The sequence below is a fragment of the Dipteris shenzhenensis genome, chromosome 31 (genome assembly GCF_047967505.1).
Source record: "Dipteris shenzhenensis isolate YYH24624 ecotype China chromosome 31, Dip_SZ_1.0, whole genome shotgun sequence".
NCBI classification, from domain to species: domain Eukaryota; kingdom Viridiplantae; phylum Streptophyta; class Polypodiopsida; order Gleicheniales; family Dipteridaceae; genus Dipteris; species Dipteris shenzhenensis.
In genome coordinates, this window is record NC_141626.1 from 18769085 (window position 1) to 18841173 (window position 72089).

Here is a 72089-nt window from a genome sequence, read left to right on the forward strand (position 1 = left end):
TTTCTTTTAAAATAAGAATATTAACCAATTTGTATACTTATGTAATTTTTGCTAGTACACAATGGAATAGTTCCCCCTAATTGAATTTTTTTTGGAGGGATAGGAGGTAAGAATCATAGGGTGGGCACAGAGAGGGATGAATAGAGGATGGGGAAGATTGACATGGAGAGGGGGAGGGGATGGATGGGGAAGATGTAGAGTGCTTAATACAAACATGGAGGGTCATGCGACAAAAGGATGGGGATGGGCGATAATATGGAGAAATTTGGAGATGGAGATGGGGGTAATGATGCATGAGATGGAGGGATGGGAGATGGGGATAGAGATTGGAGATTGATTGCAAACATGGGTAGAAGGGAGATGGATGCAGATGGGAAAGGTAATATTGATGATGATAAAGATTGGGAAGATGGGGATAGAGACTTGAGAGATTAAAGCTTTGGCATTTTGTGAAACAAAGTCACAGAATCATATGTTTTGTGTTGAACGAAAAAATTTGAGAAGTCCATTATGTGCAATACAGTTGATTACGGGTGAAGGAAAGGAGTTTATGAGGAGATCAGGTTGTGGGTTGCGGGGATAATTCTGAGATAGATGTTGTCTTTAGCTAGCCTTGATTTGTTGCTTTTTGCTTGTCCTGAACTTTTGTCCTAAATACATGAAAACTCGACATGATGTGCAAAATGGAGGGATAGGGATGCAAAGAAATGGAGGGATAGGAGATGGGGATAAAGAGGATCAAATATGGGATGGGGAAGGTGGACGGGATAGATGGAGAAGACGAACAGGGCTAAATATAGGGAAGATGGAGGGGATGGATGGGAGACTAGGGCTACTATAAACATGGATAGCATACAAAACATGTATTAAGAATCTACGAGTAGGAGGAGATGAAGGGATGGAAGGAGGGGAGAGATGCAGTATGTATGGAGATTTGAAAAATGTTAAAACCAAAAAAACTAAACCCACATTTGTCCTAAACCTTTAAGGAAAGAGAAAACAACTCGTGCAAATTTTTTGGGCTGATTTACTTGGATTTTAGGGTTCTTGATTGGTTATAGCCCTACAAAACAAAGGCATTAGAAAGATGAATATTTTAGGGAGGGTAAAGTAGCGCAAGAGGCATCAAATCATATGCGATGGAGATCAAAGTAACACAAAAGAGACTTAAGCAAACAAGTGGTACTTCATGAAAAATTTCGGTAGAATCTCTCAATGAAGAACTTTTTTTCCCCCTATTCATTTGTAGTATAAGAATGGAGACACAAAAACATTCAATGTAGGATCTCAAAACTTAGCTATGGAGAAGGAAGGTTGCAAAACATACCCTAGTACAAGAAAAGTCAAGGTACTTTCTTCCAATTGTTGAAATGTCCTTTTTCCGCCTCAACCCTAGCTCCCAATCTTAAAAATGTGGGGACTACGATTGAAAATGGAAGGGTCAGTGAAGGATGGAGGTAGTGGGAAGGCTAGCTAGGGAGGCAGGAGAGGAGAAAAGCAAAGTTAGTAACCAGCATCGTTTTGAGCTCGATTTGTAGTAATGTATGTAGCAAGAAAAAAGAAAAAGTCTCCTTCTTTATAGTAAGGGCGCCACCATGTCTAAGATGCATTAGTATTTGAGATAGCGTAGTCATAGGTGTAGGTTGAATCTTATGCCTCAACTGGTGTCTATGGCTGTACCCTTGTGCTCCAGAAAGTACTAATGGTTGTCAAAGATTGTAGCGATGAAGGTGCCTAGTGTCGTAGGAGTGTGAAAGTCTAGAGTAGGTCCTTCAAACTATCACCTCCTTAGAGTGCTAGAGCTAGGTAAATCAACTCATGATGTGTAAGTCGGTAAGTGCACATGTGCGTACATGTGTGCGCACAAGCACGTGCACATGTGAGTGAGTGTGTGTGTGTGTGTGTGTGCACGCGTGCGTGTGTGGATGTTCATTTACTGACAAAATCTATATCAATCTGTAAAGGACAAACATAGGCATGGAAGTACTTAACAATATTGATTCAGACAGTATAAGCTTTCACTGAAAAAAACTATAATAAATGATAGACCAGAAGATACCATACACTACTGAAGGAGCTCCACTCACCTGCATCCATCCACATAAAAGTCATGTTAGAACAAGGAACTTTTTAAGTGGGACTGCAGGCTTCTCAGCACAGCTCCACTTGTTATCGATGTCACAATACCATAGAGAACTCCTGGGTAGATAAAATTAACCTTAGCTTGTGGTGGATTGTGTTGTACATCGACAATAGGTTCAGTAGCATCCAATAGCTCCATGTCGATAGAGTATGGAAATGTTCTCTCAATAACACACACCTGAGTCACAGTTTGTAACCAGCTCGATATAATTCTATCGTTTGTAAAAAGGGCCTTTAACTTTGTAAGATTTATGCCATGTAGATGGCATATCATGTCCTTCATTTCATACACACATCTATTCTTCCACACATCATTCCATGATCTATTGTATATTGGGCCAAGCAATGTTAAGATCCAGATTGTAAATAAAAAACCTTAGTTAAAGAACTACGCTTTCCTTGGTGGAAGTATGTCGTATGTAAATGTCAAAGTAGCACAGTATGTAAGGCAATACCCAAGATCAAAGTCAAGCCAAGATATGATACGTAGGCAGAACTTACATATAGGATTTGATACGTATGATATGTATAAACCATGTAGGGAAGAACTCAAGGTAGCAGACCCAACGAGCCACAGGGCAAAGGGAATGTGCCAATATAGCACTAGAAAGAGAGTGAAGATCGCAAATATTTGAGCAGTATGCCTTTTGTCAGATCTTCAACAACCTACAGTGTAGCCATGGTAGTGTAGCCATGGTGGAGCATATGGGTTACGATCTAATTTTATTCCTGTATATCCCGTGTTGCAAAAGTAGGGGAATCAGGCCCCATATCAGTGTAAGAAAGGGTCCAACTAAGCACCCAAGATAGAGGAGAGCGTATCATAGTAGTCGGCAAAGAAGAATCACTCCAACTCACCTTGTGTTTAGATGAGTCCATATATGCGTCAAATATCCACCAACGAATTGTAAGGCTCACACATAAATCATGAAGCATGTTGCCATAGGGCGATGCTTTCTACATGAGAAGACCATCCTATTTATAAGGTTATGGCAATGAACCGACCAAGTCGAATGCCATCTGTGTTGCGAGGTAGCCAAGCATCCAAACATGCCGAGCAAAAGTAATGTATGTAGCAAGAAAAAAGAAAAAGTCTCCTTCTTTATGGTAAGGGCGCCACATGTCTAAGATGCATTAGTATTTGAGATAGCGTAGTCATAGGTGTAGGCAGAATCTTATGCCTCGAGTGGTGTCTATGGCTGTACCCTTATGCTCTAAAAAGTACTAATGGTTGTCAAAGATTGTAGCTATGAAGGTGCCTAGTGTCGTAGGAGTGTGAAAGTCTAGAGTAGGTCCTTGAAACTATCACATCCTTAGAGTGCTAGAGCTGGGTAAATCAACTCATGATGTGTAAGTCGGTAAGTGCACATGTGCATACATGTGTGCACACAGGCACGTGCGCGTGTGAGAGTGTGTGTGTGTGTGCGCGCGTGCGTGTGTGGATGTTCATTTATTGATAAAATCTATATCGATCTGTAAAGGACAAACATAGGCATGGAAGTACTTAACAATATTGATTTAGATAGTATAAGCTTTCACCGAAAAAAACTATAATAAATGATAGACCAGAAGATACCATACACTACTAAAGGAGCTCCACTCACCTGCATCCATCCACATAAAAGTCATGTTAGAACAAGGAACTTTTTAAGTGGGACTACAGGCTTCTCTGCACAGCTCCACTTGTTATCGATGTCACAATATCGTAGAGAACTTCTGGGTAGATAAAATTAACCTTAGCTTGTGGTGGATTGTGTTGTACACCGACAATAGGTTCAGCAGCATCCAATAGCTCCATGTCGATAGAGTATGGAAATGTTCTCTCAATAACATACACCTGAGTCACAGTTTGTAACCAGCTCGATATAATTCTATCATTTGTAAAAAGGACCTTTAACTTTGTAAGATTTATGCCATGTAGATGGCATATCATGTCCTTCATTTCATACACACATCTATTCTTCCACACATCATTCCATGATCTATTGTATATTGGGCCAAGCAATGTTAAGATCCAGATTGTAAATAAAAAACCTTATTTAAAGAACTACGCTTTCCTTGGTGGAAGTATGTCGTATGTAAATGTCAAAGTAGCACAGTATGTAAGGCAATACCCAAGATCAAAGTCAAGCCAAGATATGATACATAGGCAAAACTTACATATAGGATTTGATACGTATGATATGTATAAACCATGTAGGGAAGAACTCAAGGTAGCAGACCCAATGAGCCACAGGGCGAAGGGAGTGTGCCAGTATAGCACTAGAAAGAGAGTGAAGATCGCAGATATTTGAGCAGTATGCCTTTTGTCAGATCTTCAACAACCTACAGTGTAGCCATGGTGGAGCATATGGGTTACGATCTAATCTAATTCTTGTATATCCCGTGTTGCAAAAGTAGGAGAATTAGGCCCCATATCAGTGTAAGAAAGGGTCCAACTAAGCACCCACGATAGAGGAGAGCGTATCATAGTAGTCGGCAAAGAAGAATCACTCCAACTCACCTTGTGTTTAGATGAGTGTATAGTCCCAATCCAGGAGAGGCTTTACTCACACATGGACTTAGACTGTGGTATACAGAATGTTAGTAGCCTGGGGACTCAAGAGATGAAGAGAACGTGATGTCAACCTCCACCCTTGAGTACCACAAAAAGTTAATCGTCATCCCAGGCATATATGCGTCAAATATCCACCAACGAATTGTAAGGCTCACACGTAAATCATGAAGCATGTTGCCATAGGGCGATGCTTTCTACGTGAGAAGACCATCCTATATATAAGGTTATGGCAATGAACTGACCAAGTCAGATGCCATCTGTGTTGCGAGGTAGCGAAGCATCCAAACACGCCAAGCAATAGTGCTCTGATCCCAATCGTGGGTCTTCATAAAGCAAGGGCGATGCTTCTACGTGAGAAGACCATCCTATATATAAGGTTATGGCCATGAACCAACCAAGTCGGATGCCTTTACGTTATTTGTGCCATAATAGTCTGCCACCATGCTATTTTCTTCAAAAAAAGCTTGCAATAGGCCTTTATTTCCATGCTCATAACTATGCCCAAGTGTATGTCTAAGGTACTGCCCAATCCATAATTTTTTAGGCTAGTCATGTAAGAGCATACGTATACCCATGTAGGATGAATCTAAGAGCCCAGCCATCATGTTTATCAGTAGACAATTCGTGCCAAACTCTTCATCCGAGACGCACAAGATATTTCGCACCAAAAATAGATTTTGCAAGGCTTACTTCCAAAGGACCATCCATAGACAAAGTCTGTATGCTTATTAGTAGGAGGCCCATACCTTAGTCTTGATCATTCCGAGACAAGCAAATTGTGTGTGTGTGTGTGTGTGTATGAGAAGGGTTGAAGGTGGTAAGTCACAATACTTGCTATGGACATAAGGTTTAAGTAATTATGGCATATAGTTTTGAAGGTACATGGATTGCTAGTATTGTAAAGGGCCTCCAAATAATTTCAAAATAATGACAATATACTTAGCATACAACTCACTTGCAATAAGAGAGTAGGCTGGCGATTTGATGACTTGCATGGTTGGGCCACGAGCCTAGGCCACGAGCCCATGGAACTACACAATAGCTAATAGTTGTTGATAATACACGTGCTGAGTGAATATCTAGCACTTAGAAATATTTCAATATGGGATAAAGAGAAAATGCTCGCTTGAACATGATCATTGCTTTAAAGTCCACATGCTTGTTTCTTGATCATTTATAGCTAAGCAAGATGCTTAATAGTCTCTTTACCTAGAGGGGCCAATCATGAAAAACATGAAGAGGATATTTGAGGCTACTTCTCTAAGCCTAATATGTTTTTTTAAGTTTAGATGGTAGCCAATCCTTAGAGCATGTTCCTCAATAGGGGAAGCCATGGTATTGAAGGAATGGCACCTCTTAAGGTTCATAGAACTAAGGACTTCTATGTTGCTTTCATGATAATTATTTGAAAGAAATGTTTCCCCTATTGATGAAATGTGCTATAAGAATTGGCTACCATCTAAACTACAAAAAAGGTTCATATCATATTAATTATCACATCATGGGAGAGAGATGGGAGAGGGATGGGAATAGCTAGGGTTGAATATCAGAGATTGGGATGCAAAAAAATGGAGGGATAGGAGATGGGGATAAAGAGGATCAAATATAGGATGGGGAAGGTGGAGGGGATAAATGGAGAAGATGAATAGGGATAAATATAGGGAAGATGGAGGGGATGGATGGGAGACTAGGGTTGCTATAAACATGGATAGCATACAAAAAATGTATTCAGAAGCTACAAGTAGGAGGAGATGAAGGGGTGGAAGGAGGGGAGAGATGGAGTATGTATGGAGATTTAAAAAACATTAAAACCAAAAAAATGAAACCCACATTTATCCTAAACCTTTAAGGAAAGAGAAAACAATTCATGCAAATTTTTTGGGGTGATTTACTTGGATTTTAGGGTTCTTGTTTGGTTATAGCCCTACAAATCAATGGCATAAGAAAGATTAAAATTTTAGGGAGGGTAAAGTAGCACAAGAGGCATCAAATCATACATGATGGAGATCAAAGTAACACAAAAGAGACTTAAGCAAACAAGTGGTACTTCCTTCATGCAAAATTTCTGTAGAATCTCCCCATGAAGAACTTTTTTCCCCCCTATTTGTTTGTAGTATAAGAAGGGAGACACAAAAACTTTCAATGTACGATCTCAAAACTCAGGAATGGAGAAGGAAGCTTGCAAAACATACCCTAGTATAAGAAAAGCGATGGTACTTTCTTCCAACTGTTGAAATGTCCTTTTTCCACCTCGACCCTAGCTCCCAATCTTAAAAATGTGGGGCCTATGATTGAAAATGGAAGGGTTAGTGAAGGATGGAGGTACTGGGAAGGCTAGCTAGGGAGGCAGGAGAGGAGCAAAGCGAAGGAAGGGAAGGCAAAAAATGAAGGGCAACAGTGTTGGGCTGCGTATATTGTTTTGAAAGAGGAGGGCAGGTTGCATCACTTAACCTGTTATTCAATTGTTCTAAGTCATTGTGAGACTAAACTTAAACAACAATTCTAGAGACTCTCATCACGACTCTGTTTTTAATATTTTAATTATGCATCATTTAACAATGCTATTATATATATATTTTTTAAATTTGTCAGTAAGCAGCTTAGTTTTGAGCCCGATTTGTAGTAATGTATGTAGCAAGAAAAAAGAAAAAGTCTCCTTCTTTATGGTACGGGAGCCACCATGTCTAAGATGCATTAGTATTTGAGATAGCATAGTGAGAGCTGTAGGCAGAATCTTATGCCTCAAGTGGTGTCTAGTGGATGTACCCTTGTGCTCCAAAAAATACTAACAGTGGTCAAAGATTGTAGCTATGAAGGTGCCTAGTGTAGTAGGAGTGTGAAAGTCTAGAGTAGGTCCTTGAAACTATCACATCCTTGGAGTGCTAGAGCTAGTGGGTAAATCAACTCATGATGTGTAAGCTGATAAGTGCACGAGTGCATACATGTGTGTGTGTGCATGTGAGTGAGTGAGTGTGTGTGTGTGTGTAAGAGAAGGGTTGAAGGTGGCAAGTCACAATAGTTGCTATGGACATAAGGTTTAAGTCATTATGGCATGTAGTTTTGAAGGTACATGGATTGCGAGTATTGTAAAGGGCTTCCAAATAATTTTAAAATAATGACAATATGCTTAGCATACAACTCCCTTGCAAACAAGAGAGTAGGCTAGCAATTTAATGACTTACATGGTTGGGCCATGAGTACATGGAACCATACAATAGCTAATGGTTGTTGATAATACATGTGCCGAGTGAATATCTAGCACTAAGAAATATTTCAATATGGGCAAATGCTCGCTTGAACATGAACTTTGCTTTAAAGTCCACATACTTGTTTATTGATCATTTATAGCTAAGCAAAATGCTTAATAGTCTCTTTACCCTTTCTTTACCTAGAGGGGCCAATCATTGAAAACATAAAGAGGATATTTGAGGCTGCTTTCTAAGCCTATTATGTTTTTTTTCAGTTTAGATGGTAGCCAATCCTTATAGCATGTTCCTCAATAGGGAAAGCCATGGTATTCAAGGAATGGCACCTCTTAATGTTCATAGAACTAAGGACTTCTATGTTGCTTCCATGATAATTTTTTGAAAGAAGTGTTTCTCCTATTGAGGAAATGTGCTATAAGGATTGGCTACCATCTAAATTACAAAAAAGGTTCATAGATTTAGGGGCTTCTATGTTGCTTCCAAGAAGAAAGGTGGCAGTATTGATTAAAGCCCTTGCTAGGTAACCTCAAATTCTAGGATAAATAGGTCACCCCAATTGAAAAGAATTCGTATAAAAGGAATTAATGAGCACAAAAAGGAGGAGTGGATAGACAAGGGGAAGGGTAAAGAGGAGAGAACCCTATTAATTATCACATCATACTTGAAGAGCATTAAACAAGGCATTAATACCAAACCACTCATGAGCTATTTAAGAATTAAAAAAAAAAGAATTGATATAAACTATTAAAAAAATAACCATAGCTTACTTAAGCTTTGACATCTTGTGAAACGAAGTCACATAATCATACGTTTTGTAAGCGAGAAACTTGAGAACTTAGGAAGCACTAAAGATGGAAAGAAGATGAATGGCCATTATGTGCAATACATTTGATTATGGGTGAAGGAAAGGAGTTTACGAAGTGATTAGTTTGTGGGTTGCTGGGATAATTTTGAGATAGATGTTGTCTTTAGCTAGCCTTGATTTATTGCTTCTTGCTTGTCATGAAACTTTTGTCCTAAATACATGAAAACTTGACATGATGTGCAAAATCTTGGTTGGAGAAAGCAAGGAGAGTAAACACTTGTCTTATTTTAGAGTACAATTATGTATACATAAGTTGCTCACACATGAATAGGTGCTACGTATGAAGTGAGAAATAGGCACCCCAAATGTTATTTTTAAAATAGTATGAACCACTAGGAATGCTTAGGAGATCTCAATGGGGAGGACAAAAAAGGATGATGAATAGAGAGTATACAATGATTTAATACTTCACATAGTATTTTTAAAAAGCAAGTTTCCTCCTATTCATTGTCTAAAGAAGCCATCTTAGAGTATGGAGGGAAAAGTTGGTCATTTGGCACAACGATCAACAATCTTGTAACTACGTTTCACTAGTTTGCCAAAAATCAAGGTGTCTCATTGACTAGTCATTGTATACGAGAGAGAGAGACCTTGACTAGTCATTGTATACGAAGAGAGAGAGAGAGAGAGAGAGAGAGAGAGAGAGAGGGGGGGGGGGGGGGGGGAGCTTTCAATGTAAAAGGACAAGTAGATAGATAGGAAGAAGACTCACATAACTTAACTTTTTAAAGTCATTTAAACCACTAAAACAGGAAAACCACTATGGCCTGCTTTAAATGAACGCAAGAGTAAATGGATAGTAAGAAGACTACCCTAACTTTACTTTATAAAGTCATTTAAAACACCAATGACATCCTCAACAAAATTAAGCTTGACGAAATACAAACTAAAAACATGGAAGGCCACAACCATCTCCCATAGTCCCTTAGGAGAGCCAAAAACACACGAAAAATCATAGTGTGACTTTTTTTTTTGGGGTGAATGACAAAATTGTTTTGAGATACCAAAAAAAAGGGGAAAGATTGGCCTTTAGGCAATTACTCTGTAAAAAAAAGCCTTTAGGCAATTACAAAGATATCCTATAGGGGGCTTAGTCGGCCAATGGTGAGGTAAACCTGATGAAACCATAAATTTCTCCTCCTAATATATTTTAGAGTCAATTAGCATAATCGCTCGCCCAAGTACACGAAGGGGCATCCTCTTACGGTGTCCACGTGGCGCTCGCCAATTCGTCGCACAGAAAGGGGGGTTGTCCATCTTCATGGGCGACCACCACCCCTCGCCCAACACGGGCTCATTGTCTGATGATGACAGGGATACCGGATGAGCAATCCATCCTGCAACTTCTTGCAATAGATGTGGGACTTCTGTCCAATGTGCGGTTAACGGATGCCCCACAGAGGTCGCATGAGGCGGGGGCAGAGGGCGCAGAGAGTGTAACGGTCCATATCATGTGGCGTGATGGAGTGTGGTAGCTAGAATGCTTGGCCAGTTAGTTGCAAATAGATGGGCTATTGAAAGTAGCTAATAATAGATCACTTGATCTAACGGCTTTGAATGTGCCACGGGGCTTCGCCGGATTTTAGAGTTTCATAAAAAGCTGTAGAGGAGGCCAAGTAAAGAGGGATAAGTGACAAGCAAGGCATGCGGAGGAGAGAGGGAGTGAGACAAAAGAAATAAGATAAAAAAAAAAGGCGATAAAATGAGATTAAAATGGGATTAAGAAAAGAGGGGGGGTTAAGGGAGGGATTAGAAAGGGGTTGAATGGGAGCTAGAGTTTAATTTTATGTAATTGTGTTGATTGTTGAGCTATGGCGGAGCTCTGAAGCTTTCGATCGCCATAGCTATCTTCCTCAGCTCCATCTCCACTCTCATCATCGGCATCGCACCCCTTCCCTTCAGGTACTCCCTTCCCCCTCCCTGCTTTTCCTTCCTTCCTTTCCCCTCTTCCTTCCCTACATTCACCTCGCTCTTAGCCCTCTTCTTCCAGTTAGACAAGATCCAACAATGGAGGTGAAATTGCTCCAATCCATGGGGATCAGGGCTTCTTCCTTCTTCTTATTTCCTAATTTATCACCGCCGGTCTGGCTTTTTGTTTCTTATTTGATCTTCCGACGCGTTTGGCTCTTGGTAGGACTTGAATTCTCTTCTACGGCACTGCTGTTATCAAACCTCGACGTTTCACAAACTGCGATGAAGTTTTTGCTCCTACTGCGTCGAAGCCGAGCTTAGGATTGCTACAGCAAATTTTCCTGGGGAATGAGGCTTATTTGTTACAGAAGTTTGTTTGCTAAAGGTACTTCAGCACATTAGACAGAAAAGGACGGTATAATTTTCAAGGCAAATGTGGAGTGAAACTGCGTGGAGTTGGCTTCACTCCCAAGGAGGGGTTCTGTAGGTCCATGGCTGCTGGCTGCAGGGGTTTAAGTTTGGAAGTTCAAGATACTGACACATACCCGTTGCTTATGGATCGGGATTCTGTACGCTTGCATCATGAGCATGTTTTGACTATCGAGTCTAGGACCTCAGAAGGTCTGGATGAAAGACTTCGTCCGGACCAGCGTTCTGATACCGTGAGCTTGCCCTCGTCATCACAAAATGATACTGCCATTTCCTTAAGCCCACCTAGCAATTCGTCAACATCATCAACAAGTCAATCTCACGCACCTGCAGCTGGATTGTTGGGCAGGACAGGATCTTTGGGGAGGCGTACGGATGCTAACAACTATGGAGCTCGTCACAGGACAAGTCCTTTGAATTCTGGATTGTGGATATCAATTGAACTCACAATCACAGTTAGCCAGGTCATTGCTTCTATCATCGTCCTGTCCCTGTCAACGGATGAGAAACCAAGGACACCATTATCAGTATGGGTTGTGGGCTACGCAGCAGGTTGTATGGCAACACTTCCATTACTATATTGGCGATACACTCGTTATTATGCACGCCAACCTGCCCAGGATCCAGTTGTTTCATCTGTGGCTTCTTCTTCAAGTCCCCCGAGTATGCCACATCCTCAGCGTACCGAATCACAGGTTGAAGAGCCAGATGGTGTGGAGCCCACGATTCACGGGAATCAAGTGTCAGCTGGTGGAGAAAGGTAAAGTGATCATATTGCTCAAAGAGCATTTCTGTATTTCTTCTGGATGAGACTGTATTGATGACATTTGACCAGCTCTGCCCTATATTTCTAGCCCTCCTAATTCCAGAGTCTGCGGCTTGAAGAAATTGATAGAAATGTGGGACGACGTTCTAATTGGAGAAATTCCAGAGTCTACGGCTTGAAGAAATTGATAGAAATGTGGGACGTTGTTCTAATTGGAGAAATTATAGCAGGCATGATGAATGTGAAGTGGAACCACTTTTGGGTACCAATGACTGAAATAAGGATGCCTTAGCATGTAGTGCATACAAAGTTTATGTTTTTAGGCCATGTGAGCGGACTGTGGTAAAATGAAGAGCATATGCCTCTTCTTGAACTTTACGATACCATAACAGTTGCCCTTTGGATTATTAATTCATCATTTCTAAATTGTATGGTATCAGCTTCCTTTTGCCTTGTATCCTCACGTCTGTTTCCAAAAGTGCACAAAACTCGGAAACTGGTTGGGAATGGATGCATAATTGCCACAGATGTGCAGGTTTTTCGTTTATAGTACGTGACTGATTGTAAGTGCTTTCTAGTGTTCAATGCACCTGGCTATGGCGTTTCAGAGTGAAAAGAAGAACGTCTGTCCTTTCTGTCTGCAAATCAGACGCTACGAAGAGCGGAGATAAAAGGGGGAACTGGGGGATACAGTAGTGGAAGGAGAGAGAGAGAGAGAGAGAGAGAGAGAGTAGAGGATATGATATGATTGTATTAAAGTCTGGAGACCCTTTGGGATCTATGGGACCCGGTGACCATTATCAAAATGACATTGGTTTGTTTCATCCAAAAATATGAGAACTTGGCTGCAAGCATATATTTGCTAACTGCTGAAGGCCTTTGTTGCAGTGCCCTAGGATTTTCTTTATGTGGTTGCCTAGCTGCTGGGCCGGCATCCTCAGGAGGTTTTTCAGGCTAGTAGCATTTCCGCTGTATTTTTCCCTGTTGTGCATACACTCGGCAATGGCGGTGTCCGACAGATTTTACAGAGTCTTGCATTCCAGGGCCCATGTCCGACAGATTTTACAGAGTCTTGCATTCCAGGGCCCATGTCAGCATCTCCGCAAGTTTGATGGAGACATGTTGAGTGCTCTTTTCTGCGCTATTCTCTCTGGTATAGGTCCATAACAAATCAGGTCATTGTAGCTTCTAGAAGAATTTTCTAGGAATTTTCTTAAACTCTTTAAAGTGCTCAAGCTGTTGGTTTCTTAGGGAGTCTCTCTTCTTTTAACCGACTATTAACCTGTAATCTCATGCTTTGGCCTTTTCCCCCTCCGTGTCTGCTGTTCTCCCTGATTTATTTCTTGTTTTGCACTCTTGGTCATTATAGTGATTGCAGGGCATGCCTACGTTCTTCCCCTTGCCCTTTTGGAAGCATTTGTGGGCTGTTTTCTGAAAATAATTGTGTCAGACATTTTGTCCATCTCCTGGCAGGTGCAAGACATCTGGAATTGAGAGAATGCCTTCTGTAATTCCTCCTCGTAAACATGATCCTTTTTATAGGCCACCTTAGACGTGGGGTGTGCTGTGTTTCTCATTTTGGCAGTGGCTCTTGTCCCTTAGATCCTGAGGGAGAGGGCCCTGTGGTCAAACTCCTTAGCTGCCCCATTGACCTTGAAGTATCTCAGTATGTGTGGGTTGATGACCATGTAGTCTATTACACTTGAGCTCTGGGAGGTTGTGCATGTGTGGCCTCCCATGCTTCTGAAAAGGGGCGTGCCATTGCATATCTGTAGTTCGAAACACCCTCATAAAGTGAGTAGGTGTTTTCCCATGTGCATGATATCTCATGTGTCTTCCGATGACCTCTTCCAACCCCTTCTTTCGTCACGGCCTTATTCCATTTCTTCCATCCACATTGAGTCTTTTCTTTTCACTATTATTGTGCCGTGCCTTGCTCTTGCTCGTGCATTAAAGTCCTTTCTTCCATCCACACCGAGTCTTTTCTTTCCACTATTATTGTGGCCTGCCTTGCTCTTGCTTGTGCATTAAAGTCCCTTGCCATTATGATTGTATGCTAACATTTTTGGCAAACACGCTTCGATCAATGTGCCATTCATCTTTCTATGATATCCTCTCCCAAATGGTGAAGAGGTTATCTCGTGATATGTTGCTGTTGTGTTTGTATGTGGGGAGGGGGGGGGGGGGGGGGCGAGCAAAATAGCTTGCTACTGGGCGGATATTCCCCTCATTTGTTTCTATTTCCAACTTGTCGGTTTTTTTTAAAATTTTTTTGCAAAGAGAAGAACTTCTATTAATGAGAGGACGTGGCTGTCCAAAACCGTCTATGTGGGTTTTCCTTTATGACCTTGATTGTATTCTCCCAATCATTCCGAATATAACATGCCTACCCCCCCAAGCCCGTTCCTCCTATGGATATTTTTGGAAAAATTCTTGCATTTTTGGAATCTTGTGCCCTTCATGTTAGCACTCAAAATAAGACTGTGGTGGAGATAATGAACTCCTGTAGAAAATATCATGGTAAATCCTAAAAATATTGCTGTAATATGTCAGGGTATTGTTGTAAATCTTCATCAAATTGCCAAGTAGCGTCGGAGTCGTCCAGATATCGCCAAAGAACAAGGAATTCTGTGATAAGTCAATGTTGAGTCTCTCGCTGTCGATGGTCCAGAATACGCTTAGGATAGGAATAAGGAGAACATAATTGTCTTTGATTTCTGGGACATAGTTACTTGCAGGAGGAACTGCTTCATCACCTGGAATATATGTCTTTAACCAAGAAATATGAAATGTCAGATGGATTTTACCCCATGATGGTGGTAATTCCAATTTGTAACTTAAAGGTGAATTTTTCTTGATGATCCCGAAAGGTCTATAGTATCTTGGTCGCAGCTTAGGAAACATAGACTTGACCGTCTTGTAGCGATGTGGGGCTACAAATAACAACACCATGTCACCAGTTTCAAATTCAAGGTCACGTCTACGTTTGTTGGTGGACCGTTGATACCGCTCTTGCGCTTTTCGCATACGATCCCTAACTTGGAGTAGAATATCTTGCATTTCTTTAACCAATCGATCAGCTAGGGTCACTCGATGTTGAAGTACAAAATTCGTTGGTACAATTGGAGTGTGTCTGTAAGCTGCTTGGAATGGAGTCATGATGATGGCACTATGGAAAGAGTTCATGATGATGGCACTATGGAAAGAGTTATTATAAGCAAACTCAAGGAGTGGTAGATACTCTTACCAAGTTGCTAAGTGTGACTGAATATAATGTCGGAGCATTTCTTCCAGAACTTGGTTGACTCTTTCAGTCTGGCCATCTGATTCTGGGTGGTAGGCTGAATTGAATAGTAGAGTTGTACCCAAAGATTGGAACAAAGAAATCCAAAAGTGATTGGTAAACTTAGGATCTTTGTCGGAGACGATGTTCTTGGGCAATCCATGGTGTCGGAAGATATGTAGTATGAAGAGTTTGGCGATGTCCGGAGCTTGTGCACTGCTTTTGCAAGCAACAAAGTGTGCCATTTTGGACAATCGATCAATAATTACCATAATCTGAGTGTTACCTCTGGATGATCGTGGTAGTGTTTTAATAAAATCCATGGAAATACTTTTCCCCCTTTCAGTTGGAACTGTAAGTGGCTGAAGAAGTCCTGCTGGAAGTCGTTGGCTTGCTTTCATTTGTTGACAAGATAAGCAAGACGAAACCATTTTGATGACGTCGCTTTTCATTTGAGGCCAGTAGTATGTTGCACTGAGTAACCTGTAAGTCTTGTTGATGCCTGGATGTGCAGCATAAGGAACTACATGATGCTCTTTTAACAAAAGACGTCGAACATCCTTGTCATGTGGTACACAGACACGATCTTGATAATACAGAAGGTTGTCCGTATAAGAATAGGATGAGAAGATCTTTTGTTCGGAAGTAGAAGGTTGATCTTTCGAAAGAACTTGTATTGCTGTGCCGAAGTCTTTATCATTGAGCTACTTCGCTTTGAATGAATTTGGAACATCCACAGATAATGTAGAGATTACCATAGCTGATGCTAGAGTTAACCTGTTGAGAGCATCTGCAACTACATTGCGTAGTCCTGCAATGCACTCAATGGTCAAGTGAAAGTTGGCCAGAAACTCAACCTAGTGTGCTTGACGAGCGTTCATTATTGGCTGAGTAAAGATGTACTTTAGAGAGTGATGGTTTGTCTTTACCACTGAGTCGGCTCCTACGAGATAATGTTTCCAAGAGTAGTAAGCATGTACAATGGCAAGAAACTCCTTATCATAAATTGGCTATTTGGTTTGGATAACAGAATGTTTATGACTGTGAAAAGCAATAACTCTTTCTTCTTGCATCAAGACTGCTCCTGTAAGCGTCAGTCATGACCTCAAACGGAAGGTTTGGGTCAGCAATAGCCATAATAGGTGTGGTAGTGAGTGCTTGCTTGAGTTGTTGGAAACTATACTCTGTTTCGGGAAGCCACTGGAAAACTGCCATGCTTTTCAATAATTCGGACATCAGAGCTGCAATCTCAAAAAATTGATAGACCTTTGTATGGTAGAAGTTTGCCAATCCGAGAAAAGAGCGGACATCATGAACGTTCTTAGGAGTAGGCCAGTTTCGAATTACCTCGACCTTCTTGGGATCCACAAAGATGCCTTGGGCTGAAATAACATGTCCCAAATATAGGTTTTGAAGAATTCACTCTTCTCAACGTTGATGTAGAGAGAATTTGTGCGGAGAACCTCAAAACTCAAAAACTTGGTGAAGATGTTGTTTGTGCTCATGTAAGGATCTGTTGAAAACGAGGATGTCATGGAGGTAAACGATGACGAACTTATTGAGGAAAGGCTTGAAGATGTCATTCATTAGTGTCAAGAATATGGCCGGGGCATTGTTTAACCCAAAAGGCATGACCAAACATTCATAGTGTCCATACTTTGCTCGAAAAGCCGTCTTGTACTCATCGCATGCGGATTTTATGATAACCCGAACGAAGATCAATCTTTGAAAATTGTGTTACGTGCAGAAGTTGATCGAAAAGGTCATCAATACGAGGCAATGATTTTTGATAGTGATCTTGTTGAGGGCTCGATAGTCGATGCAGAGGTATTCTTTTCTTCCACAAGTAGTACAGGAGATCTGAAAGAGCTACGACTAGGCCGAATGTGACCTTTGTCGAGTAGTTCGGTCACCTGTCCTGGATTTCTTTATTTTGAGTGTAAGAAACCCGATAAGGAGGTTTCGACCGTGGATTACTGCCGGGAATAAGTTCGATTGGATGATCCATTGGTCGTCGAGGTGGTAACTGCTTTGGCAATTCTTGTGGGAAAATATCAAGGTAAGGCTGGAAAAAGGATTGGTTGAGGTACTCAGGAGGATCCTTTGTCGGAATCTCCTCAACTACCGTAACCAACAGAAGTGCAGTCTTTACTTCACGTTTACGAACCCACTTCTTTACTTGTAAGGCCGAGCCAACTGGAGTTGAAGGAGAGTCCCTAGAACCAGTTAGCTGAATAAGTTTTCCGTGGTGGACAAACTGTTTAGTATGGCTGCGAAAATTGATTGATGGATCATAGTCGTAGAGCCACTGTTGTCCGATTATGACATCGTACCTAGAAAGTGGCTGATGTCAAATTCAACTTGTTCGTATAATGTTGGATGCAAAAGGACAGGTTTTTGACCCTGATGTTGCACAAAAAGGTAGTTCCATTAATGAGTTCGATCTGATAGTCCATGGGACTAGGACTGGTGATCAACCGAAGTCTTTTGACCATAGAACTAGCTAGGAAATTATGAGAGCAGCCACTATTGATGAGGATAGTGACCATTGTTCCACGAATCGATCCTTGGATGCAAAGTACTTGAGTGGCTTGGGAAGGTTCGAGGTTGCTGGCAAGGCTCATGTGGATGGTATTTGCCATTCAAACAGCTTTGCCTTTCTTGTCTTGTGCCAGAGTAGAATCTTCTGCCAGGGAAGTGCTAGGTTCCATATTGGAATTTTGCTTGGGTCGCTTTGGACAATCGAACCATCTATGGTCGTGAGTGCAGATGGTACAAAGTCCTTTTGTGTTGGAGCTGTTCTTCTTGTCATAGGCCGCACCTTTGTGTTGGTGATGACGGTCATGATTTTGTGAAGAGGAAGGTGCGCGATCCTTGGAGGAGTGCTTCTGTTGGGATCTAGCATACAATTTCTGAGACTTGTTGGGTCTTGAGACTGTCGATGACCTTAATTACCCGAGTTTTTTTTGAACTTTGAGTTATTTTGAGGGCGAGCACCCTTGGCCATATGAGAGTTCTATGATTTGTCAGAACTCTACTTTCCTGTGTTTTGAAAATCTGTAATGCGCTTTGCGTAAGCAATAGCGCCAGAAGTGGTGGTGATGTTTGCTTTGAGGACAGCAATGCGTAACGAGGGATTTAAACCTGAGATGAAAGCATGAAGGCAATCATCATCAGTTAAACCATCGATCTCCAGCACCAATGTGGTGAACTGGGAGATGTAGGAAGACAGGGAGCCCGTTTGCTCCAACTGTCAAAGTTTTGAGCGTGGAAGTCTACATTGGTAGGTATGAACTGCTTACGGAGCACGTGTTCAAAACGTTCCCAAGTTAACACACTTTTACCCTCCTTTAAGCGTCGTTGCCACCAAAGAAAAGCTGTATCTTTGAGGAGGGAGGCTGCCAAGGCAATCTTCTTGCCTTCAGTGAGGTCAAGAGTGTCAAAGTACATGCGCATTTTAGTGAGCCACTGGTCAACTGCTCGGCGATTTCGTTGACCAGTGTGGGCTTCCGGTAGTTTTATGTCAAGTCTTTTAGTTTTGGAAGCTTGAAGTAGGGGCACGGAGTTCAACGTTTTCTACCTCTGGTGGAATCGGGTCCACATAGTCGTCGGGTGGCGTCACGTCATCCTCTTGGTACTGCGAGAATCTTGGAGTTGTTGGACTTTTTGGACCATATCGGAAATGCTAACCTGAAGTTGAGAAATTTGAAGTTTAGGTAATGCTTCGCCATGTATATTTACTTCAAGGGTCTTTTTTGGATTAGAGTCGCTTATCTCCGGAGAGGCTGCATGCGAGCGGTTCGACATGTCTGAGGTCCTCAGAAGAGCACGAGACTGCGCTCTAGTTGTACCATTCCTGAAAGAAGATCCGGGCTGCTCCCTGAGATTGCTCATGTTGGAGGGGGCAGGTAAGGCAGGATGGAACCAACCGTGGAAATATGGCAAAGGAGGTCCTGAATGAGGTAACACTGGTGATGCTGAAGTGGGTGTTACTGCTTGTGAGAGGACAAGAGTTGGTTGCAGCGTCTACGAATCTGAGAAAGGGTAAGGAGCTGCTGTTGGAAGAGGAGGATATCCAAGAGGAGTGCCTTTAGAGTGTAAATACTGTCTTGGGGAAGGTAAAACCTGCTTAGGAGGAGGTGGAGAGTACCCTGGAGATGCTGAAGCTGAGGGGTAAAAGTCTCTCCAAAGATGGAAAGCGAACTCGTGTGGAATATCGGGTTCTGGGTATCTACGTGTCTCGTGAAGAGTGTGCTGAGGAAGTCCTCACGCAGAAGATATAGGATGTGGTCCAAGTCACTGAAGGGCACGTGACACAAAAGACCCACGGTGCAAAGGCGCCAAAGTGGGTTGGTTGTGCAATCTGAACACGATATTGAGTGATAGGTGATGCCCGAGGTGTGCTTGAAGGGATATCAGGAGCGTTACCAGGGGTTTCCATTTCTAAGTGAGGAAAAGTTCATTGGCTGTAATTTTGTGAGAGTAAAGACAGCAAAGATATGTTGAGAGAACGTCCTCAGAGAAGAAAGGAAAGAAACCACTTGGCACCAAAAGATTTACTGTCAGACTGGTGCTGAAAATCGTGTACAAGCAGTGGGCTTCAGGCTGGAAAGGGTACAGCATCAATTGCGATTTGAAGGAGGTCTTGATGTCGAGGTTGGTTGAAGACAAATGTCAGGCTTCAAATTTTGAAATTAGGGTTTGCTTTAGAAGGAAATAGACAGCCACCTTCAGCAGCGTTTTGGCGTGACCTGAGCGTCCAATCAGGGCGAAAAATTCAGCAGATTGTAAGGGCAATTGAAAGCAGGGAGTTATCAGCTGATTTCAAGGTCTAATTGGTGCAGGCAGGAGCATATCACAAGCAGGAGAGGCTCAGAAGAAATTCGCTGGCAGAGGCGAAGCAAATCGTTGCATCTGGGGCTGCTTGAGGGGTGTGCTTTGCTCGCTTCCAGGGCTGATTTGCGGGCAGCAAGGTCTGATGATTTGGGCCAGGAAAGACTGGCTGGAAACAAGGGCAGCAAATCGGCTGATGGAGAGCGGCATATGGCGTGGAAGAAAGGCGAACATGCGTGACAAATTTCCGTACGGATTGCATAAAAAAGAGACCGTCATTTGTTTTTGGCTGCCTAGGTTGGGTGGTTGCCAAACATTAAAACATGGGTTCTCTAAACCCTTGGGTAGTCTAGGGTTAGGCCTTGGGTGTAGGGCTGGTTGCCCTTTTTAGACCCTCTAGGTACCCTTTTGTAGGTTGGTGCTTGGTGCCAAAGGGTGTGCCTATTCTAAGGGGTAAGACCCTTGGAATAGGTGTACCTTTTCGTGAAGGGGTGTAACCCTGTTTTAAAGAGGGGTGTCTCCACAAGATAAGGTGTGTCTTTTTCACGATGGGGTGTGTCCCTTAGGCAAAAAATAATAGATCTTGAAACATCCTAGTCAAAAACTCTTCATCAAAAGGTGCGTCCCTTGGTTTTGGGACAGCCCAAGCACATCAAAAGACACGATTTTTGTCTTGTCCATTCACATCAACTAGTGATGTGAGGGAAATGGAGAGGCCATTGATGACTTAGGTGGGGTAGGCGCTAAAAATTTTTACACTCATTCTCTCCATCTCTTCCATGCACAACGTGCGTGGATCTCCTTCTAGCGGAAGTAGAGGTATTAGATAGGTGCTAGAAGGTGGGGGGCATTTCCCACAAGTAGGAGGGAAATTTGCTCTGATACCACTGTAAGAAATCTTAGATTTACTATATTTAGAAATGTGCTAAGGAACAGAAAGGAGACTGAAATAGCTGAGAACAAGGAATATTTGTATTGCTTGAGTGTTTGTAGTGTGTCATCCATGCAGTTGGGCCTCTCTTATATAGAGAGTGAAGAGTCACACATGAAAAGGTGTGTACTCCAAAGTGTATGTGCATGAAGAGACTCGAGAGGTGTACCCCTTGTGAAGGGTGTGACCCTTGATGAGATGGTACATTACAATGGTAGTGTCTCTTCAATAGAATGTCTCTCTTGTGAAGGGTTGTGCCTCATAGGAAGTGTCCCGTTGAAAGGGCATACCCTTCCACAAGTGTCCATTCATCAAACCATCCATAAGTCTAAGGTATAGAGAAAGGAATACGTCACAGATCGTGACACTTTCCAGATCTTGGAATCGTGATTCCATTGTACCAAACATAACTTAAGCTGTCAAATCTCCTGCTGTAACTGTAAAATCTGTTCCTGGGGCCTGGTAATGGGTCGATTTCGCCTTTGATACGTCTTCACGTATGGAGTGGGGGTGTGAGTGACAGTTGCAGAATAGGAGATTTTGGTCAATGGAGTTGAGGCAGTAGGGTTGGAGAAATTGGACATTTTCGAAGAGCCTGGTTGCTCCATAGTCTGGCCTTAACAATTTGTACAACCCCCAGCTTGAACTAATGCCCGAGATTGGGCTGGGGATTCAGTCCATTTGCAAAAGAAATATTTGGGCATGTGTTGGTGAGATAAAGAAGGCTTTCCATTAATTGACGATATAGTGTACCATCAACCAAGGGAGAAGGATCACGGTTGAAAATTTTGCTCCTTGGATTCATCAAAGTAACTATTAGACCGCTTGCTCTCATGCGGAATCTCTCCAAACTTCAAGCAATACTCGTGCTGATTGAGAAAGATCCCATCAGCCGTACGTATATATGGAAGAAGAAAACTCCAACTTAGCTCCCCAGTAACCAAGGATATCATTCCACAAATTACTCGTGAGCTTATTTTTCCAAATGGGAAATGTACAAAGATATGCTTATGGCTTTTGTCAATAAAACAATCTTGTTTGCTAAATCTATCAATCAATCTAGATCATATCACAATCTGGTATTTAGGAAAGCATCAAACAAAAGCCATTGCTATATACTCCCAAGGAACTTTTGATATTTGCAAAGGCTGCAATATTTTTTGTAACTATTTCCTATCATACTTTCCCTTTTGACAAATAATGCAAGAAGCAACATACTAGTGCATGGCTTTTATAGATTGCAGCCCTCATGAGTCACAACTGGACTTCCTTAAGAACATCACAAAAGAGGCTTGTTCCTCATCCATTTAACCTGAGGTCATCTTTTATGTCAAGTACTTTCTTCCTAGTGAGGGGCCAAATTTGACGCAATCTTGTGCTACGAGCTCTCCTCTTGTTGCTTGCTTGCTTCAATGTGCATAGTCCCAGTTTAAGTTCAGCAAGCAATTCATATGCAAGTGTGTGATATAGCATCATAGACTGTGTGCTTTATGGTTCAAGAGAAGGAGTTTGCTTTATATTTACTCCCATTAAAAAGAGAATCTAAGGTAATACTTTTGTTCTGGCTGGAGATTTTTTGTGTGTATTTCAAGTGTCCTTTTATATAATATATGGTTTAATTCCGGTGGCCACAGCTCCACAGACTAGAAGAGAAACAATCATCTCAGATTCAATTCTGATAAACCACCCATTTGCTTTGACAGGATTGCAATACACATGGAAAGATTCAAGATTGCTTTGGATTGCTTTTTTGCTGTTTGGTTTGTCGTGGGCAATGTCTGGGTATTTGGAGGGCACTCTTCTTCTCGGGAAGCTCCTAATTTGTACAGGTAACATTCTTTCAAGATTTACTGGTTTCGGTAACATTCTTTCAAGATTGACTGGTTTCATTTTACTCGTCCAAGTAGCGGGAGTCTATTCACAGGCCATCACGTGCTTACTTTTCCTCATATCCCTTTTTCAAAAGAATTTTACATTTTTAAAAAAGTACTGCTCATGCTCTGTTTTCTTTTACGAGGCTGATATTTTCTCATGAATGATGCAGGCTTTGTATTGTTTTCCTTACATTTAGCTGTATAGGCTATGCTATGCCCTTTATCATATGTGCAACGGTATGCTGTTGCCTGCCGTGCATTATCACACTCCTAGGTTTTCGGGAAGACCAAGGGCAAGCAAAAGGTGCTGCCCCTGAAGTGATTGATGCTCTTCCTATTTACAAATTCAAGATTAAGGGTTCAAGTGGTAAAAAATGTAAAGATGGGAATGATTCTGACACCGAAACGTCTGGAGAAGAGGGTATTTTTGCAGCTGGTACAGACAAACAGCGGCCCGTCTCTGGTGAAGATGCCGTATGTGATCAATATGCCATCTTAGGTCAATGTAGTAGCAGTAGGCATTCATTCTACTTAGTAAGTATTTAAATGAAAATTTGATAAAATCCTATATGCTTTATCTCAGGTGTGCTGCATCTGCCTTGGAAAGTACAAAGATGGCGTGGACTTAAAGGAACTACCTTGTACACACTTTTTCCATGTGGATTGCGTTGATAAATGGCTGAAAATAAATGCTTCTTGCCCTTTATGTAAGCAAGAGATCAGTGGCTCTGCTGATCAGCCAGAGCAATCTGTCACTGGTGCTGGTGATTAGCACAGCGGACAGGCTTGTGATGGTAAGTTGGCTTCTTCTGAATTTCTTGATGATGGCATAGGTGCTGCTTTTCATCCAACTTCGCCCAGTTAATGGCCAACCCTATCCAAGTCAGAGGTATCTTTTTAAACAAAAGATGCAGATGAGCTGCTGATGTGGAAGGTGACATGCTAGATGGAACAGTGCCTACACCTTTGATTCTAAACCTTTTATTATGACTCTAAAACCAATGCCCATGCACTGTAAGTCTGAGAATTGCCAGAGTCAGGCATAAAAGGGTCATATATAGGCGTTGTCTTGTAGAATTATGTAATATTGCGGCTCTATTCTCTGACATGCACTCAAACTTCAGTTGCTTATGATATGGTAGTCTGCATAGGATGGAACCCTTCTTAGGTGATCCTTTTTCACAAAGGGCATCTTTTTTATTGTGTTTCACCTATTTGACTTTGGAGGTTTACGCCAATAAGAGATTCATATTAAACCTAGCGAGGACAAAGAGCAGTTCATCATGTATGATAGAGATGGAACCTCTTTTGGCTATTCTCGCACAGGGCGTGGAACTATGCTTTGCAATAAAATTGAGTATTGCCACACACATGGAGGTTTATTGCTGCCATTGCATGTCCTTAAGTGTGGGTTAGGTTAAAAGACAACAATCAGCAAATGTCACATGCACATGATCTCTCAAAATTCAGGAAAACTTTTTGAGCGGAAATTCACCTAGCTTGTTGCAAGAAATCATGTTGAACTGAGATTACAGGAGCATTCGCTTTCATAAATTGGTAGTGTCGCATGCAAGATTCATACCCATACCCTATTTTGGCTGTTTGGTAGCTTTAGCTTTCAGTTATTCCAAGCTAGATATTGGTTGATTGTTTTGCACGCTTGGTAATGAATTTCTTTATGAAATCAGGATAATAGGTAACCTACATTTTCTGCTGGTTAGACATCTAGGAGTTCAGAGAACTAGGGTGGATGACTCGTGACAGCAATTGGTGGTGTTTGGGAGTCTTATATCCAGCTGATACATGGATGAGTCGGAGATAACTCCACTTGAGTGGGTGTAGTCATGATTGTCGGTTTTTGATGTTTCACAAAGAGTACCATGGCTAGTTTACAGAAGTGAATAGTTACAGATAGTTTTAAAGACAAAGAGGCAACCTCATTGATGCGAAATATTGTGCGGTTTTTTTGGTGCCTTCTACTATGTCGGTGGAGCGAGGTGTAATTTGGGTTCTTGAGTGGTTTCTATGCTAGTCATAACTGCCGTATTAAGGCAATCTAGAGTTTCTCTACTGTCCTTAGGTATGAAGTGGTTGCTTGGTGTAGGGGTCTCTCCTCTAGTTGTGAGGTTTTAGCCCTTGCTTATAGAGGCTCTCCTTGAGTTATTGTTGAAATAGTATCAATATGTTCCATTAATTGCACTGATGTCATGGGCATCCAACAGCCCATGGCCATCTACCTGGCCACAGGGGCTGCCAAATAGCAGTAAACAAGGCAGACATGCAGCCATGCCAGCCAGCATGGGGTAGATCAGGTCAGATCTGGGCTGGATCCTGTGTTAAAGTCACAGGTCGGGTATATAGGCAGACTGAACCAGTCTGAAACGGCAGTTACAGGAGCCTTCCAGGCTACAAAAGCAGCTCTCAGCCCTCATTCAGGAGGACCGGTCAGTGCAGCGACTCAGCCACCAGCCTCAGCAGTCTTCGGTTCTGCCTAAGCAGCCCCTGCAGCCTTCACATCCTCTTCAAATCCAACAAAAAGTGCATAGTCACTTTTCATGAGCATTGGTATTTTATAAATACATTTTCTTTGTAATATGCGGGGACTAGCCGTGCGGAAAATAGATGAACATACAAGGAGAACCCAAGCATGAGAGACACGAGATCTTGTAGGCCATTCTATGGGCTATCCATAGGTGCCACTTATTCCTTGGTATGTGCCTTGTAGGCCTAGTTACAGTCAGTTAGGACTGTTGGTACAGTTAGTTCATGTACCACCTAGTTCAGTTAGGACACTTAGTCCAGTTAGGGCATTTAGCCCTAGGGTTTTGTCATATTGGCTCCCTCTTGAGCCTCCATTCATTGTAACAGCATTTTCAATACAACAGCTCGTTTTTGCTCTTCTATCACTCATTTCTGAGCTTCCATTGTCTGCCATAGCCAATAGGTCTTGGTAACTATAGTACAGTGCTTTATTTATACTGCTGACATAACTGTTGTACACGGGTGCCAAATTGGCATACTAACTGAGCTGAACTACTCCCCTAAATGTGATATGAGGGAGATGGAGCTACGCGGCTGAACCAGGACACCAAAACCTCGACCATAGGATGGCCGACACCCTGGTGTTGTTGGAGGCCTGTTCTCTTGCATTTCGGCCCATTTTCCTGCTGGTCGGCTCATTTCCCAAGGCGCCTTCCACACGTGTGAACATTCAGGGCTTCTACAGGCATTTCCATCGCGGAAAAACACTTTTTTGGAGCAGCTGCTGCACAGGATACTGTTTTTTGGTGCATTAAATGCCTTGCTACTGCTGTCTGCCTTGCTGCACGGACCTGTCTTGGGACCTGTGCTAGCGTTTTGAAGCCTCAGCTGAGCCAACTTGCTCATTTGATGACCTGCTGCTGCATTTTGGACTGCCTACATCCACTGACTCGAGCTTTGGAGCTTGTTGCTCTCATCCAGGAACCCTCGTGCAGCTCTCTTGCTCTCATTTGCTGGTTTTTCAATTCAGGTTGAGAGCTTTTTACCTCTGGTTGCTGCTGCATTCATTTCGAGTTTTTCTCCTCCTTGTGGGAGCACAACTCTTGCTGTAATTCCATTTTTCCAGCCTCCTTTTGACGTCCTTCATTACCATCTACTGGCCCTTTCACCTCTCCTACAAGGCTGATCATTTGTGCTCGCATTTGGAGCTCTTTCTTTGCTGCATTTTTGGGTCTACATCATTTGCAGGTACCCCTTGTGACAGCTACACATTTGCAGTGATAAGCTTTGAAGCTTGTGCAGAAATTTGCTTTGGTTTTGGGAGAGTGCCCTTCTCTCATTTGCTTTATCAGATTTGTGTCTTTGCCTTGCCTTTTTGGCACTATGGCTAGCAGCAAAGATGATCTTTTTGGGATGCTTGGGGCTGATGACAAGCTTGATGGCACCAATTAGCCCATGTGGTCATACATGATGGGGCACGTTTTGGTTGCCAAGAATCTATGGCACATTGTTTCAGGTTCTGAGGGGAGACCTACACGTAATGCAGCTGCTAGTGCTCCACCTTCTGCCTCACTTCAAGTGATGGGTCTAATGCTTCTTCTAGAGCAGTTGCATCTACTACTACAGGTACTTTGCCTCCTACACAGGAGCAGATTTAGTGGGATGGTCATGATGCCAAAGCACATGCCTTGATTGCTCTTTCAGACAAAAGGGTTATTATCTCTCATATCCGGTCTTGCAAGACAGCTAAGCAAGCATGAGATCAGCATGCATCGTTATATCAGCTGCGGAATGAGGCAAGGGTTGCTTATCTCCGCAAGCAGTTGAAGCTTGAAGATGGTGGTAACATGGATGCCTACCTTACTAACGTGAAGGATTTGAAAGAGCAGTTGGCCAATATTGATGAGATTATGCTTGATTCTCAGCTTGTTTCTAATACCCTTGATGGGTTGCCCAATTCTTATCAAGGCTTTGCTACTACATTGAGATTGGTTGCAGTTAGCGATGCCAACCATTTCTCTTTTGACCAGCTGGTTGCTCTTTCCTTCAAGAGGAGCAAAGTCGTGCAAATCGCAATGCTTCTATGGCTAGTGATCAAGCCTTTGCTACCTAGCATAAACACAAAGGCAAAGAAAAGGTTTCAGCTAGTAAACCCCCTCATTCTCGTGGTGCCTCTTCTTCGGGGCAAGAAACATGGACATGATATCCTTGAATGTAGGAAGAGAATTGCATTTGAAAAGAACTTGGTCTTACAGCATCTGGTTCTCCTAGTGCAGAAGATCGGCATGAGTCAGCTAATTTTGCACAAGACCAGCATTGGGCTTTCTCGGTTACATGTCAGTATAAACTTGATGTTCACGATGCTTGCATGACAGTTTTTGATGTTCATGATGCCTGGTTCTTTGATAGTGGTGCTAGCAAGCACATCAATTCGTACAGGAAGTTATTTAGTTCACTAGAGCATACATCTAAGGGGGGAAGTGTTCCATGTGCCAATAATGCATCATATACCGTGAAAGGTGTTGGGCAAGTTGCTCGTACTTCTGTTTCTGGTGGTCTTGCTACTCTAGAGAATGTGCTTTGTGTTCCAAGCATTCGCAAGAACCCCATTTCTATTTCAACCATAGCTACATGTGGCTATCATGTTCTTTTTGATGGTGTTCGGTGTGTAGTGTATGATGCTACACATGCCTTTATCATGGTCTTGATTGGCACTTTGACTAGCTATAGACTTGATGCTTATGATAGATGTTTGGATGATGCTGTACTTGTAGATACACATGTCTTTGCTCTTGATTCTTCTACCATGGTAGATACTCATTTGTGACACGAGAGGTTTGGACACCTCAACTTTGGGGCTTTGGTGAAGTTATATAAGGATGGTATGGTTGTTGATCTTTCCAAAATGCATATGCCTTCAAAGCATGTTTGTGAACCTTGCTTACTTGGTAAGATGTACCGTTCTGTGTTTCCTAAGGATGGGAGAGTTGGTGCCTCATGCAAGATTTATCTGATTCATAGTGATGTTTGTGGACCCATTTGGGTTGCAGCTCTTGGGGGATTTTATTATTTTGTCACATTTATTGATGACTTCGCCATGTACACTTGGATTTTTGCCTTGAAATCTAGATGTGAAGTTTCTTCATGCTTCAAGCATTTTATTGCCTTGGTTGAGAATGAGAGTGGGTTGCACATTGCTCACCTTAATATAGACAAGGGGGGTGAATATATGTCAAAGGAGTTTGTTGTTTTTTTGGCTTCACGTGGTTTACATATCGATACATGGTACCTTAAACTTCTCAACAGAATCCTGTGGCTGAGCGGAAGAATAGGTCAGTGGTGGAGATGGCCAGGTGCATGTTGAAAGAAAAGCATTTGTTTAACAAGTTGTGGTTGAATGTCGTCATGTGTGCTTATTACATTTTGAACAGATGTCCCACAAAGGCATTGCAAACTATCACACCTTATGAGGCTTGGACGGGTCGTAAGCCTCGCATTTCTTACATGAGGACATTTGGATGCTTGGCCTATGCTCACGTCCTTTCACAGACACGCACCAAGTTTGGATGATAAAGCTATCAAGTGCATTTTTATTGGATATAGCTCAGAGAGCAAGGGTTATAAGCTCTATCAGTCTCGCACGGGCAAGTGTTTTGTCAGTCGGGGTGTTGTGATTGATGAATCTACCACTATGCCTTTGCTGGACTGTAAAAAAAAACTTGTTGATGTCCCATATATCTTTGACAGCTTGTTGCCTTTGTTTTCGTTTGATGCTCATGATGATGTTCCATCTGAGGTTGTACCTCCTCCATCTGTTGGTCATTTGCAGCCACATGTGCAGCCAGATATTCAGCTTGATTTGCCTCTCATTAATTAGGACCATTTGCACAGGGCGCTTGACCAGGAAAGAGGTGAAATCTAGCAGTCCAAAAAGGTCCCTCGTTGGCTCCTTGACACCTTAAAAGACAGCAAACAAGATACTCCTCTGCCACATGTGCAGCTAGATATTCAGCATGATATTCAGCCTGATTTGCCTCTCATTGATTAGGACCATCTGCACAGGGCTCTTGACCAGGAAAGAGCTGAAATCCAGGAGCCCAAAAAGGTCCCCCGTTGGCTTCTTGAAACCTTAAAAGACAGCTAACAAGATACTCCTCTGCCAGCCCGTATTAGAGCAGCTGTTCGGAAAGAGCATGCTAGTTTTGTTACTTATGCCTTGGTTGCTACAGCATGCAATGAAGAGCCATTATGTCATTAAGATGACTTTCAGAATGATTGTTGGTTCAAGGTTATGTAAGTTGAATTGGATTCTATCCATCAGAATAACGCTTGGGAGTTATGTGATTTACCTCTTGACAAGAATGCCATTGAAACTAAGTTGGTTTATAAAATTAAACGGAAAGCTGACTGTTTAGTGGACCGTTACAAAGCCCGTCTTGTTGCTAAGGGCTATGCTCTGCAGCAAGGTATTGATTTTGAGGAGACTTTTGCTCCCACTTCCAGGATCACTACTATTCGAATTGTTATTGCCTTTGCTGCCCACTTTCATTGGGAGGTACATTAGCAAAGTACAAATGACAATGCACAAGTTTTGCTTAAGGTATTGAACTCTTCAACCCTATAACGTTTAGAAGCGTGGTGACCTTGAAATAGGTCTCCATGACTTGCATGCACCTATGTACGTACTATTCAATTGGGTAGTGAATAAGAAAGTACTACTAGCCAATTGAGCATTTCCTCTCTTTTATCTTAAAGGAAAAGTATCCCTCTAAGACCCATCTTATCTTAAAGGAGAAATTTCTCTCTTATCGCAAACAAGAAGTATCCCTCTTAAAATCCATTTTAGTTACTATTTCCCTTTGTTTACAAGGCTACTGATTTTATATCCTCAACTTGAACCAATTTGAATTGTGGTTTGACATAGTGAAAATAAAAGTTTGAGGCTATTTGGGCATCATTATTTAGTCCTTTTCAAGCATCAATTTTGGACTTTTTGGCCACATCTTGGTCATTATGGACAAGGTTTTTGTTCTGCCTTCACACACACACACACACACACACACACACACACACACACACACACACACACAAAATGTCATAGTTTTCAAAAAAATTCAAGCTTATTGGATGTATTTTTGTGCGTCATTTCAAAGTTCATAACATTCAAACATGTTTACAATGTGGGCATATCGTGTTAGAATTGAATGTAATCTTTTCTAGAATATTCAAGTCATCCAAGGCAATGCTAGTGCAATGTGTTTGTAGATTTATGCACAATTTTACTCAATGGGGAAATATTCATTAATATTTGACACCAAAGTACATGAAAGGCATCACTTGAAGCAATCTTATCGACGTATGCAATTCCAACAACATTTGAAATTTTTTTGACAATCCAATGACAATTTTATTAAAGGCAAATTGGCAAATGCAATCAAGGACATATCAATGTCTAGATGAGTGACTCAACAAGAAATAGCAAAGGTAAACCAATCATCAAGATTTATATGCATCATAGAATTTTTAGGCAAGTAGTTAAGAAGAGTTTATGCATCATTGAAGAGATCATTCAATTTTTAAAAGCATTATTCAAAAGGCCTTGCTTTCAACAATAAAATGTAACATCGAAGCTTCTTAATATTTTTCGTATCAAGCAATTATTAGAACAGGAGTTGGGAGATTATCATCATGACTTTCGTAAAAACAAGTATGTGATATTGATAGCAAATTTGATTCATTTCTTCAACAAGTGGGAATCATCACTTAAAGGCCTTGCTTTCAACAAGAAAATGTATAACCAAAGGCTCTTAAGCAATTATATCAAGAGGGGGGATATAATTAACAATTGAACTTTTGTAAAAACCAAGCATGGGATATTGATGGTAGCTTTGATTAATTTCTTCAACAAGCGACAATCATTTAAAGGACTTTTATGATGGTTTGCACAACTTTATAAAATTTTGATTAATTTAGAATAGGCAATTTGGGAAAACCTTTGGCAAATTAATCATGCAAGCATCACATGTGGAAGTAAGCCTTGTACCATAGAAGTAAATCTTGGAAATAGGGGAGGATCACATGATGAAGATTGGAGATTGAGGTAAAAGTATTGATTCAAATTGATGAGAGTGCAAGTACAAGAGGTCTCCTTTTGTAGGCAGGGGCTGCCTTATCTTCCACACACAGATACATAATTGATGATGTCAGTGGAGAGCATCTACCTAGCATCATATATGATGTTGACATGCAATTAACCACCTAACTCACCTACTGCAAAAGTGGCACACCTTCTGAGCCACAAGTCCTTTCAATCAAACAGATGTCCCACTCACATTTGGACTCCGATTTGTAACAAACCCCCCTTTAGAGTGAAGGTGAAGATGTCTAAGAGAACCTTCATCAACCATGGTGATTTGAACTCAAGATTGCAATCATGTGATATGGAAAAAACACTCTACTTTGTCCTCATCATCTTCTGTTAGAAGATTTGTTTGCTCCTTTGCTTGCTATTTGGCCATCTTTTTAAAACATCTATCTTCGGTATGACCAAGTTTGTCACAGAAGCTGCATGTGAATGGGGTATTTAACATAAGAATATTTTATTAGACTCAAGTATATTGTTCCTATGTGCCTCCACATGACTAAAAAAGAAGAGTGTTTTTCATCCTCTGCTTCCTCCTATGAGACAACCCGTGTGGTTTTTAGTCGCTCCTCCAATCCATCCCCAACGCCTGTAGCTCGCTCGGAGGACAATCGTTCGCCTATTGATATGCCCATGACCTAAACATGTTGTTCCTATGTGCCACCCTATGACTAAAACATGATAGAGTAAATCGATGACAAGAAACAACCTCAACGGAGCAAGTACAAAAGATGTTTGAGTAGAAAATGAGACAATCAAAGAACAATGACGTGGTAAATTTCAATTGAAATGAGGCTGAGTTGGCATCGTCAAAGACTTCCTAGATATGACTGACTCCTTCAAGATGTGTGGAGATTCAATTGAGGTTGATAGTAGTAAGGTGAAATTTTGGTGGGGTAGCTCCTCATTATGATGACATCAAAACTCTGCATGGCATGTTCCAACTATAGTGGCGAGCAGTCACAGATCGCATTGATCTCTCATGCATACAATCTCTCCATGACATAATCATAGTGTACCTTAATATGCTTTGTACAAGCATGAAAGATAGGATTCTTTGCAATTGTCAAAGAACTTTCAATGTCAATGAAGATACAAGTAGTAGATCGCTACCCAAATCAACCTATAATTGTTAGTGCCATACACACTCAATGGTAGTTGTGAATGCTGACCTGTATTCACCGTCACAACTAATAGTGGCCACTATAGATAGCTTCTTTCTTAACCTGGAAATGATGAACTACCCAAGAATAAGCAAACATCAAAAGTGGATACTCATGTGTCAAAATAGCCAATCCAATCAGAGTCACCAAAAGCATGCAGCTATGGATCACCCCACTGGGATAGAACAAACCAAGGTGTTGAGTACCCCGCAAATAGTGAAACATTTACTTCACACCCTTCCAATGGTATTCCCTGGGCTATGCATAAATCTACTCAACTATTCCACCCCATACTATATGTATAGTATCATGTTGCATAAAATAAATCAAATAGCCCACAACCTACTAGTATAAAGTCTGCTCAAATGGATCTCGTGAGTCCTCAAGACTACACCTCATGCTTGTCTCCACAAGTATAGTAGTCCTTAAAAGAAAACCTATAGAGAAGCTTCTATATGCACTTTGTCTGCATCATGACTATCTCATATGCTCATTGTGTCCCTAAATAGAAGTGTAATGGGCCTAAAATCGCTCATCTCAAGTGAGGAATGCTAAGGGCTACAATGTCCTACTCGTGGGATCCTGTGGGTAGCATGTCATCAACAGAAATGCAATGTCAACCAAAAATTCATCTCTAGTCTTTTTCCATATAGGGTACTTTCAGTCAGACTATTGCAACAAGAGCCATGTGCAATAAGATCAGTATGTATCTCCTCATACCAAGCTCTAGGTGCTTGCTTAAGGCCATACAAAACTTTCTTTGGCCAACACACCTTATGTTCCTGCCCCTTCTACAGAAAACCATGATGCTGAGATATGTATACCTCTTCATGCAGATCTCTGTGCAGGAAAGGTCTTTGTTCATTCCAACCATGATGAGCTGCCACAGCAATCATGCATATGATGGTAGTCATCCTAAAAGGAAGAGCACATGTCTTCTCAAAGTCAATACCCTTTTGCTGTGCATAACCCTTTGCAACAAGACTTGGCTTGAAAGGGTTATTGAGCCATCAAGTTTTCATTTGATCTTGTAAACCCACTTGGTGCCAAGTGCCTTCTCCCTATAAGACACTTCTTTTAGATACCAAGTATCATTATGCATGATGGATCATATTCACTTTGCATAGTTATCACCCGAATTTTATCCTCCTCTACATTTTCAAAGGAGAGTGGCTCCTCCTCACTGGAACTTGGTCTTCCATTTGTGGGCTTGAGCCTTTTGTACCTGTGTTTTGACCTATTGAAATTGAGCCTATTGGCTTGTCACTACATAACACTTCCTTGTTTATTAAAGATAGTCCTCTTTGGCCTTTTGAGTCAATCTCCAATTTTAAATATATCTCTAAAACCTATTAGCCAATTCCTTAGACTCATCAATGAGTGTGACCTCTCACTCTTCAAGCCATCAGCCTTACTCATAATTGTCCATTCTAGCCTCAACTTCCCTTGTAGCATTTCTATTTGCTCCTTGAAAGTAAGGATGATATTCTCCACTTGACTCATCCTCATCATCATGTCCTTGAGAGGGGTTCCTGTATCTTCCCAAGGGAAGAAATAATTTTGGAGTGAAATCAAAATCTCTATAGGAAGAAGAGTCTCTTGGTCGATATTCGACTGCTGAGATGAGGGCTATTTACGTAGACACTGGGGCCTCCTCATTAGGGAGGAGAGGTCACGTAAATACACATGGAGGTGATGCAAAAGTCCCACTAGATGATCTTCACTAGTTCAACATTATTTGGTTTAGAATTGATGGGGGAAGTGGAGCCTCATAATCATCTAATTTGATGATCTCTACCATCCTAGTGCTCCTCCTGGTGTGGGGTGCTTTGGAATGGCCTGCTCACCCTAGTGCATCTCCTTAGCCTGGCCACCTTCATCTTGAAAGGCTTTCTGGGGAGTTTGGCTATAGTCAGTACCAGCTAAATTTGGAGGAACCTTCCCAACTACTTACAATGGGAGCACGAAGACCTTCCCAAGTGAAGGGAAAGTAGGTGACCAAGTTGCCTTAATCCCCAAGGTACCCATGGAGGACGATGAATCCCCTAACCCGTTAGTAGCAAAGTGCAATGAAATCTTCAGTGAAGATGCATGGCTGCTAGGGCAAGGATATGTCAATCACAAGGCTAAGGATGTTGAAGCAAATACGTTTGCATCCCCAGGGTGTTAGTCCAAAAGGTGCTCAAGGCACAATAGGGGGAGAAAAGTGAATTGGGTGAAGCTCATGATGAACTAGAGTGAAAAAGATTAAGATAAAAAACAACAAGTGGGCCACATAGAGTCTCAACTCTATCTTGTACAAATTAGCAAAGAGATCCCTAGCCAACCACCACCACCGCAGATGATGAATATTCTCAAGGGACTTTGCATTGAATCCTGATCACCCAAAATCAAGCAACTCATGGAGCCACCCAAAAAAACCAAAATGATTAAGCATACATAGCCACAAGAACAAGAAGCCCTAAATGTACAACCCCTCCTAACTTTTCAATGTCTATGACTGGTTCCATGTATTCAATTAAAATGTAATCTAGGATCTTGTGTGATGCTTATCATGATCTCTTTTTCTATAACTTGGAGCATGCATGCGATGAAGATGCCACTCACAAGCTAGAAGGAACCCCTCCAGTGAATTTCCTTAATGCTATTGAGGAAGAGAAAGGTGAGATCGATGATACATCCCATGTGGATGGGGGGCTAATCAAAATTTAACAAAATAGCGGTGTTCAATGCCTACAACCATCCTCTGATCTCATCAAGTAGGTGTGGAAAAGTAGTGAGAGGAGACCCTTTGAGATGGTTCTGGCCCCATTGTGATTTGCTTATGATGACAAAAGATTTTGAAGATAGGGATTCTGGCAAGTTTTGGTAAAAATAAAAAAACTCAGACGACGAGCTTGCTCTTGGTTCTTGACCTAGCTCCAGCTTTGAACATTAATCACCACGATTAATGATTGAATGGCTATTGCTTTTACCCAATCCACATCACAACTTTCTTGTACAAATGAGAGAATGTTACAACGTTTCTCCATAATCTCTAGGTGAATCCATTGTAAGATGTATTTTCAGCTAAGTTAACTTCATTAAGCCGATACCCCATGTTTTCGAACCCAATGTCTTCGAATTGTTGAGGACATGACAAGTATCATTTTATAGATCTTGTGACTCTCTTGATACAAGATCTAGTTTGAAAGATGCTTTCAATGAGTGAAACATTTTCAACACCAACCTAGATCACAATCATCCTCTTTATAGCACTCAATCACATCGTGACATACATATATATGACTTGTTGCCATGAGTGGACAATGTTAGATTATTTATTTCCATGTAAAGGCAAGCAAAATGTTATGACCATTAGGTGAATGTGGGCCATTGTATTTCATTTGATAAATGACTTCATTGGATTCATTTGACCAATGGAATCCATTGGATGCATTCATTGTGTTCTTCACCACCTTGATCTTTTCATATCTTTGTCTTCCTCTTTTTTGCTTGTGAATGTGAAGTCAGTTTGTTGGCCAATATGTCATTTCCTTCAATGCCATCATAGAAATGGATGAGTGATTATACTGTCATTTCCTTCAACATTATAACAAATATAAATGCAATTACATGAGAAGATCTAAGTCCTACGAGTGCAGGATGATAAGAGCATTTTTACTTTTATTCATTAAAGTGCATGCTATTAAATTTTTAATAGATATACATAGTCATAGAAATAGATGTAAGCATGCAAAGGCCTTCCTTTGCCACCCATAATCTTGAAGCTACAAAGGTAGCCTTTGTGGGGCTTAGGGGGATTGAGCCTTTAATGCAAACGATTGGAGCCATACTTAGACTCCTCATGGTGCAACCTAGCTCTCAAAATGGGAAGCTCCACATTTGTTGAATGGAGGCACTTGGTTTAGTTAGCAAGATAAAATACGTTCATTAAAATGAATTTCCAAAAGATAATGTCATGGAATTTGAAGATGAAAACTAAAACTACAATAAGCTCCACATCAATTGATGCTCATGCTCCATTGAATTCTCTAGACTTTGATGCTATTAGCCAATATTATATGGGTGGCATACAAGGCAAAAAAGAAGGCAAAAATCTATCTTATGGAGACACACTCAAGGGTGGACTTTGTGGTTCTCTTTGAAGGGATTTTGTTTTTTAAGAACCAATACAAGAAAGAGGAATGATCATTATTAGATGTATGAGAAATTAATGCTTTTCTCTACTTCTCATGAGCTGCTTTTCTTATAGAAAATGTGCCTACCACAAATTTTTGAAAATATTTTTTGTAGGTGCCTTGCCTACGCACTCAAGGTGGTCACTCACAAGAGTTCAACATGACTTATTTAGTTTCGTTTTTTCTCACATTTTCACTTACATAAGGGTGCCGTAAGAAGGATTTGGGAAGTAGGAAAAGGGTGCATTTTATTAATGAAAAAATCACGAATAAAGGTTTTACAAATAGGATCTAAATGCATGCAACATATCTGGTTTATATATAGTGATGTCCTTGATCGCAACAACAAGCACTATATAATATGCTTATGATGCCCCCAACCCCAAGCACTATATAATGTGCATGATTTAATCAACAACCTTGTCTTCCTTGTTGAAAACTATTTATAATATGCCTTGTGTATGTTTATGATGCCCCCAACCCCAAGCACTATATAATGTGCATGATTTAATCAACAACCTTGTGTTCCTTGTTGAAAACTATTTATAATATGCCTTGTGTTTTCTTTGCCAATTGATGCTTCCTTGATGGTTTTTAATCTCTCTTTAGAAACATGTGAACTACTTTTACTACCAATATGTATGTTTCTCTTGATACACAATGTAAGCTAGGAATGAATTACGTCTTCCTCCTTTGCCCATGAAGATTATAAAAAGGGTTCAAATTTCTATGGCTATTGACAAATATTTTGTTGGGAACATGCATTTTTCATGTTATTGCCACCATAATCTCTCTCCATCAAAGGCATCATGGATATTACTCGATCCTTTTGGTTTCATTGGGTAGTTGTGTGACAGAGCCATCAAGATGTAAATCACACCAATCATGCACATATAAAGTTTTATTCCTTATCCTCCTACTCTTGTGTCTACCCATCTTCAAGTTTTTTCCTATTGACAGTAGGGATGAGATAACAGTGTACATTTGTACAAAACTTTTTGGCTATTGAGAGTAGAGATGAGATCATAGTTTACATTTGTATAAAACTTGAGATATCATGATATTCTTCTCTCTCTCCCTTGTTCTCAACATAGTATCAAAGCCAATGATCCTCATGTAGTCGGATATGGTCATGGTGTTTGCTCTATTCTTGCATACTCAAGGAATGTTGTAGCATTTGCATGCCACTAGATATTTCATTGCCTTGTTCAGCCTTTGTTGTTGAGGTTTCACAATGTTAAATGCTCTCCATCTCTATAGGGCTTAAGGAATGTCAAGATGTAAAGGCCTATGTTGCTTTGTGCTTTTTAGCCCCATAGCTAGTGTAACAAGTCATGAATCTTTTCATGAGAGGAAGAGTACTTTAGGTTAGTGCTCCAGCTTCTTCCCATAGCTCAAAATTGTGCAATGACACAGTATGGTATTAGCTTCAAAAGATTGAAACCATCAAAGATTCACAAGATCTACTTCCAACATAGTTTGTTAAAGCATTTATGTCCCATTGTATTTCCTATTTTCAATGACCTTCTTTTCCATAGATCCATCTTATAGTCAATTTCTACTTTAAAGCTTGTTTTGGATGATAGCATCCACAGCCGTGGTTATAGAGTTTTATGTTCATGCTTATTCTATTGTTGTTTCCTTGAGCATAGTTCTCAAAGCAACATTTGATTGTTGGATATTTCTAATAAAACTTTATCCAGGTTCTACTTTATGGCTTTTATATTTCTTCATGCAGTTTTTGGAGGTCAATATTCCTAGAATCTACTTTTGAGTTTTAGTATGAATTATGAAGTTCTTTTCAGTTGACGGTCTTCTTTGATCTTTAGCATCGGACATCCTTTATTTGTGTCCTATTCCTCTATACCCTACAAGAATTATTTTCAAAATTTGCATTGTTTTTAGGTTAGTCTTTCATATTTCTATTGATTTGGTGCATATCTTGATGTTCCCTTGCTATCTATGCAAGGATTCTCTTTCCATCACAAAATGTGAGTTCCCTTTGTCTATTTTTTTCATCACATCTCTTCTTAGATGTGATTATCTCTTACAAGATTTCATTTGTCAAAGCATAACTATTCTAGTAAATCAAGATAATGTCATTGATCTCAAAGTTCCAATCATTGAATGCTCATTGAAGTAGATATGGAGTGGCTAAAGATGTTCTCTCTCTAGATTTTCCACTCCAATGTAAGATTTGCAATGCCAATATATGTTCAAAGCCAACATGACTCTAATACAAAAGTAATATTTGGAACTTCATTTTAGATTTTGGCATGACTTTATCTATACTGCATTGTGGCATTAGCCTGACTTCTTGCATAACACAACTACTTCTCATATAGTTCTATCAAAGACTTCAAAGTCCAACATAAGGCTAGCCATTCATACACATCATCAAGTATTGAATTTGAAGCATATAATCAAGGATTAACCTTGGTACACATCATAAGTGTTGACCTCAATGCACATCATTAAGGATTTAACTTGATACACATCATCAAGGATTCATGGAGGCGCTGTTTGGCAAGAAGACCACCCAAGAATACTTGCTCAGCAACCACTCCAAACCTCCTCTAAACCCTTGCTATAAATGTTTTCTTGCAAGCAAAGCCTTCTAATATTTTGGTTGCTATGACGACAGGGTGGTTAATGCATGCAAAAGATGGAACACTCATGGGCACACCTATCTATGGAGCGCTTCCTTCATGAGGTGAAACACCTCATCGAGCACAATAATGTGCAAACCTAAGCTGGCCCGGTGTATTTCGTCTTGCTCCCATTCTAAGTGCCACAAATGGCCGGAGAGATAGAGGAAAACCCCATGAAGATGTCAAAGGTGGGAAAGCACCATTCAAAGTGCAAGCTAGAGAAGAAGACCAAAAGCACAAGAAGGACCTATGAGTCATGGATGAGGGGGATAGTAGCCCTACTGAGACCCTTGGCTCCAAAGCATTTGTAGGTGATGACTTTGAGCTGATCACTTCATTTACACTTACCTTAGGTCTCAAAATGGTGACCTTCTTTGAGACACCTACGCCAGATTCCTTGATGAGATCGGCTCTCTTGGAGCTCTCTTGGCACTCCTTCCCCTTGTCTCCACTACCTCGGCTCCTCCCCTTGTCTCTACTACCTTGGCTCCTCCCTTGCAGCCAAACCTTCCTCTGCCTACCTCTTCAATAGTTCTGATGATATCACCCTCCTCACTGTCTATTCTGCCTCCTCGGTTGGCTACCATTGTCACAACTAATGCAGGGGTGATCCCCAAGCTCAGCGAACCCATCAAGGTAATGTTCAAAAGGAAGGCTCAACAAGGCCTTACCCATTGAGACATCCACCACCACTACCAACAAGCGCTTGGGGATGAACATAGATCAGAAGGTGCAGTCAAAGATTGCCATTATTGTGCCTCCCACTCATTTGGCCACACCGGTGGAATTTCCCCATCTTCCTCCACCAAGCAACATTGAGGTGGCCCACCACTATGCCCAGTACATCATAGAATACCTAGCAATTGACTAGATGGAGAGATTGCACTAGGAGCTTGCACAAGCCAATAGCAACCTGCAATAGTAGGAGTAAGAACTAGCACATCTGTGATAGGAGTTCAGGACAAGGGCCCCTGAGCTGTCATAGGAGAAGGAACACTTTAGTCATACGTAGTGCTCAACATGCCATGGAGTAGCATGTTCAAATGCTGGAGATCCTTTGCTAAGAACCTACAGATACAATAGCCCAAGCCCTTCTCTAGGATATGTAGATCTGCACTGCCTAGAGCTAGTCTGAAAGCATAACCCCCATGGATGACAACGTACTATCACGCAGTTGCAAGTGCTCATCTCACAAGATGAGTAGGCCAAATGGTGGAGACAACACATTAAGCGCCTAGAGCTCATCCTAGCATGCGATTGTAACAAATAGATGGCCGTCCTTAGTAATAAAGATGAGCGAGAGCCAAATGTAGATGTGGCCTATGCTTTCGTTCTCCAATAAGGACAACTATGCATCATCAAATTAGTTGTCCAATCTTCAGTATAAGGCCAAGAGATGATGCTTATGCCAGATGCTAGTAGCTAGAAGTAGTCCGTGCTGTCCCTTGAAAAGAACCCCCCCCCTCATGATAGAGCCTCCACACATAGATGGCCTCCTCCTCCTTGTTGGATTGGCTAAAGAAGTAGAGTCCCCTTGACTCGGGCACCTGTAGGATCACATTCTTGCCTTGCAATGCAACCAGGATGATGCCAAGGACCACCTTAGAGTAGCCAAGCTAAATTTTGAGTTTAAGTCCAAGAGCTAGGTGGAGTAAAAGTACAAGTTTAGGTAGTAGATCAAGACACTTGAGAAGAGCGTGAGCACTCTACAAGAAAAGAGCATAGATGCGGAGCCAAGGGAATTGGGATCCCTTTAAAGACGTCCTTGCCCATGAGTCACCCCCGATCTGGCCAATAAAGAAAGCTCCTCCCCCTCCACTATAGAAGCGAGTGCAATAGCTTCCTCCCTCCAAGATGATTTTGCACAACAAGTGTAGGAGGAGCACAATAGAATGGCAGCGATGGTCTACATACTGTGGACAAACAATAATGACCTCCTGCTCAAGAAGCAACAGCTCCAACAGAACCTCTCGGTAGCAATTGTTCGTATTCAACCAGCATATTGTTAATCATGCCTACATGGGCATCCAATGCCTTGCTTAGTTGGGGGCACAGACACAGATTTTGGAACCCCCCTGATATCTGGTGCTCTCTAGGTTCTTCCAAATTTAGGTGAGCAATCGGACCGCTCTTCCTTGACAAAATATGAAGAGGGGAGAGGAGAAGAGTGGAGATGAGGAGAGAGGGCACAGCTAGAGAGCACACGACAAATGAGTAACTGTACACTAGATTTAGTTGAAAAAATAGAATATATATAAACCCATTTAGGGTTAGGGTTAGGGGATCTAACCCTTTCCTTTATAGCACTCTATAAGGTTAGTACTATGCACATATGATCATGTGATGGTGCTATGCACACATGATCACATGATGTTGAGCGTGAACTCTCAACACCTTCCCTCAAGATCAACATGATGAAGTAGGCCTTCCCTCAAGATGATGATTCTTGGGAATCTAAGGACTGAGCATTACATTCCATCACACCCCTTTAATGGGAATGTCCTTCCTCTGCGTCAAACCAAGAGCTAGTCGGTGTTTCTCGAATAGCTCTTTACCGAGTGGTTTGGTAAAGATTTCTGCAACATTTTCTTTGCTATCACAATATTGATGAAGTGCTCTCTGACATCAATGTGCTTTGTCCTGGAGTGATATACTAGATTTTTGGCCAATGCTTGAGCCGATTGATTATCACAGTATATTGTTGTTGGCTTTAACTCATCAAAGTAATCTGTTTCTGACAATAGTCTTCTGAGCCATATAGCCTCACATGCACCTGTAGTGAGTGCTCTATATTCTACTTCAGTCGAAGACAAAGAAACAGTTGGTTGTTTGTTTGACAACCATGATATAGCAGCTTGACCAAGGAAAAATGCATATCCTTGTGTCGATATCCTGGTCTCATGATCTCTGGCATAGTCACTGTCACAGTATCCATGTAACCGTGGATGACTTCCTCTATATTCTATCCCAAATTGTCTTGTACCTCTGATGTATCTCAAGACTCTTTTGGCTACATTCCAGTGACTATTTTGGATTTGCCATAAACTGTGCTAGTGAGCTTACTGCATAACAAATATCTGGCTATGTGATTGTCAGATATATAAGAGATCCGATGAGCTGCCTATGGTATCTGTCATTGACTGTAGGCTTTTTTGAATCTTTAGTAAGTTTCAAACTTTGTTCCATGGGAGTGGCTGCAATCTTGCAATGTGCCATATGAAACTTCTTCAGAAGACTGTCAACATACTTGAGCTGACTCATGAATGTGCTATCTGAATCTCTCCAGAACTCAATTCCAAGACAATAGTGCATAAGTCCAAAATTTTTCATGTCGAACTCTACAGATAAGTCTTGTTTCAGTTTTCTGATGAAGCTATCCTTGCTTCCTGTAACAATCAGATCATCTACGTACAAAAGTGTAATAGTAATGTCTTCCCCTTGGAGGATTACCAAAAAGCGAGCAGCCCCAAATAAGGAGCAAGATTAAATAGGATTCAAGTGAGTGAGAACCTCATCTAGCATCTTATTCCTCTCAATATCATTGGAACAATTGATGTGATCATAAGCAAATTAAACATATTCCAACAATGAAGGCATGCCTGAAACTTGAGCACAATTAACTTCTCTTTCATCCCCATACTATCACATTTGAGTCATTGTGGAGAGGTAGATGTAAGAAAACAATACGTTTGTGCTCAACAGATAACAGGATCTCGTACGTAAGAGAGAAAATAGATAGTATGGAGAATCAAAAATTTGATTACTGTAAAACCGATACAATAGATGGCGCTGCCTCCCAGCCGTGCGCTCCTGTGAAAGAAGCTTCCATGGTGAGCTAGAAACAGTAGAAGATGAAGGCTAGATGCTAAGGAATCAGGGTTGCTATAGCCAGTGATAAAATGGGCTTCACGGGCTTGCTCTTATATAGCCACCACAAGTAGTCGGTTAGACCCAATTGGGTGACCAACCCAGTCCGCCCAAAATGGCCGACTAAGGGTCGGTCCCAAAATAGGCCACCGACCACAAGATAGAATCGGTGCGCAAAATAGAGCAACTATCCTACGGTCTCCGTTCGGCCCAGAGCCATTCGGGATCATCTGAGGCTCCAAACGGGCCCCGCAACCCGAGAGTGGGCTACCTGGGAAATGCTCCATCTACCCTCAGTGCGGTCAGTCATGGGATGCCTTCCCGCACTTGCATGTAGCCTAGTTGACGGTGTGCCAACTCTATCTGAAGCCGTCCAGCCATCAGGCCACACATGGCCCCCATCTGGTGTCCAAACTAGGACCTACTGGATAACCAAGCTACTCAAATGCTTTCTCCTCATATGGGGGGCTTACAAGTAGAGTTAGCTGGTTCCCGCGTAGTTACATGAGAGTGGAGCATTGATATCTAACACCCCCCCTCAATGTCCACCCGCAAGTGAACTTACTTTTTCGGCCCAATGCCAAGTCGATGAAGATGCCTCTCCAGCAAGTCTCTTCCAAGAGCCTTCGTTAAGATGTCTGCAGCATTATTTGTAGTCGAACAGTACACCAAGTCGACCTCTCCATCCATGATGAGCTCACGTACAAAGTGATATTGAATCTCTGTGTGTTTTGTGCGAGCGTGGAACACAGGGTTCTTTGCAATCGCCATGAAACTCTGATTGTCACATGATAACTGCGTAGGCTTTCTCAATTTAGTCCCCTCTTAACTACTACTAACCTAAGTACCACCTAATTTCCCCTAAAATTTCTCAATTTACCCCACTCTAGTACCTTTTTTAATTTTCCCGATTTTTCCTATTTTCTCCTAGTTTTCCCTAGTTCTGTAAGAAAATAATACGACGTCTATGCTCAACACATAACATGATCTCGTACGCAAGAGAGAAAACAAGATAGTATGGAGAATCAAAAATTTGATTACTGTAGAACTAATACAATAGATGGCACTGCCTCCCAACCGTGCGCTCCTATGAAAGAAGCTTCAATGGCGTGCTGGAAACAGTAGAAAACGGAGGCTAGATGCTAAGGAATCAGGGTTGCTATAGCTAGTGATGAAATGGGCTTCACGGGCTTGCTCTTATATAGCCACCAGGCTGAGCCCTTGAGTAGGTCATTAAGATGTACTCTCAAGGTCATGGTTGTCACATTCACCTCCATCTTTTTACGTATAGCATAAATGAGCCTTAAGTAGGTCATTAAGATGTACTCTCAACTTTCAATAAATAACTAGCTATGGTTTAGGCTCATATAGCTCTTGGGGTCTTCCATGAGCATTTGATCCCTAGAGTTAGCATCTACAGCCTCTAGTTGCCACCATCATTTGAGATAGATGCCTCCTAGTGAGACATGCTTTGCTAGCACTCCATGTGATTATCACATGAAGGACTTGAGATGATGAGGAACCATAGGGAGGGTGAATATCATAAAGAGTGGGATGTATCATGGCCTAGGAATGTAGTGTGGTTTTAGATGTTGATTGTATTTAATGCATACATATAAAGACCCCAATATGTGTCACAATATATGTTGAGTTATGTGTCATAGTACATTAAATTAAGCTAAGCTACGGCATTTAATCCGAGCCATCACACTCCAACTCATATGGAAAATAAGGAATCAAGTTGTTTTTCATAGGGTCCACATCTCTTCTGAATTTTAATTCTGAGTTTGAAGGGAAGTTTTAGATCTAGTTTCATTTTTCGCTACAAAGGATGATACTCTAGCAATGGCTACTAAGAGGCTCATTTCACAAGGGATCTCCAAGGGGTGAATGCACGCACCGAGGTGTTGAATGCGCCTCCCCTTCAGTTCACGCATGCTAAAATCTTGTGATGGCGGTGGAGGTTTGAGCACTTGAAAGTGGTCGATTCAATTGGGCACCGGGGTGCTCCATCCATGCTCAACCAATCACCTTGGGCTGTTGCATCCACTGAGCGCCAGCCAAATGTCGAAAACGCAGCTCGTGTGCCTAAACGTTAGGTGCCTGTGGTGTTGAAACTAGAGTCTCACTTCCCCGTCGAGGAGGCTCTAAGCCAAGCCATGTGAACAAGTTTCAAGCTTTTTAAGCTGTCCTTTTCTTTTTCGTATCTTTCCTTTAATTTAATTTGCTTCTTTTTTTCCGCTGAATAAAAACGTGCCACAATACGTAGAGCTGCCACATGTTTGCGAAACAGGAATCGATCTTCGCTCAGAGCTTTTTTGTTTTTTTTTCCATTGAAAGAGAACTTCATCTTATCCTAATACAGGAAGTGATCTACTAGAGATGGAATTCCTTACGGAGGACACAATTCAACGTGCTTGCACGTCCTCGCCCTCTGAATAAAAAATTCAACGTGCTTACATGTTGGATTTCGTTTTCAATTACCATCATCATTGACAACACAACCTGTGTGCATATTGTCAAGCACGTCCTCGCCGTCTAATAAAAAATTCAACGTGCTTACATGTTGGATTTCGTTTTCAATTACCATCATCATTGACAACACAACCTGTGTGCATATTGTATGTGTAATTCCTTTAAATCCATCTCGTCACCTGTAGGAAACATCCATCACGTAAACTGGCTCCGCCTGTATCGATTCTGTGCAGAGTGTGATCACGGGCTGCTAGTGTACGAGTGCATGGAGAATGGATCACCGGATGGATCCTTGTTCGATCAATCTTCCGATCATCTAACCTTAGATTGGAATTCAAGCAGTGTTATGGATAGCATTCTTGCAGTCGTCTCTCTTCTTCTTCCTCTCGTCCTCCTGTATCCATTTGTTCACGTTGTATTCAAGCACGTCCTCGCCCTCTGCCGGCAGAATCATGATTCTTCCTCCATCCAGCTGCCTCCTGGGAGCTTCGGGCTCCCTATCATTGGTGAATCTCTCCAGTTCCTCTTCGCTTGCCCTACCGGCACCCCAATCCCTTACTTCTGCAACCGCCTCCTATGGTACGTATATGCCGCGGAACGAGCTGCAACTGTTGTGCTAATTTATTTGGGTGCCCACGGATCTGATTAAACACCCATATGGAATATCCCTGTGGAGTAGGTATTTGCTAACCATTCCCTTTTGATATGGTTCAGTTACGGGAAGGTGTTCAAGACTCACCTTCTTGGAACGCCTACAGTGGTATCCATGGATCCAGAGCTCAACATAAAGCTGCTGCAAAGTGAGGGAACTCTCGTACGTTCCAGTTATCCTTGGGTTTTCAGACAAATAATCGGCTCGGTTCTTAGGCTGGAGGGCACCGTGCACAAAAGGATACGCAACCTTGTATCTTCATTTCTGAGTCCTGCAAACCTACAGACACACTTTCTGGACGACCTTCAAGATCATGCGCTTTGGATTTTGCAGTCGTGGACAGGACGAAGCACGGTGGACGCGCAAGTCGAGGCCAGAAAGGTTTGACACTCGAAGATTTTTTATCAATTGGAACTTGGAAGTGGAAGCAGCTCAATTTCTGTATGATTGCTATTGAATCTTGATAACGGTGTTTTGTATAACAATGCGAGCAGTTTGCTTTCACCTTCATTGCTAAAAAGACCACAGGCTTGGATCCGGAAGATCCTATTACTCGGGACCTACTGAAAGATATGGAGATTATTGTAAAGGGATTATCATCGATTCCCATCAACCTTCCTGGAACAACATATGGGGCAGCTATAAAGGTAAACTCGTATTAATGCTCCGTGCTACTTGACTTGTGCTACTTGACTTTTACTGCACTAGCTAAAGCTAAAACCATAATTGATCGATTCTTTATACGTTTCCAAGGCTCGCAAGAGACTATCCACCACCGTTCAAAAGGTTATTACGTCGACAAAGTTTAAGGAGGCCGCCCTGAACGGAGGTCCAACAAATTATGCCGCCTTACTCTTAAAAGACGTACAAGAAATGGGAGAGAACGGTCAGGAAATCCAAGTTGCAGATCATGTGTTCGGCCTACTCTTTTCTGGCTACATGGTCCTCTCACTGCTCTTAACCAGCCTCTTCAAGCTTCTCTCCAAAAATCCAGGAGTTTATGAGGAGCTCCGTGTGAGCAGCCTCTTTCCCTTGAAGTTATAAGAGCTGCTTTTTCTTCGTCTTCTCTCTTCTTCATGCCTAAACTACGATACTTGTCATGGTTTGATATATACTTTTGAAGGTTTGTTGGTGTTCGTAGGAGGAGCATCTTGAAATCCGGAAGACCAAGAACCAAAATGAGAAGGTGACATGGGCTGAGTACAAAGGAATGCGCTTCACACAAAATGTAGAATTTCCTTTGACCTCGTGCTGGCTTACTTTCTACTTATGGTTGAAAACAATCATTACAATCGCGATTCTCACTATGACGCTGATCAACCGTCGATGTTTGGTTCTAGGTGATAAATGAAACGTTGAGACTCACGAATATAGTGCATAATGTACATCGAGAATCGCTTCAACCCATAAATTACAAAGGTATCTATTAGCTCAGACACCAAATTGATTACCCGGTTTTACATATCAAAAGTATGTGGGTATTGCTACTAAGTGAGCTCCTCTGACAGCAGGCATCACAGTTCCGGAAGGATGGCGGATGCTTCTGAACATCTCCAGCATACACCTTGATGCTAAAGTATTTCCACAACCTCTCAAATTTGACCCTTGGCGTTGGCAGGTGATACTTCTTCATTCACACCATATTCATTTGAATTACGGACGTGCTGTACTGGTTCACGACACTGAACATCCTTTCTCCCAGGACGATGCTAGCTGCAATTGGGCCGCCTTCAGACCTTTCGGTGGAGGATCTAGACTTTGCCTCGGCTCCACGCTTGCAAGAATGGAAGCTTCAATCTTCCTCCACTACCTTGTCACACTTTACAGGTTCGCTGTCATTCTCTGCTCGTAAAAATCAGCTCGCCTTGTGGGAGGTTGAATTGTTAGATTCAAATTGTGCTTCAATTGCAAAGCTTGTAAACATAGTTAACGAGTAATTTGTTATGTCATTACCTAGTTGGGAGCTCGTAACCGATAATGGAGAGCTTGATCGAATGTCTGGGCTCGTTCCCCCGACCTTCCGTAAAGGCCTACCAATACGACTTCAAGCTCTTTCTAAATAATCTAAGGTTCAAAAATCGTTGTGCACAGGTTCATGTTCTTGTTATACTTTGCAGCTGTGTAAAAATATATTTTCCATATTTATTAGCATTGCCTAGAAGCATTATTACCTATTCACCTCTCTACCAAATTCAATTGATTAATTAGTTTTGGTGGAGGATTACCAATTAAAAGCGAGCAGCGGAAAGCCAGCAGACCCAAAAAAGCGAGCGACAAGGAGTGAGCAAGACCCTTCCAACTTAAATATCTAATTTTACAAAACCATAACTTCAACATGCAAATCTCAAAAGAGATAGAGAGAATCGCTTAATGTTTCCAAACTTAGATAAAGTAGTGAATACATATGCACTCCATACTTGATGGAAATACTAAACCCATCCACCCTCCAACACACTACTATGCAATACAAAGAAGAGCCAAAAAGGATCTAAAACTCATGCGACTTTCCATCCACATGAGAAAAGAATCACCGCATGACATTTTATGGCAAACCAAAACTGCGCTGTTCATTGACATAGAGCAGAAGAACCACAATTTTACAAAATCACAACTTCAATATGCAAATCTCAAAAGAGATAGAGAATAAAGTAGTGAATACATATGCACTCCATACTTATGGAAATATTGAACCCATCCACCCTCCAACACACTACTATGCAATACAAAGAAGAGTCAAAAGGGATCCATAACTGATGCAACTTTCCATCTAGGAGATGAAAGGATCACCGAATGATATTTTATGGCAAACCAAAACCATGCTGCTCTTTGACATAGAGCCCAAAACCACGTGCTCTTTGACATAGAGCAGAACATATTCATCTATTTGAGAATATTTCCATCTACTCTGCAACGTTTCTTCCAGCACTCCAGGCCTATAAAAGTTCCACTTTTGTGAGAGCAACTTGATGCATGAATTGATGGACTGTTGCACTCAATCCAAGAACAGAAATGAATCCAAAGTATTATGTGCTTACAAGGCATGTATGCACCCTCCTTCCCATCATGTTGTGTAAAGTCAAGACATGTGCAGTGCGGAAACTTTAATAGAGTGACAGAGTAGGTGAGGCCTTTAGATACTAAACCTATAGCTCATATATGAAGCACATGCACCTCATTAGGTATTACGATATCCTCCTTCATAACATTAGCACTCTCCTTCGTTGCCTTCTCTATCCTCTCTTTGAATTCCTTACTCAATTTTGATCTCCATCTCATAATTTTTTCATCACGACGGGGAGGTCGTGCATGACTAATTGCACTACGTTGTCGAACTTCAGTATCCTCGAAAACATCATCTAGGATAAACCCTGCTTTGACCAAATGACCTCTCTCCTCCGTAGTTAGAGAGGTGTCCCATGCAATCTTCCACACTCCTGGACACACCTTGAATAGAACGATCCACACTCCATGTGTGGGTAATAGTGGTATTGCAAAACTAGATGAATCAGTCCGTGATCCCTTTTGGATGTTGTCGTCTGCCCTTAAAGCAAGGAGTAGGAACCCTTTGTGTAGCCCCTCTACAAAGTGGATTAATCAATGCTCCACACCTCCCATGTGCACCTGCTAAGTACCCAAAGCATGTGACTACACTCTGCGGTTTAGTTCTTTGTATTGCCCAGATGGCATCATGCACATCCTCCTCATTAGAGTTGCTTCTCATTGGTTGACTTGAATGGGTCCCAATATACAAGCCTTTATTTTTTTACCAAGAACTCTGTTCATTGTGGTTGATATGTACTCTGGTCGATGACTATCAAGCTCACTTTCCTCAACTAGTAATCCCAAACCCCTCTTTCTATGTACTGTCAGGGGTACAGACATTGGTCTTCTCATCTCAGGAGAACTCAAGTTAGCCTCCACAAGTGTGGCCTCTGTCAAGTCCACAAGTCAATTTCTCCGCGATATACTAGAGCCACTATGCATTGCCTCATTACATTCAGATCTGCCGGTCTAGTTCCCAAGTGCTTGCCTGACATAAATGCATGATAATGGGTGCTTTGCAGGGCACTCATTGTGAGGTCTGTAATGCGTGCACGCTTCATATAGAGAAACATATTTCCTTGACCCATGACTTACTCTAATAGATTAGCTATGGGAACAAAGCCAGCATTGACTTGTTGTGACATGAACATTCCCCCCCCATTGACTTACACAAATTTCACAAAATGCCATCCATTGTTGGAGACCAAGCAGCTCCCCAACCTTTACATATGCCGGAGATTAAAACTTTACAATCCTATTTTTGGATTATGTTGCACTACTCTCCATGGTTGCATTTCTCCAGCTTCTACACAACGATTTGTGTTCTTCTTGGAACAATGATTTGATGCATCGTCTAGTATGCTCGGCCATGCTCATTTCTTAATGAAACACACAAGTTCTCTCCTTGCGTTCTGTTTTATTTTTAGGCCCGCCATTGTAAACAATCCTGATGCAAACCGATTTGCACTAGCACTATCTGCCATAAATCCTTGAAATTTTGGTTTCTCAAACCCATTCTTTAGCATCTGTTCATTCAACATTTCCTAGAATTGCACCTGAGTAATTGTGTTTTGCACTTTGAACTCACACGTTGTTATTGTCAAAAGCTCTTGAACATATGGATCATAAACATGAGCGCCCATGGTAGCCCAACCTCTAACATGTTGAATGTGATCGAAATGCACCCACATGCCCAAATTTCCACCAAGTCTCATTCTATTTACATACTCATTCCAGATGCAGGGCCGATAGTAGACATTTTAAAATTATGACCTGCTGGCCTCCATCTTCAAGTTGGCCTGGAAATAATATGCTTTGAAAGAAAGGATAAGTACACCGCTGCTTCAAAGCCAAAATTGTATCCAGGCCACCGTCACCTATGTAGGAATCCTTTCTTGCACATTTGAAAGATCTTTGAAGACACCTATGGTGGCACAATGGAGTGAACTCATTGAACCTAGACTCATCTAGCTCATCACATATGTCACCCTCTTCAACAAGTAGCATGTCCAATCTCCATCAATATGTCTTTTGTTACCGACATCTCAATGTTCTTGAGGCAGTCAATAGAGCGAGCGAGAAAAAGCGAGCAAGCCCAAAAAAGCTCCAAAAAAGCGAGCGACAATTAGTTGAAGTGGTTGGAAAATTAAGGAAGCAAAGAAAGAATCTAAGTTTTTTATAAAATAATTGCTTGAAGTACAAAGTATTCAAAAAGGTGGTTATGTGTCACAAAATTTATATTATGATGCACATAAGTTTTTTAGATGGTGCAAAAAGGCATGATATTCATCTAAATCATGCCTTGTCATTTGATTTGATATGTAACATTATGCCATTTATATTTTATAATCAAAAGATGCAAGGATGTTAAAAACTCATCTTTTGGGCCAAAACAATCTAATGTTGACATCTTGCCAAAATATAGGGATGTGAAAATGTCCTCTTTTGGGCCAAAACAGGGAGCGCGTTAACGCGCTCCCTGTTTTGGCCCAAAAGAGGACATTTTCACATCCCTGTATCTTTTGATTTACAAGTCCAAACAGGGTCATGTTACATATCAAATCAAATGGCAAGGCGTACTTTAGATGATTATCATGTCTTTGTGCACCATCTAGTAAAATTTAATGCACCAAAATATGATTTTGTGGTCAATTTGCTGCATTGTAAGATTAGTGGGAGGTAAGAATAAATCATTAGGGAAGGATATTTTTGCAGTAACAAAGAAACATGGGTTTTGTTCCAAGAGTGAACAGAGTTAAAAAAGCTAAGCATTTACATATGCATGGAATCTAGACTAATCCATGCAAGGAGTCCTTGGAAAGATGATCTCAATTACTCTAGTGGAAAGAGAGAACTTGATTGCAATAGCGTTTGTCTTTGATACAAACAATGACTTGGAAATTAAACATACAAACTGTCTCATGGATGATGTGAAATTAGTGTTAATGGCTTTAAAGTTATATGCATGTTTAACCTTCTAGCATTGAGGGAACATATGCACTTTTGAATAAGTTATTATTTTTTGCTACTAAAATGGGGGATTTATAAATCTTTTATTTTTTTTAATCGCTCGCTTTTTTTGGCTCGCTCGCTTTTTGTCGCTCGCTTTTTGGTAATCCTCATGTTTCTTGCAAGATGCGTATGGAGCTAGTTTAGCTCACATTGACACCATATCTTCCACCCGTTTGCTCTTCAATCTTGAGTTTCCTAGTTTGGTTGAATGGTCATGCATCCCCACATGTATTGCACATCTTGTAATATTGTTGTGTTCATGGGACAAGCAATAGTAGATTAATGCACTGCACATAGCAACACACTCTGGTGGCTCACCAAAGTGTTTACAAACCAACATTCCCTTATTGGGCCAAACAGGGGAAAGCTTTGTCAACTTGACCTTCCAATGTGTTTTGTTCACCATGCCACTGTGTTTTGTATAAGCACAATCCACATTATAGCATCTCAAATACCCTCCGCACATCTGCTCATCCTAATAATACCTTTAAAGAACTCTTGTGTGCTAGTGGTGTATCTATCCATACATGCCCATCATTCTTTTGCTCCATTCCTTGCATAGGAGACCCTAAAGTTATCGGTGGCAAATCATACAAAACATAACCATCGTATCTCATAGGGAGCTCTTGCACCATCTCCATTGACTCTGCACTTGAGAAGGCAACATGCAGAGAACTTGACAGTGGAAGGCATTGTAACATTGTGATTATACTCACCTCTTGAGCAGAAGTTGCAATCAAACATGCCCTCTGGATAGTAACCTTGAAATGATGACCATCCAATTTGTAGCCTCTCTCTCCATCTTCGAAGTCCACCACTACTTGTGTGATGGTGACATCCTCAGTACCCACCTCTTGGTGCACCTCAATCCCACTATCTCGGATAGCAAAATGCTCTTTGATATCTGCAATTGAAATTTCATAGAACTATGTGTCGTATCTAATGGTTGTGCCTCATGGAAGTGAAGGAAGACCATTTTGGGCTTCATGGCAAAGACCTAGAATGGGGAAGTTTGGTAGTTGGGAAATATTGAAATATAGAAACAGAATACGTGAAGGGCACGTACTTACACGAATTGAGGTGCTAGTGGCCTATGAAATGATGAAATCAATGGAGAAGGATATATGAGAAAGAATGGCCATAGAGGAGAGTTGTGTCTTCAAGAAGTTTTGTTGTAGCCTGGGAGAGTAGGCAATGGAGATGGACGCAACACAAGGAGCAGCAAATGTTGGAGCTTCAAGCACCTGGGGCGAGAGCAATAGAGCAACAAGAAAGGTGCAAGGCATTTCACAAAGTGTCACATAGCACCATTAAGAAAAAAGGGAGCTCATTTTGGGGCTTTTTAGGATTTAGAAAAATAGGCTCTCAACCAATCAGGAGAGAGCCAGCGTAACCTTGAAAAAAAACAAAAAACCATGTAAAAATATAAAATAAGTCATATTCAAAATCTTTTTCTTTTATTATGTTTGACATACGTGATCTTCAAAAGGTGATTTTCTATGCATAATTTCATGATTCTGACATTTCCGGGCCAAAACCCCCAAATCGACCCTGGAGGCACTTAAAATCGACGCACGGAGGCCCAAAAAAAGGCAAAAATGCTCGGAATGGGGGATTTGCACTAACACGTGACTGGCCAAATCGTGTTTTAGTACAAATCCCCCATTCCGAGCATTTTTTTCCTTTTTCGAGCCTCTGAGCATCGGTTTTGGGTGTCTCTAGGGTTGAATTGGGGTTTTGGCCCACTCCAAACGTGCTGGTGATGTTAGAATCATCAAATTCTCTGCAAAAAATCAAGGATCTTATATATGTATTTAATGTGAAGCCTAAGTACTAGACTAACATTTTTGCAGTAAGTATCTGTATTTTATGACATTTTCCATATTTTGAGTGCAACAAAAATAGGTAAATAGTGATTTCTTAGAGGGCCCCAAAATGACTTCCACTCTTTCCTAATGGTTTGTGCCTATGCAAGTTTCATTTCGCCAAACAAACCCAACCCATGGAGTAAAGAGAACCCAACATGGGTGTAGTTACCGTCGTCACTAGATTTCGGCCATCTCAAGATATTCTCAACAAGATATTACAAATCATTGCCCACACTGGAGCCATGTTAGATTCTCAAATAGTAGATATGGCGGCTATGATGCAATAAAGCGAGGGGATATGGCAACTATGATGCAATAAAATTCCTCTCTTCCTCGTCCTCGCATCATTTTTTCCTAGACTCCTCTTCCAAAAAAGCGTCTCCAAATCAAGTGCATCACCTTTCCAAAACTTGCACCTTCTCAAAGGCACAACGCTACCGCTCTTGCCAAAGCGGGTAGCCACCCTTATGCTCTTCGTAGCAATCTCGACCTTTCCAACATCATAGCAGCCCTAAAACTCCCTCTTTCTCCTAAAAACTCTCCACCCTCATAACCTAAAAGCAGTCCCAAAACTCATTCTTCCACTCCCCCAAACTCCTCCTTTCCCCACTCCTCCTCCCACCTCCTTCCTCCACTCCTCCTTGCACCTCCTTCCCCCTCTCTCCTTCCTCCCACTCTTCTTTCCGCACTCTCCTTCCTCCTTCCCCCACTCTCCTTCCACTCCACCTTCCTCCCCCACACCATCTCACCCCTCCACTCCTCCCTCGGCCCATCTACACTCCCACGGCATCTCGCCCGGCATCTCTCCTTCTCACCTCCCTGAGCATCTTGGCCCCCCTCAGCATCTGACCCCCCATCAGAGTCTCATCCCTCCTGCGGCCCTTCTCGGCTCATCTCACTCCCCTTCGGCACCCCTCGGCCCATCTCACCCCCTCCTTGACCTACCTCCTTCTCCTGGGGCTGCTCCTCCGGGCTACTCTCCTCCTCCCTCGAGCTATTCTCCTGGGCTCTCCTCCTCCTTGGGGCTATTCTGCTCCCCCGAGCTGCTCTCCTCCCCCTCTCGGGCTACTCTCCTCCCGTGGGCTGCTCTCCTCCCCATCTCGGGCTACTCTCCTCCTCCTCCTGGGCTGCTCTTCTTTAGTTTTCTCCTTTCTGGGCTGCTCTTCTCCCTTTTGACTACCCTCTTACTCCCCCTCTTGGTTGCCCTTTCCCTCTTCTCGATGCCCCCTCACTTTTTATCGGGGCTGAAGGTGCTCTTCTTCTTGGCTTTACTATCCCTCATGCTTCCCATGGTAGCTATATCCTCACATGGATTCGGTGATTTATGTTTTCTTTGTCTCATGCAAGACTGTAGTTTTGCCACCCCTCAACCCTACTGCAGAGAAGGCTCCCCATTTAAGTCGAGGTATGGAGTCTTTGTATTGTGATTGTAAATATATCACTTCTAAAATGGGAGTTATTTCTATGTTCTAGAAATGCAAGAATGTGTCACTGAAGCACCCAGAATTGTGCCACAAAGATTGTCAAATTTCTTAAATGCTCTTTCATGCATAGTTGGTTGTTTGGGGGTCATTGCATTGAGTATTGTGGTAGTTTTTCTTTTGTTCCCAAAATGTAAGAATCATGTTGGAGAACCCTAAATAGTGCCAAAAAACTTGTTAAATGTCTTAAATGCTCTTTCATGCAAACTTGAAAGCCCAAAAGTGCCAAATGACCAAAACTTGTATGATGGGGGCCCTGGCAATTCCCATCCAATCCTGGAAATTACTTTTTTAAATATATTATAGATTGTTAGACCGCTCCAAGTAAGAAAATCGTGGATCTAAATACCAATTATTGGAAATCGTGGATCTAAATACCACTAGAGGGACCTTGATTACTCTCCAAGAAGAGATGTAAAACCTTATTGTACCCTAAGCATGATAAGGTCTTACATGGTAGGGCAAGGACAAATCAAAGAAGAGTCTAACTTCTAACATACATTGGTTACAATACACCAAGACACTAGCCCATCATGAATTCATATTTATTGTTGTTTGTGGCTTAGCAAACTAGTCACCCCAAGTCATTAGAAAGGTCCAAAGCTACCATAGCCCATCATGAACTCATATCTAGTTGGTGTTTGTAGCTTTTTGAAAATAGAGAACCCAATTGGTTCAAAAATTTGAAGTAGAGGATGAACCAAGATAATTCCTAAGATCAAGCATGCTCCTTCTAGGAGAAAATTATACATGGATAAAGAAGATGTAAGGCAAGTACCTCATCATCTCACAAATCTTAGAGATCCAAGGACATAGCATTGTCTACAAAGAAGCAACGAGATCAACTGATGAACAAAAAGGAACACCATTCTATGGGCTAGTAGGAAGTCCAAGAACGTAAAGAACATAAACTAGTCTATATCTTTAAAGACCTTACATTGGAATAGGAAGGGCATATAATTCCACTCCTCTAAATACACAAGGGTTGTTTCACTTGGAAATATAGACATTCAAGCAAGGCCACTTAAAGAGAAGAAGCACACGATCCTTCAACATAAAAAATTTAAAACACTTAGTGGAAGTGCCCAAAGTGCCAAGATTTGGGGGTCCTACTTGGGCACCCATCCTACAATTGAACTAAAACTTTTGGGGGTTAGGAGAACTAGGTCAGGGTCACCTTAGGGAAGACAACCTTTGTTTGAAACAAATCCTAAATTGAGGGCTCAAAAGTGCCAAAACCTTTGCATCTAAGTACAAGACGGGTACCCATGTAGGACCCCCCATATCCTAGCACTTTGGGCACTTCCACTATGCATCTTAAAATGCTTAGTGGAAATGCCCAAAGTGCCAGGATTTGGCAGTCCTAGCTAGGCACCCATCCTGCAATTGGAAACACACTTTTCGCAAATTGTCTAGGGTTAGGACCTGGTAAGGCTCACCTTAGGGCAGCTGACCTGTGATTGAAAGAAATCCTAAATTGAGGGCCCAAAAGTGCCAAAGATTGTGTGTCCAAGTGCAGAATGGGTGCCCATGAAAGACCCCCAAATCTTGTTAAAACGCTTAGTGTAAGTCCTATGTGGGCACCCATCTTGCACTTGGACACAAACATTTGTCAAAGTTTTTGGGGTTAGAAGGACTAGTCAGGGTCACCTTAGGGCAGTTGACCTTTGTTTGAAAGAAATGCTAAATTGAGGGCCCAAAGTGCCAAAAGGTGTGTGTCCAAGTGCAAGATGGTGCCCAAGTAGGACCCCCCAAATCCTGGCACTTTGGGCACTTTCACTAACTCTTTTAAAATGCTTAGTGGAAGTGCCCAAGGTGCTACAATTTTGGGAGTCTTGCCTGGGCACCCATCCTACACTTGGAGACACTCTTCTCAAATTGTTTGGGGTTAGAAGGATCAGGTCATGGTCACCTTAGGGAAGCTGACCTCTCTTTAGAATGAATCCTAAATTAAGGGCCCAACAGTGCAAAAATGTGTGTGTCCAGGTGTAGGATAGGTGCCGAGGTAGGACCCCCCAAATCTAGGCACTTTGGGCACTTCCACTATGGGTCCTACCTAGGCACCCATCCTACACTTGGACACACACTTTTGTCAAAATGTTTTAGGCTAGAAGGACCAGGTCAGGGTCACCTTAGGGCAGCTAATCTCTACTTCAGAGAAATCCTAACGTGATGGTTCAAAAGTGCCAAAAAGTGTGTGTCTAAGTGTAGGATGGGTGCCAATGCAGGGCCCCCCAAATCCTAGCACTTTGGGCACTTCCACTAAACATCTTAGAACACTTAGTGGAATTGCCCAAAGTGCCAGGATTAGGAATTCCTGCTTGGTCACCCATCCTGCAATTGAACTAAGACTTGTGTTAGACTTTATGGGGTTAGAAGGACCAAGTTAGGGTGACCTTACGGTAGCACACCTCTATTTGAAAGACATCCTAAATTGATGGCCCAAAAGTGCCAAAAAGTGTGTGTCTAAGTGCAGGATGTGTGCCCAGGTAGGGCCCCCCAAATCTTGGCACTTTGGGCACTTCCACTAAGCATTTTAGAATGCTTAGTGGAATTACCCAAAGTGCCAGGATTTGGGGTTCCTGCCTGGGCAGTCATCCTACAATTGAACTAAGACTTGTGTTAAATTTTATGGGGGTTAGAAGGACTAGGTCAGGGTGACCTTACAGTAGCACACCTCTGTTTGAAAGAAATCCTAAATTGAGGGCCCAAAAGTGCCAAAACATGTGTGTCCAAGTGCAAGATGGGTGCTCAGGCAGGACCCCACAAATCCTGGCATGTTGGGCACTTCCACTAAACATTTTAAAATGCTTAGTCGAAGTGCCCATTGTCACTTTTCACCCACTCAAGTTCTTGCAGCACCCGTCGATGCTGCATAGTTGCATCTTGTACAGTTGTGGTAGAAAACATGACATCTTGCTTAACACGTGCTCCCTCTCCAACTTCCTCTTTGATATTCATATAGAGGTCTTTAGTTATCACAGAAGCTACACATCCAATAACGTCACATACAAACTTATCAATTGATGCTCGGTTGGAATTCTCCAAAAAAACCAAAAGTAAATACTCGACATATTCAAATATTATATTCACCTGACATTGGTCTGTCGATGCTTTGTGGAGGTTTGGCTACCATGGGTCTTGCGCTTGTCAGATGTGGTTCCTCGTGTACTCGAGTCTTGAGGCGAATTCCACTTCATGACCAAGCACAAACTTTCCATATAGCATCTTTGCAAAGTATAGGGGAATTTCAGAGTGGCATTTCTTTGCAAAAATCATCTCCCAGATGCAGGCTGCATTCTCTTTCATGGCTTGGTTATAACACCACAAAATGGGTTATAACACCACAAAATGGGTCAGCGTCTATGTCCTATGACAACTGAGCTCCAATCCCATATAGCCACTAAATCGTCATTCGAGACGAGGGCCTTTACAACCGACCACTTCAGGCTATTAGGGTTATGGAAAGGACTACCAGCAGCAATTGCCTTTGTTTGCCCTTTCCTAGGCAATTGTGTGGTGACGTCAACCACATCCATCATGAACTTAATCACTTGACTATAGCGTGTGCATTCATCTTAGGCTTGGTACTCGGCCTATGTGGATGGTCGAGAGGGTGTTCTTGATGATGATGCCATTGCTTTGATGAAATGCTAAAGCCTAAACATAATAGCAAAGATATGATTTCAGGACATGATACATACATATATTCAAACATTTGCTTCTCATACAACTGTAGAAGACTGTTTCCTAGAATATCAAACCATAAACCCTAAACAACCAATGATATCCAACATCCATTTCAAAATATGATTTATGAATATTTAAAAAGTAAAGGACTTGTAAATTGAAATATGATGACATGTCAAAATTACAATTTTATAGATAAGTTTTCATATCGTCCATTAGACGTATTGCATCATTTTCATCAACATTGTGTGCATGAGGTTTATTTAGCAACAAGTCCATTGTCATCCGTTCCTAAGGCTCATTCTGGCACAATGGGAGTTTACAATCCCACAATAGCTTTATTACATGCCCTGAGTATAATTGATCGCTTGATAGTCTAGACCTGTACCCCAGAAGGAAGTTGGCTTTTTGGACAAGTAACCAACCAATAGCATAGCAATCTGACATGTCTGACCATGCTCCATTTGGTTTATGGTATGCATCATTTCTTTTGCATAAAGATCTAGTGCAAACCAAGGAAATCATGACTTTGGAGAAAGTGTCTGAACCTGCCCGGGCTTGCTCTCAGTTCTGTGGAGACACCTTCCCCAATCAATAATGCTCACCTGCACAGATTTTCCATCATTTCCCATTGAACAACTATAACACCCAACACTCTGCTAGGTAGGAAGTTTAGTATAGCCTCTTTCTTCTCTGTCCGCTCCACCTCTCCTCGCCTCGATCCAACTACAGTCAAATTGAGCAAGTATGCACTATTGCATTTCATCCAACTTAGACTTGGTATGCGGAATCTCTCTTATTTTCTCCTCACTCAATGTAATAATATGTTGAATGCACACCCTGCGGTGGACAAGGTGTTGCAACTCAATTCTCCAAGTGTCTCTCTCTCTCTTTGAAGGGGTGGCTGCCATGAGGAAAGAAGAGGTATAGATCTAATTCACACAACAATCATTACATAAGCACTCGTGAGGTTTTGCTACCATGACAACATGTACATATGAAAACCAACGCATAGCAATTAAGTAATTCACATGTCTAGGCCCGATTGTAATGTATTACGTTAACGCTCAATAATCATTACAAAAACAAAAGTGAAAAAATCAAGAAATAAAATTGATATCTACGCACACATGCTAACATGAATTTCTAATAGATAATTATAACGTGGACCCTACAAGCAATAGCGCGGATCATACAAATTGGTCCAAGAAACCCTATCAGGCTATCGAAGGAGGATAGGCTATAAAAGATGAAATAGGAAAACATATAACATCAATCACGATTTAATGAACCAAGATGATCTAGATCACCATTCTGTGATCACACATCTTGAGCTCATTGGGAAGGTGGTCGTCGAGATGAATCCACCAGCAGACCAAAGCAAGTCATCATCCAAACAATAACCGGCTCTATTGACATCTAGGTACAATATATATGAATACATGATAGTAGACCAAAGAGAGGTGAATCCCCAGCTAGCCGAAGAGAGCCATCACCTAGCCTTGATCATGAGAGTACCTAATAGAACACGTGTCAGTCGAGGCGAGATGAATTCAACCGGCTGAAGTGAGTCATCATCCTGCCCCAAGTGATAGACATCATACATGCAAACACATATAAGCAAGCATAAATAAGCATCATACATATTCCTCTATCTCTTTGCCCACTATCCCTTTTCCTCTCTCAGTAGGGGCAAGGTGAATCCAGCTGGCTGAAGCGAGCCATCACCCGGCCTTAATCATGATACTACTAGAATGTCACTCGAGGCGAGATGAATCCAACCGGCCAAAGTGAGTCATCATCTAGCCCCAAGTGATACACACACGGGGGATTCACTAGTAGTAATAAGGAGAGGTCACCTGCGTGCAATAAATATATGAAAATTCCCCTTATCTACCCTCTATTTATGGGACCTTACCTTATAAAATGTACCTTCCTTCCCTTATATAACCCCCCTCCCTTACAGTCACGTGGTACCATACGATAAACCCTAGTGGACCCCCCGAGGATACACATCATGCAAGCACACACACAAAAGCAAGCAAGCATAAACATATCACATATTCCTCTCTCTTTTCTCTAAGCTAAGGCGAGGTGAATCCGACCGACTGAAGCGAGCCATCACCCGGTCCTAATTAAAAACAAAAGTAAGGCTAGAAGCTCACCAGAAGCCTGAAGGAGAAGGCAGAAAGCAGTGGAAAATAGCAGAATGCAAGAAACAGTGGAAAATAGCATTGAATTTTGGTCAAAGGTGGAAAAAAAGGCCGCGAAGCTCGCCTTTTATAGACCCAACTCAACACACCGACCGGTATATCACCACACCGATTGGTGTTTTTTGGCTAACACATGTGCGCCACATGTCTAGTTGGTGTACACCAACCGGTGTAGTGCTACACTGCTTGGTGTAGGGGTTCACCGATCGGTAAATTTTATAATGATCGGTGTAGGGGTTCACCGATCGATGTTTTTTTCACTGAGTGGTTTTTTACTACACCATGTAGTATATTCAGTCAAATACCACATGGTGTTGTGATACACCGAGCAATATTTAGCAGGTCAATTGGTGTATATTGATCGGTTATTAAAAACACATTTTTTGCATTTCGAACATTTACAAGCATTTCAAATTTGAAAAACATGTTCTTTTCTATTTAAAAAACGTACTAAAAAAATCCCAACAATCAACAACATGAATAAGAGACAGGGCAAGCCAAATAGCTAGAAGGTGATTATATGATCTTACAACCCACCTGGCACTTGATCGAATGCGATTGTATCTTGCCATGGCATGGTGCTTATAGAAGCATGGGTCAATGCATGAAAACTTATTTCATTTTGGGAGACCATAAATTGTCCTGCTTGGTTTAGAACCCAACACTTGCTTTCTTTCATGCAAGTACCTGTTTTTTTCATCAACACATACCCCATAATACTTACTTGCATGAGAGCTCATCTTCATCAATATGTGTCCACTTGTAGGATCATTTGATTAGAGGAATGACCTAGGTGTGTGAAGACTAGAAAAGTTATTATCTACTAATTGTTCTTGCAGCGTTACCATGAACTTGAAAGGACTTGTACCCTTCTTTCCATGCACATATTTTATGCATTTGCAAATTCTTAGTCTAATAGATCCCAAAACAAGAAGTGCCACCACTTCTAGCCATGTATACATCTCTATGCTATTTCCAAAACCCGAAATGATGCTATAAAAAACACCACAACCTACTATGTGTGGGCAACCAAGAAAAACTTTACGACCACTTCAAATTTTCCTTTGAACTTCACCATTCTTCATACCATAGCATTTGAAGCAAACAAAATTGGCTTCTTATCCATCCAACTATATGCAAGAAGACCTTTCTTACCATCATATTCAAATCGTGATGTGCCTCTTTCACTTTGCTCAATATGCAACATATCTCTCTCTGGAAATGCTTCTTGTTTAATATATATGTGCTTGTACCCCCATGTTCCTTGAACACTCAAATGCATCAAGAGCTTGATGGAGTTAAACCATCGATCAAAAAATACATGGTGACCCCTTTGCTTCAAAACTTTGATAAGCATGAAGTGAAAAATCTAAACATGGGAGTTTGTCATACACATGAAATGTATAGTTATATCATGTGTCTGAGTTGCACAAGTTCCACAATTGAATCTCAAACTTATGAGGCGTTTTAGGAATATACTCCTTGCATGGATTTAGTTTAGACTTTTCTCTCATTTATTATAATGTTATCGCCACAATTATAATGCATTTGAAAATGCATTTGAAAAGTAGCATTCAGTATTTCCTCCAAGGGAAGGATCTGCCATACTTTGTGCTCCCTAGTACCCTTCAAAGCAATGTTTTTGCATTATCTTCAAAATTCAAAAGCCTCTTAATCTTTTAGTATTCTGTTTGTCCCATCTTTTCAGCATAATTTGCATATTGTATCACACCACATGTTTCTCCTTTCCAATAGTACGTCTTGTCTAACATAAATTGCAAAGCCCTATAGAAACTCCCAAAAAGCACATAAAAGAGTGTCGATCTAATGCATTCCATTGCGAGTAGAATCACACTTAGCCAAGACTTCATCTTGTCTTTCCATTGCATACCAATTAGTTTCATGTATAGTCATATCCACCAAATAAAATGGGAATAATGACAAATACTGCTAGATTTTAGTAAATTCATGAGGCACCCAAGTATGGTCCTGCATCATCAAGGAAACTCTTCAAACATCCCATTAGGCTCTACATTCAACCCATATCCACTTTTCCATAACGATGTGGGTGTGTTAGTATAATCTGTATCCTCATCGTTGTCATGCAGAACTAGCCCTTTAGCCTTTGGCATCTCATCTTCTAATACGTATTCCTCATTAAAAGATGCATGTTCATCTCTCGAGTCAATTGGCAATGGTACATATCGGGGTCGAACCTCTTTTGATAGAAGGATTTTCTACTCAGTTACTCCTCTTGACAATCGTGTGTCCCTTCATAGCATGGACCACTTTCAATGCATTTGTAGATCTAACATGGATACCATCAACAATCACAACATGATCCCCCTTTGGCCTTCCTCTACCCACAATCAGTTGCCTTGGAGGTTGACCTCTCTTTTGAGACATAGGAGGGGCATAATTTGGAAAACATGCTACTAGAGTAGTAAAAGCATTTGTAAAATGTATCTCTGGTGTAGTAATAGCCTGAGCATTTGATGCATCACATTTGACCTGCTTCGTCATAGCCAAGGTTGCAAAATCACCCAAATCTATAACAACCGCATCTGTGACAATTGTCATACTTCCACAATCATTATCATTTGCATAAGCATCCTCATGAGCCATTACATTCAAGCATTCTACATTAATGTGAACTTTTTTCCTACATGCCAATACACTTGCCAATGAAATCTCATCATCATACACATGCTCTGTCAAACATACATCGAAAGAGCTTCTTTTGTGAGCTGTAGCCACAAAATTTTCCCTTATATAGCTTGCTTTCCCAATCCATGGGGTGACCTTGCTTAGCCCATTGAAGCCCAAATTTAATTCATGGGTACAAGATCTCTTGTCCTTCTAAAATCATAAGAAGGAAGCGCACATAACTTAAAAATATTCACCATAAGTGACTTGCTTGGAATTTAGTTGCACATATGACAATCTACAAACAAAATGTGCCCCTCCTTAGTGCAAAACAGTGTTGTCTTATCAAGGAATCCCATTCTGTGTAGGCTTTGTAGGAAACATTTTGTGTTGTGCTTCCCTCACACACAAAGGTTCGATAACGTTTAGAGCACAAAAACAACCTTTAATTTGGGCCATGGGATTGATATTTCATCAAACTATTGAGAGTGATTCCCCCTTTCCTTCCACACCCTAGCCATGGCAATTAGTCAAAATTAATTATAGAATTGGTAAAGTTTAAATTAGTTACTATTAGTGTCATTATATTTATTCGAAGTTAAATTTTCCTAATTGATAGTAGCCCATTGATGACTTTAAAAAACAAATGATGGATGGTTTTAGGAACACTATTGCAAATGAAGTGAGAACATTGCATGTCTTCTCAAAAAAATACTCCATTCAAAATCCTAGCATTATTGGCCACTTTTTAGAAGACGTTTATTTTCTTGAAGGTCTATCTCTAAAAACAATTGATTCTATAAATGAAAATAGATGTCAAATTATGATTTTTTAATTTGGATTGCAAGAAACATTTTACATCCACAAAGAAATATATTAATTCCATCATCATTGATGAGAAATTTACGTCAAACCAAATGGCCATGAAATATATCCTCAGGGGGTACACCTAAAAATATGCAAGTATACCACGTGAGTTCAAATGGAGGGGCTTTTTAGATCCAAAATTTAAGGTAAATTTATAGAAATGTATTTACATAAGGGGATTATTTATCAATTTTTGGAGAAAATCGTAAGTTTGTATAGGAAAAGGGGTCTTTTTATCCATGAAAATTTTATAGATAAGGGGTTTTTTGAATAGCCCTTGAATGTATGTTGTATATATGATAGATTAATAGTGCACCCCCCGAGAATATATCATCATTTTAAACCAAAGAATTTCCTACAAACTTAGTGACTAATTTGGAAATCATAACCGATTTACTTCTGGATAGGTTTTGTTCCCTACCCACGAATGTTAGAGGCATGGGCCCCCTTCCTAAGGGTTGCACTAGGATCCTCATAGATTTTGTTTGAAAGTAATATAAATGGAACAAATGGAGTTGGAGGATACAAAGGTTCTACTCCATACATCAGTGGTCTAGTAGGAGATCTAGCTTTGTACATTGATGTTCCAGTAGAAGGGTCCCAAGAATTAGATGGTTGAAACAATGTAGGGTTTGAAGGACCTGACATGCTAGGCACTTGCATTGTAACTTGGGGTTGGTTGCACCTAGGAGGTGGAACTAGAGGTCCCCTATGTAATGGCATATTTATTCTAGGCATAAGTCTATATGTGGTAGCCGTTGGGTAGGGAATGTTCCCATGCCTTGTGCCCAAGTCGGGTAAGATGGGGCTTGAGTGTTGGAAACCTAGTCAGTGGGTCTTCTAGATTACCCATTTGTCCTTTTGTATTAGGCACTTTGTAATCCTATGGCAATATTGGGCAAAATACACTTTTGAATGGCTGACATCCTTCAAAGAATTGATTTTGTGGAGGTTGGTTGCCTATTATTACGGTGGGACTTGGTTTCATCTGTATTAATTCAGACACTAGTAGTTAGATCGACACTTATGGTGTCTTTGGCACCCTAGACTATCTAAGGGAATCATCATGTCTATCAATTCAGCCATACCAAGCCTTCCCCCATCACATTTGAAAAGGTTTCCTTTGGTTGAGTTGTTGTAAGAGTAGTGGAAGGAGGCTCATTAGAGTCAAAGTTTGGTGCCACAAAGGTTCTGGCATTAGAGGGTCCTCTATGTCTCCATCAAAGCTCATGGACTCTTTTGAGCTAGATAGGTCACCTTGTTGCAATCCATGAATGGATTAACAAGGGTTTGTCTCTACCATGCCAACCAGTTATATTGATACAAAGATTTGTTGAAACTATAGTTGTGTGTAGTGGGCTACTGGCCAAGCTATGGAGGCACTTGCTAGCAAGGCACAATGGCTATCAGATTTGGCACTGCTGGTGGAGGCAATGGCACTAGCTAGGGAATGTTGAGAGTTCACGCTCAACATCATGTGATCATGTGTGCATAGCACCATCACGTGATCATATGTGCATAGCACTAACCGTATAGAGTGCTATAAAGGAAAGGGTTAGATTCCATAACCCTAACCCTAAATGGGTTTGTATATATTCTAATTTTTCAACTAAATCTAGTGTACAGTTAGTCATTTGTGGTGTGCTCTCTAGCTATGCCCTCTCTCCTCATCTCCACTCTTCTCCTCTCCCCTCTTCATATTTTGTCATGGTATCAGAGCTCCCTTGCCTTTCGCTGAGGCATTGCAATTCCTGAGAGTACGAGAGAGATTCAGAGATTCAAAGATTGAGTGTTCTTTCACTTCCATTGAGTGATAGAGAAATTTCTGTCCATCTGAGAGGAATTTTCCGTCCATGAAAGATTTCCGTTAATCTCCTTCCATTTGATTGATAGAGAAATTTTCGTCCATCTGAGAGGAATTTTCCATCCATGAGAGATTTTCGTTAATCTCCTTCCATTTGATTTATTGTTTCACTGAGAGATTTCTACTGAGAGAGAAAGAAAGACTTGGCGGGTAGCACAAGGCTTCTAGTAGCTATCCATTCGCTCTCGACCTCCACGACCACGTACTGCTTCTCCTGCAAGGCAGCCTCCAGCGAGCAGTCAAGGATCACCTCACGGGCATTTTCCTTTCAGTCGCACGACAATACACAGGCTCCATAGCCTCTCTTCCAAGCGCAAGCGACACCCTAGATAGCACAGAGCTCACGGGCTCTCAGATTCATCAGGTAGCAAGGGCTGCTCTCCAACGCTCGTGACTCAATCGACCGACCAGCAGCGACTATGGCCTCCAATCGTCTCCTCTAATTTGCAAGGTCTTAGGGCAGCTCCTCAATGAGCTCTGCAATCCTACAATCTACAAGATCCCTCATGGGAGGCTCTTTGGAAAGTGTCCAAAGTGCCAAGATTTGGCGGGTCCAACCTGGGCACCCATCGTGCACTTGGACATAAATTTGGCCCTAGATTTAGGATTTCTTTCAAATAGAGGTCAGCTACACTAAGGTGACCCTAACCTGGTCCTTCTAACCCCAAACAATTCGACAAAAGTCTCAACTCAATTGCATGATGGGTGCCCAAGGAGGAACCCCCAAATCGTGGCGCTTTGGGCACTTCCACTAAGCATTTTAAAATGCTTAGTGGAAGTGCCCAAAGTGCCAAGATTTGGGGATCGTGCCTAGGCACTCATCCTGTAGATGGACACACACTTTTTGGTGCTTTTTGTTCCCTAATTTAGGATGTATTTCAAACAGAGGTCAACTACCCTAAGGTGACCTTAACCCAGTCCTTCTAACCCCAAAGAATTTTACAAAAGTCTCAACTCAATTGCATGATGGGTGCCCAAGAAGGAAGCCCCAAATCGTGGCACTCTGGGCACTTCCACTAAGCATTTTAAAATGCTTAGTGGAAGTGCCCAAAGTGCCACGATTTGGGGGGCGTGCCTAGGCACTCATCCTACAGATGAACACACACTTTTTGGTGCTTTTCGTTCCTTAAGTTAGGATGTATTTCAAACAGAGGTCAACTACCCTAAGGTGACCTTGACCCAGTCCTTCTAATCCCAAAGAATTCGACAAAAGTGGTTTTTCAATTGCAGGATGGGTGCCTAGGTAGGAACCCCCCAAATCTTGGCACTTTGGGCACTTCCACTAAGCATTTGAAAATGCTTAGTGGAAGTGCCCAAAGTGCTAGCATTTAAGGTTCCTGCCTAGGCAATCATCTTGTAGTTGGACACACATTTTGGCTCTTTCGAGCCCTCAATTTAGGATTTTTTTCAAATACAGGTCGACTGCGCTAAGGTGACCCTGACTTGGTCCTTCTAACCCTAAGAAGTTTGAAAAAAGTGTGTGTCCAAGTGCAGGATGGGTGGCTAGTGGGGCCCCTTAAATCCTGGCACATTGAGGTATCCTACCTGGGCACCCCATCCTGGATTTGGAAAGTGCCCATAGTGCCAGGATTTGGGGGTCCTACCTGGGCACCCATCTTGCACTTGGATGCACACTTTTTGGCACTTTTGGGCCCTCAATTTAGGATTTCTTTCAAAGAGAGGTTAACTGCTCTAAGGTGATTCCACTTGGTCCTTCTAGCCCCAAACAATTTGACAAAAGTCTCAGATCAATTGTAGAATGGGTGCCCAGGCACAAGCCCCCCCAAATCCTGGCACGTTGGGCAAGGGATTATCCATGCTAAAGAATTATCCATACTAAAGAATTATTCATATCTTCCGATACATAAGGAATTGCATTGTACTTTGAACTAAGAAGTTTTAGATCTTTGAAAAAGCTATAATGTTTATTTTGGGAGCGTATCAATCAGACATTCATAGCAAAAGTTATACTCTCTACAAAATAGCTAAAAGTTGATGTTGTTACAGCCAGTAAATTACTGCAATTAGTCAGTTCGCAAAAGTGAAGTGTAAACAATGAAATTGACTAAAGAGAATTAGTGCAAGCTTGCTCTACTAGCATCCTTTCTCTTTCATCTATAGTAAAGCAAAAGATTAAGAGAAACATAGCCATAAGGATTAGGAGCTCAAAATCCTCTTACGTGTAACTCCATGCCATAATAGTCTAGTAATCATGATAAGAGCCATGTCACATAAAGTATAAAGCTACACTACTGTAAGTATATAGCAGTTCTAGCAAACTACTAGGCATGACAATGTAGAAATAGAGCATGCTTAAAGCATATCAAACATAAGCATATCCTTCAACAATGCAATGCTAAGCATCTGTCTAATCTTGTGTACATGAATTACATGCATCAGTTGTGGGTAGGGGGTATCCAAATCATGAGCATATGAGTACACCATCTATTTGCATGCTCAAACTAGATGACAATTCATGCTCAAACTGCCCATAGTCCTTAGTTTGAGTAGATCAAGTAAGGTAAGTTACTGATAAAAAATGTAGTGCTTAAACTTCTTTCACACAAATTGCCCATAGTACTCATTTTGAGCAGATCCACTAGTAAGGTAAAGTGGTAGTCTCTAGTATGCCCGAAAACATTTGATATCACAATGGGGAAGATTAAGGAAAGGATAGATCGTACTCTTCCCTTTTGTAGCGACAATCTAGATGTAGTGTAGAACATAAAAGTAAGGAATTGGACAAGCTATCACAACTTGTTTAAAATGAGTTGTAGAGAAAAGGTAATAGTAGTGCTGCTCTAAAACCATGGAGCAACTAACACTAGGATGAGGTAACAGCCATGCTGGTCCAAAACCATGAAGCAACTAACACTGGGTGTGCAACGTGATAAGGCTTTTCAATTTCCAGTTTAGCATGAACCTGACAAAAAGCCGTGGACACAGTTTCATGTAGAAAGAGCTCCAAGCATGGACCTAACAGAAGGTTGAGATTCTATTGATGTAAGAGCTCAAGTAGAGAGCTCTAAGCCGTAGGACAGACATAGAAAGCTTGAGCCAGGGAGTTCCTAAGTTGCAGGGGAGTTCCTAAGTCATAGTGGGTAGTCCTTCTCTCCCACGGATTTCTTGAGTCATAGGGGCCCAATTTAGTAAACCTGGTGTCTTGATTATGAGCAATCTCCATTGCGTTTCAGTGCAAGGGCTCTAGCATCTTGTAAGAACATAACTAGTCTCCTGGTGCTCACATAAATAGCATGACTAGCAAAGGGAAGGCTGAAGCGGGCAGCTACAGCAAAGGGAATGCGCACACACACTTTTTTTGTGTGGAATCACACACACACATTGAATCTGTCTCTGATCTCACTTTCACACACACACACACACACACACACACATTGAATTTGGCTCTCTGATCTCGCTTTCACACACACTTTCACACACACACACACACACACATGTTTCCACCCTTTGAAAACATTTGCCAAACCTTTGGTTATGTGACTAGAGGAGATCTTAGGGAGTTGAGATATGGTGAGACTAATTCCCATTAATGAATAAAGAAGATAAAATAAAGACAGTTTGTTTTTGAAAAAGTAGACCATTCCAAATGGAATACTCTTTAATTTTTCTACCAATAGGGGCATTCCTAGCTTGTATTTCATCTCACATTTATTCACATTACCGATTCTGCCCAAGGTAGATCCTTTTTTTACAACAAATCTTGAAGTCAAATTCTTGCATAAGTCCAAATACCAGGTCTTCTTGCCCCTTAGGTTAGAAGTATTACAAAAATACTTTAAAGAAGAGTTATTCACGTAGACCACAAAATCGGAGCCATATAAATAATGTCTCCACTTTTTCAATGCTGAATAATAGCATACAGCTCCTTTTCATACATTGGCCACTTATATGGTGACTCGGTTAACTTTTTACTTTCAAAAGCTACTAGTCTACCATCTTAGAACAATGTTGGAAGCAACATAGGCACACATCAGTTTCAACTAGAAATTTTTTACTAAGATCCACAATTTGCAGCATGAGAGCTGACATAACCTCGTGTTTCCATTCTCAAAACTATGGATGAAAAGAATTGATCCAAATAGATAAGTTGAACCACTAGAAAATCAGTTTTTTCGCCCAATAATGTGCACTATATGGGCTGAAAAATAGAAGGGGCACTATAATTCTCAACAAAAACGTTACATTCCCAGACAAAGAAAACACAGAGAGGTTATTTATAGTCCTATGACCATATAGAAGCACTCCTAATTTACTTAAATTTGACCTTTTATTAATGCCTAGCTAGAAGTAGGAAAATTATCTCTTAAGGGATGTTTTTAGATAGGCATTATATAGGGATGTAATATGACGGATTAAGGATTAAAAAGTAAATAAAAAATAAAAAAAATCTTGGAAATGATGACAAAAAGAGGGAAGCGTGAGTGACCACCCATGCACGATGTACCCGTGCCATACTAACCATTATAAAACTTTTACGCCACCTTGCCCTCTATTTTTGGATGTTTGGAATACATTGGATTCCCTTGGGGGTGAAAGAAATAGTGAGCAGGGAGCATACCTTGGCAGTCTTACAGTCCATCGGCCATTAATTGCCCAAGGCTCTAAACATAAGTGGCTCCACCAATTATGTTGGGGCTCGAGGCGGACCTGCTGCACGTATCTGCTTAGAAGCATTCATGGAGGCCTTATAGATAACGCCAAATGAAGGCTTTAATCAGAGTCTCCCTAGTCATTCCTCCATTCAACCAAGAAGGGAGAGAACATTAGAATCGCTCTGCTATTTGTGTCGCTCGTAAGAGGAGCCCCGGCTCTCTTTGAGTATGTATAGCAGCATACAAGAAACATAATAGTAGTGAAGGGCATCAGAAACCATAGAATGGCGGAGCCCTCCCAGATCCATGGATGTTGCTACGTAATCCTCCTTTCACGAAGATAGAGCTCTGAGCTCTACCCACCCATCTTGCAAATGGTGATAT

The 72089-nt window shown here is 41.4% G+C and overlaps 2 protein-coding genes and 1 pseudogene across 7 annotated transcripts; 2 read left to right on the top strand and 1 right to left on the bottom strand.

Annotated features, from left to right (window-relative positions):
- Positions 1 to 10546: 10546 nt before the first annotated feature.
- On the top strand, positions 10547 to 24158 carry LOC147881148 (E3 ubiquitin-protein ligase At1g63170-like). Of its 2 annotated transcripts, XM_087369759.1 has the most exons (6): positions 10547 to 10672; positions 10905 to 11870; positions 22627 to 22752; positions 22968 to 23271; positions 23381 to 23591; positions 23706 to 24158. In XM_087369759.1, exons 2-5 carry the CDS (start codon positions 11173 to 11175, stop codon positions 23567 to 23569), a joined length of 1317 nt encoding a protein of 438 aa, XP_087225885.1. In that variant the 5' UTR covers positions 10547 to 10672; positions 10905 to 11172; the 3' UTR covers positions 23570 to 23591; positions 23706 to 24158. The 2 variants fall into 2 exon arrangements, with proteins under 2 accessions (XP_087225885.1, XP_087225884.1); XM_087369758.1 differs by having other exon boundaries at positions 23381 to 24158.
- Positions 24159 to 45961: 21803 nt separating this feature from the next.
- LOC147881149 (cholesterol 16,22-dihydroxylase CYP90G4-like) lies at positions 45962 to 48563 on the top strand. 5 transcript variants are annotated; one of them, XM_087370146.1, is made up of 9 exons: positions 45962 to 46336; positions 46472 to 46790; positions 46904 to 47056; positions 47163 to 47423; positions 47551 to 47637; positions 47750 to 47828; positions 47921 to 48027; positions 48112 to 48236; positions 48367 to 48563. In XM_087370146.1, exons 1-9 carry the CDS (start codon positions 46023 to 46025, stop codon positions 48470 to 48472), a joined length of 1551 nt encoding a protein of 516 aa, XP_087226272.1. In that variant the 5' UTR covers positions 45962 to 46022; the 3' UTR covers positions 48473 to 48563. The 5 variants fall into 5 exon arrangements, with proteins under 5 accessions (XP_087226272.1, XP_087226273.1, XP_087226270.1 ...); XM_087370147.1 differs by having other exon boundaries at positions 46472 to 46571; positions 46695 to 46790; positions 47921 to 48236; XM_087370144.1 differs by having other exon boundaries at positions 47921 to 48236.
- Positions 48564 to 63480: 14917 nt separating this feature from the next.
- Positions 63481 to 64584, bottom strand: LOC147881150 (uncharacterized; annotated as a pseudogene).
- Positions 64585 to 72089: the final 7505 nt, after the last annotated feature.

What these genes read in the sequence shown, in the direction of transcription:
- LOC147881149 (XM_087370144.1), top strand. Translation starts at nt 46,023, where the DNA reads ATGGAGAATGGATCACCGGATGGATCCTTGTTCGATCAATCTTCCGAT. An exon ending in GAGTTTATGAGGAGCTCCGT is followed by an intron (nt 47,424 to 47,550) that starts GTGAGCAGCCTC and finishes TGGTGTTCGTAG; the next exon opens with GAGGAGCATCTTGAAATCCG. An exon ending in GAATGCGCTTCACACAAAAT is followed by an intron (nt 47,638 to 47,749) that starts GTAGAATTTCCT and finishes GTTTGGTTCTAG; the next exon opens with GTGATAAATGAAACGTTGAG.
- LOC147881148 (XM_087369758.1), top strand. Translation starts at nt 11,173, where the DNA reads ATGGCTGCTGGCTGCAGGGGTTTAAGTTTGGAAGTTCAAGATACTGAC. An exon ending in GTGTCAGCTGGTGGAGAAAG is followed by an intron (nt 11,871 to 22,626) that starts GTAAAGTGATCA and finishes TTGCTTTGACAG; the next exon opens with GATTGCAATACACATGGAAA. An exon ending in GAAGCTCCTAATTTGTACAG is followed by an intron (nt 22,753 to 22,967) that starts GTAACATTCTTT and finishes TGAATGATGCAG; the next exon opens with GCTTTGTATTGTTTTCCTTA.